A 59,184-nucleotide genomic window follows, 5' to 3' on the forward strand; every position below is an offset into this window, starting at 1 on the left:
AGTTGGTTGGGTTTAGGAGCAGAAGTAGAGGCAATGTTGCTCTCCATATACTTCACTCTAGAGTTGAGACCTTCAAACTTCATGTTCAGGTCATTATACTAGGATGTGAGCCTTTGATTCAACTCAGCAAACTGTTTGGCTTCCTCAATCTTTCCTTGTGTTTGCCCAATCAACAACTATTGCATCATAGCTCTTAAGTCTTGTTCTTGGCCTTGGTTAGTCTGAAACCCTGGTGGGGGGCACAACTGTGGCTGGAACACTTGATGTTGTTGTTTGGGGACATAGTTTTGTTGCTGTTGAGGCTGTTGAGGTGGATACACTTGGTCTTGTGGATTCGCTACATTGGTGCTCCTATAGGAGAGGTTGTTGTTCTTGAACCCTCCTTGGTTTTAGCCTTTGAATCCACCCTTGTTTTGCATATAACAGAGCTCAGCAAATTCAGTCTCCCCCTCTTGAACTGGAACCTCTTCTTCACCAATGAAGTGAATTGACTTTTGTTGGCTAAGAAGGATCTTGTCAAGCTTCTCATTGACCATCTTCAAGTCCTTCTTGTACTTGTCCTCTTGATCAGTTGATGATGACCTTATGGTTCTGTCATAGTCCTCATTATAGTTGCCATCTGACTGAGCAAGATTCTCAACTAGTTCCCAGCCTTCTTCCACATTCTTGTTAAGGAAGTTGCCATTAGAGGCTGTGTCAAGAAGCATCCTGATCTTGGGAAGCACTCCTCTATACAATGTGCTAAGTAGGGACTCATTGCCGAAGCCATGGTGAGGACACTGAGTCTGAAATCCTTAGAACCTCTCCCAAGCTTCACAAAAGCTCTCATTGTTCCTTTGAGCAAACCTAGAAATTTCATTCCTCAATCTAGCAGTCCTTGCATTTGAGAAGAATTTTGCCAAGAAAGCCTTCTTGCAAGCATCCCATGTGGTTATTGATCCAGTAGGAAGAGTCTTCTCCCAAAGGTGTGCCTTGTCTCCAAGTGAGAATGGGAAGAGCCTCAACTTGAATCCATCTTCACTCACTCCATTAATCTTGGTAAGACCACAGATTCTGTCAAACTCATCAAGGTGATCAAGTAGATCCTCCATTGGCAACCCATGGAACTTGTTGGCTTGAATCATGGAGATCAATCCACTCTTGATCTCAAAATGATTATTGGGAACTGTAGGAGGCACAATACCAGATCTTTGGTTGTGTGTGTTGGGTGCATCTCCAGCACCAATGTGCCTAGGTCTCTGCTCATGGTTAGCTTGTTGCTCCATGATGACTTGATCCTCTTGCTGAACTTGAACTACTCTTCTTCTCTGATTTCCCAAACCCTTTTGCAGCCTATGGATGTTGTCAAGAGGCTTTTGAAGATTGTCTTTCCCCTTAGACCTTGTGTGCATCAACAGACACGAGTAAAGACTCGAACAGGTACACAGTTGAGCTCAGGCTCGTGTAGGCGGTCAAGGCGACTGGGAAGTGGTGTCCAAATAGAGACGGCTTCCGACTCGATCAGGTGCTCGTTCACTGCTCGGTCGAGTCGCGGTCGAGTTGTTGGTCGAGTTGTTGGTCGAGTGGGTACCTGAAACTCAAGACAACCCAGCAACAGAAGATTCGAATCCAGCAACTTCACAAGTGTATAAACAAACTTAATCTTAGACTAATATGGATCCTAAATGTCACAAAAACACACTCAAATAGGCAACAGCGCCAAATTGAAACAAGGTTTTTTATATAGTGTGGTGAATGATGATGAATGTATGCAATGGTGAGATATGAATGAATGGATGGTAAGGTGTTTCAATTCCCCTTATGCAGTTGCAGTAGAAGAGATGTCAATCCTATCTGAGTGTTTGTGAACAATTAAGACATGCATATGAGACTAAGTCAAGCCAAATGTAAAGGATGTTTGTCACTAACAATCCTATGATGAAAATGCAAAGTGCAGAAAGTAAAACTACAAGAACTAGATGCTAAATGTAAATGGAACAGAATGATTATGACTTATATGAAGCTAGAACAGAAATAGAAACTACAATAATGAACTAATGCAAGACAATAATGAACAGGACAATAAGTAAATGCAACAGAACTGCAAATAGAACGAGACTAGAAATAAGACAGGACAACTACAAATCATAAACCAAAGTTCTAGGGAAGAACTCGAGCTAGCACTCGATCGAGTGTAGATCGAGTGCAGGGTCGAGCTGGACTAAACGCAAAAACAGAGCAACACAATAAAAACAGAGCAATGCAAAAACTAATCAAACAACAAGCAAGCAACAAGATTAAGACTTAAAAATCAATAAACAAAGAAGGTCCTTAGGAGGAATTCATGGGCTGAACTAATCATTGTGGTTATCTAACTTGGTCAACAAATCTCAAGCAAACTTTGAGCTAATCTCTAGACATATAAATCTAAAAAAGTTTCATCCACTCTCATGGCAAGAAACAATCAAACCTATACATCTTTAGACTTGTTCTCACATAGTAAAGAGTCTACACAAGCAGGCATTAAGCAATACATCTCAAACCAAATAAGACCTCTAATCTCTTAGCAAGCCTCATGGTAAGCTTTAGATCTAGCCTTATCTATGCTTCTTAAACATTGGTGTGATGCTAAGATGCTTGAAATCAAACCCTACCTTCTCAGATATAGGATCAGCATTAAGAACATCTAGCCTAGAAGAGATCTACAACAATCAAGCTTGACCAAATCAAACAAACCACAACATTAATCCAGCCTAACCCATCCTCAAGATCCTAGAGAACTACTCACAAGAACACATGATGAACAAAGTCAAAAACATAGAAAAATACAAAACTTGCATCATTAGAAAGATGAAACAAAGATCTACAATATTGGAGAAGGAATTAAACTCGAATTCTCAATATTAAGAAAGTTATGAAACCAAAAATATTGAAGAATTTAGTCTTTTTCTCCTTAAAAACAAGTACAAGATCTAAGAAAAATAAAAATGCAAAAGGAATAATTTCCAAAAGGGTAAAAAACTAGGTTTAGAGAATATCTAAAAAGCTTGACTCTTTTGGTGGCTGCAGGTACAAGGCTTTTTATAGGAGAGAGAGTGGAAGCCCCAAAAATACTAAAAGACAAAATAGTCAACGGCTCGGTCAACTCGACCTGTGCTCGGTCGAGTGGCAGGTCGAGCTGGCTTTTCTCGTGCATCCTCCACTCGGTCGAGTCCTCCTCAGCACACGGTCGAGTGTCTGGTCGAGTGTGCAGTCGAGTTGGACTCTGGACCTTGGTTCTTCAGCCTTAACTCTCTTGCTTTTCCTTCATGATTGCTTCACTTCTCCTCAGCATTGCTTCCATGCTCCTTAAGCTCCAAAATCACCTGATTATGCATGAAAAGATGCAAATGCAATGCAACTAAACTCTAATGCATGATCCTAAATCTATGCAATAATGGTGAAAATGGCTAGCAAAAGATGCAAAAGATGTAAATATACTAAGGGTAAACATGGTAAAATATATGAACATCAGAAAACAAGGTAAAATATATGAACATCATAGCTTTAGGACTGTTCATGCATTAGAGTATAGTTGTATTGCATTTGCATCTTTTCATGCATAAACAGGTGATTAAGGAGCCTAAGGAGAATGGAGGCAATGCTGAAGAAGAATGAGGCTATCAAGAGAGGAAAGCAAGGAAGTTAGGGCTGAAGAACCAAGGTTCAGAGTTCCACTCGACCACCCACTCGACCAGACACTCGACCGTGTGCGGAGAGGGACTCGAACGAGTGGAAGATGCACAAGAGGAGCCAACTCGACCGGTCACTCGACTGAGCACCAGGTCGAGTTGGCCGAGCCGCCTAGTTATTTTGTCTTTTAGCATTTTTAGGGCTTCCACTCTTTTTACTATATAAGGCCTTGTACCCTGCAGCCACCAAGGAGTCCAGCTTTTTAGATATTTCTCAAACCTAGTATTTGCCCTTTTGGGAATTATTTACTTTTGCACTTTTATTTTCTTAGATCTTGTACCTCCTTGAAGGAGAAAAACAAGAGATTCCTCATATTTGTTGGTTTCATAACTTTCAAAATATTGAGAATTCGAGTTTGATTCCTTCTTCAATATGGTAGATCTTTGCTTTATCTTTCTATTGATGCAAGTTTCGGAATTTTCTGAGTTTATGACTTTGTTGTTCATCATGTGTGCTTGTGAGTAGTTGCTTAGGATCTTGAGGATGGGTTAGGCTAGATTGTGTTTGAGGTTTGTTTGATTTGTTCAAGCTCGATTATTGTAGATCTCTTCTAGGTTAGATGTTCTTAATGCTGATCCTACAACCGAGAGGGTAGGGTTTGATCTTAAGCCTCTTAGCATCACACCAATGTCTAAGGTGCAAAGATAAGGCTAGATCTAGAGATTTTCATTAGGCATGCTATGAGATTAGATGTCTTGTTTTATTATTGACTATAGATGATCTGTTGCTTAATGATTGCTTGTATAAGTTCTTTGCTTTGTGAGAACAAGTCTAGAAATATATGAACTTGATCGTTTTTGCCATGAGAGTGGATTAACCTGTTCTAGGAGATCATTGTCTAGAGATTAGCACAAGTTGTTTGAGATTTGTTGACCAAGTTAGATGACCTCAAATCATTAGTCCAGCCTATGAATCCCTCCTCAAGACCTTCCTTGTTTATTGATTTCTTAGCTTAAATCCTATTATTTCGTTGTTGTTTGATTCGCTTTTGTATTGCTCTGTTTTCCTTGCATTGCTCTGTTTCTCGCGTTTTTCCAACTCGACCCTGTACTCGATCTACACTTGATCGAGTGCTTGCTCGAGCTCATCCCCAGAATTCTTGTTTATGCTTTGTAGTTGTCCTGTCTCAATTCTTGTTTCGTTTTAGTTGCATTTCTGTTGCATTCACTTAGTATCTTGTTCATTACTTGCCTTGCATTAGTTCATTACTCGCATTACTATAGTTTCCATTTCTGTTCTTGCTTCATCATAGCTTTGATTATTCTGTTCTCCAATCTGAGTGTTTACATTTAGCATCTATCTTAGTAGCTTTTACTTTCTGCATTTTACATTTCATCAATAGGTTGTTAGTGACGAACATCCTTCATACTTGGCTTGACTTAGATATTTATGCACATCCTGATTGCTTGAAAACACTCAGATTGGATTGACACCTCTTATACTGCAACATCATAAGGGGAATTAAAGCACCATGCACTCCGTTCATTCATCATCATTCATATCTAATCATACCATATCACCACCAACAAAAAATATGTGTTTCAATTTGGCGCCGTTGCCCATTTGAGTGTGTTTTGTGAGAATTAGGATCAATAGAAGTCTAAGATTAAGTTCGTTTGTCCACTTGTTCGCTACTGATTTCGCTTCTTCTCCTGCTTGTCTGTGATTGAGTTTCAGGTACCAGCTCGACCATCCACTCAACCACCACTCGACCAAGTTAGTGATCGAGTACCCGATCGAGTCAGAAGCCGGCTACAAATAGACATCACTTCCTAGTCGACTCGACCACCTACTCGAGCCTGTGCTCGACCGAGTGCCTGTCCGAGTCTGTACTCGCGCCTGTTGATGCAAACAAGGTCCAAGGGTCATCACAATCTTCAGAGACTCCTAGATCACATCAACAGACCACCAAGGGACCTAAGACAACAGAGAACAAGGATCTATCAGGAACAAGAACAACAAGTGCTAATGGAGCAACAAGATCAACAAGCTCCAAGGGCAAGAAACATTGGTGCTGGAGATGCACCAAACACACATAACCAGAGAGCTGGTATTGTGCCTCCTACAGTAGCAAACAACAATTATGAGATCAAAAGTGGATTGATCTCCATGATTCAAGCCAACCAGCTCCATGGGTTGCCAATGGAGGATCCCCTAGACCACCTTGATGAGTTTGATAGGATATGTGGTCTCACAAAGATTAATGGAGTGAGTGAAGATTGCTTTGAGCTAAGGCTGTTCCCCTTCTCACTTGGAGACAAGGCTCACCTCTGGGAGAAGACACTTCCTACTGGAGCAATAACCACATGGGATGCTTGTGATAACACTCTAATTTACATGTTGTTAGCATCCTTTTTTGTCCATATTTTGCATTGTTCATACCTCTAACTTAGCCTTTTTAGGTCATTTACTGTAAGAATCAAGTTTTAGAGCATTTAGGGTGTTGCATTTCTGCATTTGCATATATTGGATGAAAACAGGTGCTAAAGAGCCAAAAATGGGGGAAAACAAGGACAATTCGAGCATGTACCCAAAGGAGCCATCAAGCTACAAGAACAAGTCCGAACCCCAACACGATCGAAGAGGATCCAAGAGCGCGAGGAGCAACCCGAAGATCCACCCGAGGAGTTACCCGACTTCACCCTCGTGTACCCCATCGAGGAGATCATCGGGCAGGTCTGGGAAGCTAGGTCAAATGGGTTTCCATATATAAACCCCCTCTTTCCCTAGCTCGCAAACGAGCACGCCGCAGACCCTCAAACCAGAGAGCGAGAGCTTCTGTGAGAGAACTGAGCGACTCAACATATTTTTTTTTTTTGTATTTTTATTTTGTAGTTTTTCATAGATCTTTATCCCATACTCTTTTCTACTCTACTCTATCTCTTTAATAATGTCATTTTTGTTTATTTCTATGGCTTTTTCATTCGTTTCTATGTCCGAGTAGTGTAGCAAAGTTTCTAGGGATGGGATAGATGATTAGGTGTTCTTGATCGGTTAGGATGCTTTAGTTGATTGTTATGATTGATAAATTTCCTTCTAGGTTGATGTTCTTAATGCGGTGAACAGACCGAAAGGTTGAGATTAGATCTAGGGCGTTTATAATGCTACAGGCCGAAAGGAGTAGATAAAATGCTTGATTGGGTCAATGCTAGAGGTATACTTAACTTTGAGTGATAAAATCAGATAAGTCTAAGTATACTGACAAAAATGAATCGTTCTTAATTCCTGCTTGTTCATATTGCTAGTGCGACAGTGTGGTAGTATGTTCAAGGTTGATTGTTGCTAGTGCGAAAGTATGGTGACAAGGTTTTAGAGGTTCATTGTCTAGGAAATAATCGCTTGAGGCATGTAAGGCATTCGTATTGGTCTAGAACACTTAGGATTCGATTACCCCCATCCTTAGGAACTTTCGTATTTCATTGCTTGCATTTTCTTTACTTACTCGACCACTTACCCGATCAGGTACACGATAACCTGCATCGAGTAATACCTTGAACTGTTGATGTTTTACTTGCATACTCGATCACCCCACTCGATCCTGTACTCGATTGCTTGCATCGAGTGCTTAGGCCGTGTGGTTTACTTGTTTATATTCTTTACTTTGTTTATATTAGGACTGTTAGCACCAAACTCTATTATTACTTGGCTTGACTTGCTTGATTCTGATTGCATCCTATGTGCTAGCATAACAACCATTTGGATTGATAACCCTTTGTACTACAACTGCATAGGGAATTAATACCCTGGGTGAAAACCTGTCTATCAGCTTGCAAGAAGGCTTTCTTGGCAAAGTTCTTCTCAAATGCTATGACTGCTAGATTGTATGAAATTTCTGGATTTGCTCAAAGAAACAATGAGAGCTTTTGTGAAGCTTGGGAGAGGTTTAAAGGATTCCAGACTCAGTTTCCTCACCATGGCTTCAGCAATGAGTCCCTCCTAAGTACTTTGTATAGAGGAGTGCTTCCCAAGATCAGAATGCTTCTTGATACAGCTTCAAATGGCAACTTCCTCAACAAGAATGTGGAAGAAGGATGGGAATTGGTTGAAAATCTTGCTCAGTCAGATGGCAATTACAATGAGGACTATGACAGAAGCATAAGGTCCACCTCCACTGATCAAGAGGACAAGTACAAGAAGGATTTGAAGATGGTCAATGAGAAGCTTGACAAGATCCTCCTTAGCCAACAAAAGTCCATTCACTTCATTGGTGAAGAAGAGGTCCAAGTTCAAGAGGGGGAGAGAGAATTTGCTGAGCTCTGTTATATGCAAAACCAGGGTGGATTCAAAGGCTACAACCAAGGAGGAGGGTTCAAGAACAACAACCTCTGCTATAGAAGCACCAATGTGGCTAATCCACAAGACCAAGTCTATCCACCACAACAGCCTCAACAGCAAACCAACTATGCACCCAAGCAGCAGCATCAAGTGATCCAGCCCCAATTGTGTCCCCCACCAGGGTTTCAGACTAACTAAGGCCTCGAACAAGACTTAAGAGCCATGATGCAACAGCTGTTGATTGGGCAAACCAATGGAAAGATTGAGGAGGCTAAACAGTTTGCTGAGTTTAATCAAAGGCTCACATCCCAGTATAATGACCTTAACATGAAGTTTGAAGGTCTCAACTCTAGAGTGAAGTTTATGGAGAGCAAACTTGCCTCTACTTCAGCTCCTAAGCCCAACCAACTCCCTGGAAAAGCTGTTCAAAACCCAAGGGAGTTCACTGCTAATGCCATTCATATCTTTGATGAAGAAGTCACTGAGGACAGTGATGTTCAAGATGGGGAGGATTGGTCATTTCTTGAAGTTTAGTGTGAAGTTTGTGCAAAGCAGAATGAACCCGGTAGTGCACTCGACAATGTGCTCGAGCATAGACTCGCCCGAGTGAGTGTTTGAGTGGTCGATTGATATGATCGTGGCCAGCAAGGAGTCATAAGCTGCAGAAGAACCGTAGATTGTGGGAAGGATCACTCGTTCAAGAGCTAAGAAGAATGCCAAGGAAGCTCATTCACTCATAGCTGACGGGTCATTCAATCTACCGAAGATCCAAGTCTTCAACATATCCACCTTGAAGACTTCACCTGGTAATGATAACTAGATAACTTAGGTGTGAAGTTTGTACTCTTTTTCTCATAGCTGAGATTTATCCCAATGGGTTTTCTCGGTATGGTTTTTAATGAGGAAAATGGATCACTACGTCGAGTTATCTAGAAGTCATTACCAATGGGGAATAATGTACAAGTCACAATGACTTCTGTACTAATACCAGTGACTTCTGTACTACTACAGGTCACCTAGACGCTTTGTTGTTTTCTTATTTCCTTTACACGCCTTGTTGTTTTTTTTTGAACTTCATGTTGTTTGGAGTGTCGAGCCTTAGGGTTGATTATTAAACCCAGTAGCGACGCCTCCTTGTTTGGTAGCGAAGAAGTTTTATGTAACAAGTATAGTCACTCGCAAAGTCATTCGTCCATCATCATCACCAAAATCACGTCGCCTATCGCCTATCAACAGCCTCCATCAGAGTTTTCATCCTAGGGAGATCGTATTATCGATCGAGCTGAAGGATCAGAAGTTGTGAAGCCTGCTAAGTACATTCCTCCTGCTTACCAATCGCCTCTACCATTCCCATGACGTTTCAAGGCACATAAGCATAAGGAATTAAGGGAAACCATTGAGAAAAAAAGAAATGTTGGCTTTGCAACAAGAGGAAGTGAAAGCTTTGAGGGAAGAGGTTGTGATTGAGAACAAGAGGAAGTGATGGCCATACAAGAGGTTATCATTTCTTACCAAGAAGAAGAGAGAGGACCTGCCTTGGAACAGTATGATCCATATCCTCTTAATAAGGATTTTTTGCTTGAATTGTCAAAAAAGAAGGCTCTAGCTCAAGATGAGAAGGATCTTGAAGACCTTGGAGGAGTTATCATCCCAATTAAGCTTAAAGATCCAGGTCCGTTCTATCTGCCTTTCACACTTAGCTATCTTCACTACAATCAATGCTTATGTGTGACTTGGGAGCATCTATCAGTGTGATGCCCTATTTTATAGCACAAAAGCTTGGGCACACTGACTTCAAGTCCACCAACCTACACATATGCCTAGCTAATGGGTCAAACAGAGATGTGGTTGGTAAGTTAGAGAATATTCCAGTCCAGATAGGAAAGGCAAGAATTCATACAGATTTTGTGGTATTGGAGATGGATAAGGAGCCTGAAGATCCTATCATTCTTGGGAGGCCATTCTTAGCCACTGTTGGAGCTGTTATAGATGTTAAGGAAGGTCTTGTGACCTTGAACATTGCTGAGGGTATAACCATGAAGTTTCACATCTATAACCCAACCAACCTTCCTACCATTGATGATTAACCTTTTACTATCAAGGACAAAGGTGGTCATGAAGGCTTAAGTGAAGTGGTAACTCCAAAGGCTAAGCCCTCTCTTCAAGAGGATTTAGTAGAAAAGCTTAAGGGTTCAGTTCAAGAGTTGACTGAATTGGTGAAGGATCTCCAAGTCAAGCTAAACAAGAGGTCTTTGAGGAAGGCAAGACCAAAGCTCAAAATCAAGAAGAAATATGGTTTGTGTGTTAAGGGTGAAGTGATCAAGAGTCAACTTCACAGTGATCAAGAGGTTCCAGGGAGGATTTCATCACCTCCTTGGTATCTAGACCAAGCATGAAAAGGCAACCAAAGTCAAGCTTAGTGACTTTAAACAAGCTCACTAGGGAGGAAGTCCCTAAGGTATCATTGTATATAATCTTTATTTTCCTTGTAGTTTTGATGTGTTTTCTTTTATGTTTGTGTTGGGCAGGCCTTTTAATGAAAGTGTAGATGGGTATGGAGAGATTTGGACTTTGAGTCTATTCCTCTCAGTTCTGTTCGAAAATGTCTTCAAGGATTACTAGGAAGTCTCAACAAACGGCTGAAAGATTCCTGGATTGTTGTGATGATCGTCTTGAATCAAGAAGGAGAAACTGGAAGAACCACTTGACCACCCACTCGAGCATGCACTCGACCGAGTGGTGGTCCGAGTGGCCGATCGAGTCGGATGCCGAGTTCAAGAAATCAGTCAGCTGAGGAAGATCTTGAGAGAACTGAAAGTGAAGAAGAAAGGGAGCCAACTCTTATGGAGTTCATGAGGAGAAACAAGGCCAAAGGGAAGAGGCCAGCAGTTGAGATTGAACAAGAGGAGGTTGAGAGTGAGAGTGAAGAAGAAGATGAAGAAGAAGAGGGAGAAGATGATGGTGAGGAAGAGTCTTGTGGCTTAACTCAAAGGCAGCTTTATGAAGCCTTCTTGAGGATGCATTTCTTGGGGACTAGATACCCACACAAGAAGACCATGGAGAAGCTAGGCATTGATGAAGATGTATAATTTCTCTTTCAGAAGTGCAAGCTAAGCAAATTCCTGGAGCTTTGCATGGAGGGGTATAAAGAAGAGAGCTGTGAGCTTCTAGCTACTATCAAGATGCATTGCTACTCAAGGAAGGATAAGGAGTTTGGACCTGGTCATGTTGCCTTCACCATCAAAGGGAAGAAGAATGAACTTTCATTGAAGAAGATAGCCAACATCTTTGGCTTTGAAGTTGGTAGTGAGAGGAGCATGGAAATACCAAGAGAAGAGCTTTATGCCAGTTGGGAAACCATAGGATACAATGTCACATACTCCTCCTCTAAGACCAAGAGTTCAAAGATAAGGAGCCCAGTCCTAAGGTACTTCCACAAGGCCTTAGCAACACCTTCTTTGCTAGGAAGGAAACTGGAAATTTGAATGAAGGTGAGCTCAAGATGTTTGATGTGGCACTTAATAGCATAATTCTTGAAGCAAGGGATGGAAGCATCATCCTTGGAAGCAGAGAAGGCACTGATCTTGCAATGGGGCTTATTGACCACATGATCTACTTGAGAAGCTGGGTAGGTGAGACTAGATATATTTGTGGTTATTGATTGATGGATGTATGCAATGGTGAGATATGAATGAATGGATGGTAAGGTGTTTCAATTCCCCTTATGCAGTTGCAGTATAAGAGGTGTCAATCCAATCTGAGAGTTTGTGAACAATCAAGATGTGTATATAAGCCTAAGTTAAGCCAAGTATGCAAGGATGTTTGTCACTAACAATCCTATTGATGAAATGTAAACAGCAGAAAGTAAAGCTACTAGAACTATATGCTAAATGTAAATGGAACAGAATGATTATCACTAATATGAAGCTAGAACAGAAATAGAAACTATGCTAATGAACTAATGCAAGACAAGTAATGAACATGACACTAAGAGAATGCAACAGAAATGCAACTAGAATGAAACAAGAGATAAGACAGGACAACTACAAATCATGAGCAAGAGTTCTGGGGATGAACTCGAGCAAGCACTCGATCGATTGTAGATCGAGTGCAGGGTCTAGCTGGTCAAATCCGTGAAACAGAGCAATACAAGAAAAACAGAGCAACACAAGAATGAATCAAACAACAATAAAACAGCAAGATTAAGACTTAGAAATCAATAAACAAGGAAGGCCTTGAGGAGGGATTCATGAGCTGGACTAATGATTGAGGTTATCTAACATGGTCAACAAATCTCAAGCAAACTTTGAGCTAATCTCTAGACATATAGATCTAAGACATGTTTAATCCACTCTCATGGCAAGAAACAATCAAACCTATGCATCTCTAGGATTGTTCTCACATAGTAAAGAATCTACACAAGCAGGCATTGAGCAATATATCTCATACCAAACAAGACCTCTAATCTCTTAGCAAGCCTAATGGTAAGCTCTAGATTGAGGCTTATCTATGCTTCTTAAACATTTGTGTGATGCTAAGATGCTTGAAATCAAACCCTACCCTCTCAATTTTAAGATCAACATTAAGAACATCTAGTTTAGAAGAGATTTTACCACAATCAAGCTTGACCAAAGCAAACAAACCTCAAACACAGCCCAGCCTAACCCATCCTCAAGATCCTAAGCTACTACTCAAAAGGAAACATGATGAACATCAAAGTCATAAACCTAGAAAATACTGAAACTTGCATCAAATGAAAGATAAACCAAAGATCTACAATATTGGAGAAAGAATCAAACTCAAATTCTCAATATTCTGAAAGTTATGAAACCAACAATATTGAAGAATCTAGTGTTTTCTCTCTTAAAAGAGTACAAGATCTAAGAGAAATAAAAGTGCAAAAGGAATAATTCCCAAAAGGGTAAAAACTAGGTTTCTGACTATTCTAAAAAGCTGGACTCTTTGGGTGGCTGCTGGTACAAGCCCTTATATAGAAAAAGTAGTGGAAGCCCTAAAAATGCTAAAAGAAAAAATAGCTAGGCGGCTCGGCCAACTAGACCCGGTGCTCGGTCGAGTGACCGGTCGAGTTGGCTTCTCTCGTGCAGCTTCCACTCGGTCGAGTCCCTCTCTGCACACGGTCGAGTGTCTGGTCGAGTGGGCGGTCGAGTAGGACTCCGGACCTTGGTTCTTCAGCATTAACTCTCTTGCTTTCTCTTCATGATTGCTTCACTTCTCCTCAGCACTGCTTCCATGCTCCTTAAGCTCCAAAATCCCTTGTTTATGCATGAAAAGATGCAAATGCAATGCAACTAAACTCTAATGCATGATTAGTCCTAAAGCTATGCAATAATGGTCAAAATGGATAGCAAAAGATGCAAAAGATGTGAATAAACTAAGGGAAAACAGGGTAAAATATATGAACATCAACACCCCCAAACTTAGTATTTGCTTGCCCTCAAGCAAATAATCAAGACATAAGAAGGTAGGTGAGGTTTGAAAGTGGGATCTCAGCTTCTAAAGCTTGCAAATAGACCATCTACAATCAATATCCAAGTTACTAGTACTATGATGCAAGTTGAATGAGATGTACTTTAAGATTTTAGGCAAGCATATCACAACCTTTACTGATTTGAGCCTTATATGTCCACATGCTTTCAAATAAACTATTTCCTTTAACATTCATTAATCAAGAACATGAATCAATTCTATGCAATGCTTAAACTCATTTGGCTTGGAGATAAAAGGTTTGAGACAATGGTTGATGTGATCACGGGTTCGACCCCCTGACCAAGACGCCCGAGACGTCCCGGACGGCTCCGAGACGCATGACCGAGAAGCATCGGACATGGACAGAACGCCTATCTCGAACACGGCCAAGGCACCGGCGACCCTCCCAGGAGCCTCAACGCGACCAAGGGAGCTCCAGCAAGGCGACCAAACGAAGAATCAACTTGGAGGAGCAAAACGTTTCACCTCTTGAGTACTTCAAGGCCGAGCTTCAACCGACGGACAAAGGACCCGAGGTTAGCATCACCACTTAGGCACATTGAGCCGCGACCAGCTTTGGGAAGCTTAAACTGAGTGTCTTCACCATCACCCCAGTGTGAAGACATCCCTAAGCCATTAGAAGGAGCTGTACTCTTTTTCCTACTTCGGGTTTGTCCCATTGGGTTTACCGAAGAGGTTTTAACGAGGCAGCGACTCTAGTGCATCTCCACTTCGTTCCCACTTGGCTCGTGATCTTGAAACACCTAAAGAAAGACTTAGGAGCCAAGGAAGTGAAGATTTTCACCACGTCCCAGCCAATGACGTGGCCACCCTATCCCCTTCCCTCCTTTTCTTTTGAATTTCTTCTTGAACCTTCTTTGACCGTTGGATTGGTCTTTGTTTTACTTTAATTTTTGCTTTTGCTTTTGGCCATGTGTATGGTTTAGATCATGGCCACGTACCTAGGGTTTTTAGAGTCTCCTTATGTAAGCCTCACTATATAAAGGCATCAACCCTCATTGTAAAAATCAGACTTGAAAGAAATAGAAATTTTCACAAAGAGAGATTCTTTGTTCTTGTCTCACCTCTCTCCTTAGCCCAAGTTCGGGACTTGGCTCTTGAGAAACCCTAAGAGATTCACAAACCGGGTTTGTAATCTCTTAGTTGACCGTATCAAGAGGAGAGCCAACCCTCTTGTGTCGTCGCATCAAACCACCTCTATTCCATCGCCCATCTCTTTTGTCCCACCGTCCCAACCTCGAGTTCTCTTCCGCCAGCTCTCGAGTCTATCATCGATTCCACTTCGCCAGCCTCGAGTTCTTTACCATCAGTCCTCGAGACTTCCCAGTACCATCTCGCGTCGTTTCCACCTCTGTTTCCCACCGAGTCCTGCCATTAGCCGTATCCGCTCAGCCGCGTCCGTACGTTCCGAGAAGGCTTCACGACCGTTTTCACAAACCGTTCGTTGGAACCTCCTCAACTCTTGTTTCTGTCGTTTGAATCCTCTCTGGATTCGAACCCTTGATGCTTGGCCAAGGAAAGTCCCACCGATTCTGACTTGACCGAAGACACACTCCTCCATCGATCCATAGCCGCGTCCGCGGGTCACATCAGTTGGTATCAGAGCTCTAAAAGCTCCTGACTTCAAAGGTTGTGTCTTTCTAACCCACAAACTCATCTCTTTGGTCAAAGATTGGATCTTGAGCTTTTGTGTTAGCCTTGTTAGCTTTCTTATTGTCTCGCTTGTGTAGTTTGTTCTTTTGGTTTAAATTGGTGTTGAGTTGTGTTGTTAGTTTCGTTTTTTTTTGTCTTTGTTCTAGGTTGTTAGTTTTGTCTTGTGTTCTAGATTGTTAGATTCCATCTCGTTTTTAGTTTCTTGTTCGTTCTTGTAGCTCTTGTGTTCTTGCTGTTCTTGTTTTTGTTCTTGAGTGTTCTTAGTTGTTTTGTCTTTTTGTTTTTTGTTTTGCTGTTATAGGGTGCTAGATTCGTTTGTGCTTTGCTTTAGTTGTGTTTTGGTGTTTTTAACCTTGTCGCTTGGTAAATATAAAGGTGAAAGACATTTGGTTTCTACCACTTGCTTTTTCCTCTTTAATTTCTAGCCAAGTCTTTTGAAATTCAAACTGGTCAAAGCCGTGTTGAATTTTTGTGTGGTCTAGGAATAGTTTTTGTTTGTGTGATGAGAGACTAGCCACCTCTAAAGTGCTTTTGGTCAAGGCCACAAAATGTGGACGTGGATAGTTCCCTATGCACCTTGTGGTCCATGGGTGAGTTGTCATCTTGGCTTCTAGTATCTTTGCTATCCTACCGTTGGATACACTTTGCTTTTGGCTTTGCTTTATTAGGTCGTTTGTCTTTCTTGTTTAAGGTCTTGTTTTTCTCTAGTTTGTTTGTAGTCTTGCGTGCATCTTCTTGTTTAGTTTGTTCCTTTTCGTCTTTGGGTTTAATTTGTTGCATGTGTGGCATTGTTCATCATTTATCTAGGATGTTTGCATCATTGTTCATCTTTGTTTTGCATTTAATATGAAAATTGCTAGAGTTTGTTTAGGAATTGAGTTCTTGTTTATTTGGTCATAAAGCAGTTTTTGTCTTTTAGTGTTTTGCTTTTGCTTTTACTTTTTGCTTTTGTTTAGTCTTAGGTTTGAATTTTCGTGAGCTGTCCTCAATCTTTGCTTGGTGAGATAAATATCTCCTTGTGGTCCATTTGAACTTAAAGATACTCACGAATATTCTTTTGTTTTGACGAGGTACACCACTTGCTCAGCCAGCACATCAACATCGCGTACGGACCAAGACGCGTCAACAACCAAGGATCAACTTGGGCCGTGTAGCCGCTTCAGCGACTCAACCTCCAGCCACCGTGCCACCGTCAACCGTCCGACCAAGCCTACTGTACTGCCGACGAATTCCGACAGCCGTCCGTACCATCAAACACACCTTGTTCCAAAGCCGTTTCCAAAACCGCGAACAATATGCCACACTTGATCGTACACTGATCAAGCATGGAGTTTGATGGAGACGAATCTGATATGGAATCATGGTGTGATGAAGAACTTGGCCTGGAACCGGAGCAAGAGGCCACCAGCGATGTATATTGGTCCGAAGAGGACTATGGCGAGGAGTTAGATCAAGGAGAGCTCGAACATGGACCGCCAGACTGTTATTGGCCGTCCTTGTCACGAGCTACCCTCGTTGAAGAACCAAGGGCGAGTCTATATGAAGACTCCGATAGTGATGACTGGGTTGCATACACTAAGAAGCCGAGGCACCGATCTGTAAGAAGAAAGGAGCCTATTCCCAAGCCACCCAGCACAACAGACGCGCTGATCTCGCTCCAACACACGCTTCGAGACCTCAATGATAGACTCGACCAGATTGAATCAACGACAATTGGTCAACGGGTCGAGAGAAGCTCGAGTGATCACCGAGGTCGTAACCGAGGCATCCCTACCTGGTTTCCAAGTGCTTCCACGCGAAGACAGACTCCACGGCACGAATACTATGAACCGTTGCCTACACCGGCCTCGCGATCAAGGCGCCAATCGGCCTATGTGGAGCAGCCGAGCAGGACGTATGCGCGCTCATCTCAATACCGTGCACCAGTTCCTATGCCGGCCCCGCAAATAAGCCGTAACTCGGCCCCTGCCGAGAGGTCAAGTACTTGTGCGCCCCTAGTGCAGTTCCACGAGCCGCTAGCACGATACAAGGAACCATTCCAGGAAGTGGTCAGCGCCGCGACCTTACCAAGTCCAAGGAGTTTTGTGCCGCCAGTTCAGCACCGTGACCTGCCCACGCTGCACAAGGAACCGGTCCAAAGAAGAGTTAGCGACGAGGATAGAACAAGCCCGGAAACGTCAAGAACGGGTCTTAGGCCGTGTACCAAGCTAGCTGAGGACGTCTCCTCGACGAAGCAATCTGAGCATGAGACAGATAATAAGGAGCACGCCTATGAGGTAGGCGGGTTTGTAAAGGCGCCAGCCGAACCTCCTGACCGTGAACCTTACACATTCGGAGGAGCTAGTATTGATCATCACGCAGGCGAAGGCCAAGTCGTCACCGTCACCGACCAAGACCGACTTGACGTTCGGCCACCACCCTCAGAGCAGAACGTGTTGCAAGAGTCTCCTTTTAGAATGCGTGACGAAGCTTTAGGCGAGGTCAAAGAGGAGTCAGGCCGTGTGTGTAACGCCATAACCGACGGTTGCTTGATAATGGAGAGTTTCAAGCAAGCTGAGCCACCGAAGATGGCCACTGAAAGGTCTGTCCATCCAGTGATATTATTAACTACTACAAGTAGTACGCTCCAGCTGGGAGTCGCCAAGACCGAGCCATCTCTCTCCACTTTTAGCGCCAAGACCTTTACCGCACAAGGTCATATGGCGATGCATTCGATCAACTTTGGTGCGGACCAAAACTATGTGTGGCATCCTGGAGAGCGTCTACAACCTACCGCGGCCTACGAAGGGATCAAAACACCGTTCACCGCTAGCCTTATCAGGGGAGTCCTATCCTTTACCCTTAAGGCTCTACTATTTTTCTTTGATCCCGGTATTAAGCCGCGAATGAACTTGTGATGCTACTGATTTGGGCCTACTTATGTTGAATCAGGTGAAAAGCAAAGTTTTGAGGTCAAAACTTCTAGAAGAGGGAGGGAATGATGTGATCACGGGTTCGACCCCCTGACCAAGACGCCCGAGACGTCCCGGACGGCTCCGAGATGCATGACCGAGAAGCATCGGACATGGACAGAACGCCTATCTCGAACACGGCCAAGGCACCAGCGACCCTCCCAGGAGCCTCAACGCGACCAAGGGAGCTCCAGCAAGGCGACCAAACGAAGAATCAACTTGGAGGAGCAAAACGTTTCACCTCTTGAGTACTTCAAGGCCGAGCTTCAACCGACGGACAAAGGACCCGAGGTTAGCATCACCACTTAGGCACATTGAGCCGCGACCAGCTTTGGGAAGCTTGAACTGAGTGTCTTCACCATCACCCCAGTGTGAAGACATCCCTAAGCCATTAGAAGGAGCTGTACTCTTTTTCCTACTTCGGGTTTGTCCCATTGGGTTTACCGAAGAGGTTTTAACGAGGCAGCGACTCTAGTGCATCTCCACTTTGTTCCCACTTGGCTCGTATCTTGAAACACCTAAAGAAAGACTTAGGAGCCAAGGAAGTGAAGATTTTCACCACGTCCCAGCCAATGATGTGGCCACCCTATCCCCTTCCCTCCTTTTCTTTTGAATTTCTTCTTGAACCTTCTTTGACCGTTGGATTGGTCTTTGTTTTACTTTAATTTTTGCTTTTGCTTTTGGCCATGTGTATGGTTTAGATCATGGCCACGTCCCTAGGGTTTTTAGAGTCTCCTTATGTAAGCCTCACTATATAAAGGCATCAACCCTCATTGTAAAAATCAGACTTGAAAGAAATAGAAATTTTCACAAAGAGAGATTCTTTGTTCTTGTCTCACCTCTCTCCTTAGCCCAAGTCCGGGACTTGGCTCTTGAGAAACCCTAAGAGATTCACAAACCGGGTTTGTAATCTCTTAGTTGACCGTATCAAGAGGAGAGCCAACCCTCTTGTGTCGTCGCATCAAACCACCTCTATTCCATCGCCCATCTCTTTTGTCCCACCGTCCCAACCTCGAGTTCTCTTCCGCCAGCTCTCGAGTCTATCATCGATTCCACTTCGCCAGCCTCGAGTTCTTTACCATCAGTCCTCGAGACTTCCCAGTACCATCTCGCGTCGTTTCCACCTCCGTTTCCCACCGAGTCCTGCCATTAGCCGTATCCGCTCAGCCGCGTCCGTATGTTCCGAGAAGGCTTCACGACCGTTTTCACAAACCGTTCGTTGGAACCTCCTCCTCAAATCTGGATTCGAACCCTTGATGCTTGGCCGAGGAAAGTCCCACCGATTCTGACTTGACCGAAGACACACTCCTCCATCGATCCATAGCCGCGTCCGCGGGTCACATCAATGGTGGTCTCTCTTTAAGAGTGGGGCTTATCAATATCAAGGTTCTCTCATAAAAAATGGATTGAGCTTTAGAAGAATGCTAAAGGTAAGAACACTTAGACACATACAAGAACAAAACCTTGTCTACCCAAAGGCACCCAAAGAATTCATCCTATCAATCTAAACCCAAATGATCCTAGTGCTACCCTTTAACTTCTTCTTTTCTCTTTTACCCTTTTCTCTTTTGGTTTTCAAGTCTTAGGAGAGGTTTCTTATTTGATCTTTCTTGTGGGATGGCGAATTCTTACTTATTTGCTATGGTTCTCTTTTCTTCTTATTCTTAAGACATACAAGCTTCTTGCTAGACTTATCGTTTCTTTCTTTTTTTTTTTCTTTAACTAGAACCATCTTCAACAATTTTTACTTTCCATCCTTTCACTAGACTTTGCTTAAACACATTCTCCTCTTAAAGACTCTACCTTTTTCTTTCTCTTTTTCCTCTTTTCTTTTCATAACAGCCAAGTCCCAAACCCAACAAGTGAACCACCTAGTCCTATCTAGTTTGAAAAATGCAAACTAGAACTACACAAGGCTTTACTCTTGTCAGTTCAAACCTAACACTTTCTACCAAGCTCAATCCCAAAAATAGGCCTCACACACACAAGAATAAACATGGCTTGAAAGAAGGGTTGGCTAAGGGGTAGGGAAAATGATTTCAATGGTTTAATTAGCTACTTGGATCAACAAGAGTGGTAAAAAGGAGAAAGATGATCCAAATATGTATATGGTATCCATGAGTTTAAAACAATGCACACATTGATAATTGAAATTCAATATTAGGTTCTTATAGATAGGAAATGGTATCAAATCACAACATGCTTCAATTTAGACCAAATGCAATGTAGGAATTCAAGTCTTGGTTCAATCTTATGCTTCTAACCACTCAACTAGCATCAAAGTACTATTAACTTGGGCATTGATACTAGTCTAGTGAATTAAGCAAGCTAACAAGGAAAAACTCATTGCAAATAAGTAAGTACTATTAACTTGGGCATTGCAAATATTATAATCCTACATGAAACATGCTAAACAAGATCCTAATATGCAATGCAAACTACATGAACACTCTTTCTTTATAAAGATTTTTGCAAACAAATTTCAAATTTTTAGGGTTTTTCTATGCCTTAGATGTTATGCAAATACTAACATGATGATGCTAAAAGTTTGAAATAAGAACAAAAAACACAATGTCAAATGCTATCTCAAACCCTCCCCCAAACTTAAATCACACAGTCCTCTGTGTGAAAGAAATTTGGTTGAGGATTCAAAACCAAAAACAAAACACAATTTCAAATGCAATGATATTTACAATGGAAGGTGATAGTGGTACATCAAGGATTGGAGAAGAAGTTGTCCACATCCTCTTGCATGCTGTCAAATGTGTAGTTGGGGTCTTGTTGATCACTTGGAGGTGGAGTTTGGGGCAGCTCGAAGACGGCGATCAACCTGCACTCGGTCGAGTGCATGCTCGAGTGGGGTGGTCGAGTTGGACCGCATGTCTTCCTCTCTTCTTCTATTTAGACTCCTTTGCTTCCCTGACCATGAAAACACCAAAACAAGAGTCAAAATACCAAAATCCTAAGCAATATATACAGAGATACCTAAGGGACTTCCTCCCTAGTGAGCTTGTTTAGAGTCACTAAGCTTGACTTCTATAGCTCTTCAAGCTTGAGGGGCATCCTTGAGAAGCATTGAGCACTTCTCATGTGTCTCCTTTTCTCCCAAATATTTCTTAACTCTCTGACCATTGACTGTGAACTCATTACCATCCTTGTTGAGAAGTGTGACAGCTCCATATGGTAAAATCTCTTTTATTTCAAAAGGACCTCCCCATCTACTTTTCAACTTCCCAGGGAATAACTTGAGTTTTGAATTGTAAAGGAAGGCTTGGTCTCCAGCCTTGTCCTTAATGAGAATCTTCTTATCATGGAAGGCTTTAGTTCTTTCCTTGTAGATTTTGGAGTTTTCATAAGCTTCCAATCTTATCTCCTCTAGTTCATGCAAATCAAGGCTTCTCTTAGCTTGTGCTGTTTCAAGATCCAAGTTCAAAAGTTTGATTGTCCATAGAGCCTTGTACTCAACTTCAACTGGGAGGTGACAAGACTTTCCATACACAAGCTGGAATGGGGTTCTTCCTATAGGTGTTTTGAAAGCTGTTCTATAAGCCCAAAGTGTTTCATCAAGTCTACTAGACCAGTCCTTTCTTGTTGCTCCTACTATTCTTGATAGAATGGCCTTGATCTGTTTGTTTGACACCTCAACTTGCCCACTTGTTTGAGGGTGACAGGCTGTAGACACCTTGTGCTTAACTCCATACTTCCTTAGCATTCCTTCAAAGATCTTGTTGATGAAGTGTGTTCCTCCATCATTTATCACAACTCTTGGGATTCCATACCTTGGAAAGATTATGGTCTTGAAAAGTTTAAGAACCACTTTGTGATCATTAGTGGGGCTAGCAATAGCTTCCACCCATTTGGAGACATAGTCCACTGCTACTAAGATGTAGACATTCCCATTTGAAGGAGGGTTAAAAGGTCCCATGAAATCAATTCCCCACACATCAAATATCTCAACTTCAAGAATTGGATTTTGGGGCATCTCATTCCTTCTTGTGATATTCCCCATTCTTTGGCAAGCATCACACTTTTTGATGAACTTGTGAGTGTCCTTGAATAATGTAGGCCACCATAGACCAGCTTGTAAGACTTTCTGGGCTGTCTTAAAAGTTGCAAAATGGCCTCCATAAGCAGAACCATGGCAATGTCCTAACACTCCTTCAACTTCATTCTCTGCTATGCACCTTCTAAACAATCCATCTGATCCCATCTTGTATAAGTAAGGTTCATCCCAATAGCATCCATTGATGTCCTTGAGGAGCTTCTTCTTCCTATAGGGGTCCATGTCTGCTGGGATTTCTTCACACACCTTGTAATTGAATATATCAGCATACCAAGGCAGATCCTCACTCTTGAAACATGTATATTTTGTGTGGTGAATGGTGAATGTGTGTGAAAGTGTATGATATGGAATGATGATGGGTGTTTCAATTCCCCTTATGCAGTTGCAGTATAAGAGGTATCAATCCAGTCTGAGTGCTTGTGAACAATCAAGTTGTGCATATGATTCTAAGTTAAGCCAAATATGATGATGATTGTCTGTCACTAACAATCCTATGATGATAATGATGAAAGCAGAAAATAAGCTACAAGAACTAGGAACTAAATGCAAATAAAACAAGATGATTATAAAAGCAATGATGCAAGAACAGAAACAGAAACTGTAAACACTAGATAAGAACTAATGCAAGACAAGTAATAAACTAGATGCTAAGTGAATGCAATGGAAATCAAACAGGAATGAAATAAGACAAACACAAAACATAAACAAGAAATCTGGGGAACAGCTCGATCAGCAATCGACCGAGTGTAGGTCGAGTGGGTGGTCGAGTGGGACTAAAACGTGAAAACAGAGCAGGACAAGAAAAACAGAGCAATGCTAAATCAGATCAAACAACAAGCAAACGATGATATTTAAACTAAGAATTCAATAAACAAAGAAGGTTCCTGAGGATAGATTCATGGGGTAAACTAATCATTGTGATAATCTAACTTGATCAACAAATCTCAAGCAATGCTATGAGCTGACCTCTAGACATATTAATCTAAGACAAGTCTCTCCCACTCTCATGGTCAAGAGACAATCAAACTTATGCAATCCTAGACTTGCTCTCACAATGAAAAGAATCTACACAAGCAGGCATTAAGCAATACATCTCAAACCAAACAAGACCCCTAATCTCTTAGCCAGCCTAATGGTAAGCTCTAGATCTAGCCTTATCTATGCTTTCTAAACATTGGTGTGATGCTAAAAAGCTTAAGATCAGATTCTACCCTCTCAGATATAGGATCAGCATTAAGAACATCTAACCTAGAAGAGATCTACAACAATCAAGCTTGATCAAATCAGATATACCACAAGATCAATCTATCCTAACCCATCCTCAAGATCCTAAGATAACTACTCACAACAAGTCATGATCAAACAAATCATAAACCCAGAAATTATTGAAACTTGCATATTTAGAAAGATAAAACAAAGATCTACAATATTGATGAAGGAATGAAACTCAAATTCTCAATATTAAGAAAGTTATTCAACCAACAATATTGAAGAATCTTATGAGTTTTCTTAAACAAGTACAAAATCTCAAAAAAAAGAAAAAATAAAAAAGCAAAAGGAATAAATCCTAAAAAGGTAAAAACTAGGTTTCTGAAAAGCTGGAATAGAATCTAGATCTTTTTGGTGGCTGCAGTACAAGTCCTTATATAGTGGGGAAGGTGGAAGCCCTAAAATTGGGAAAAGTCAAAGTGGTCCACGGATCGGTCAACTCGACCAGTGCTCGGTCGAGTGACCGATCGATCTGGCTTCCCTGGTGCAACTCCACTCGGTCGAGTCCATCTCCCACTCGGTCGAGCGCTTGGTCGAGCTGGACTCCGGATCTTGGTTCTTCAGCCTTAACTCCCTTGTTTCCTCCTCATGACTGCTTCACATCTCTTCTCCTCTGCTTCCATGCTCCTTAAGCTCCAAAATCACCTGTTTATGCATGAAAAGATGCAAATGCAATGCAACTACACTCTAATTCAAGATTGATCCTAAAGCTACACAATAATGGTGAAAATGGATAGAAAAAGATACAAAAGATGTGAATAAACTAAGGGAAAACATGGTAAAATATATGAACATCAACACCCCCAAACTTAGTCTTTGCTTGCCCTCAAGCAAATAAACAAGAACTAAGAAGGTAGATGAGGTTTAAAAATGGGATCATAACTCCTAAAGCTTGCAAATAGACCAGCTAGAATCAATGTCCAAGTTACTAGTACTAAGATGCAAGGTGAATAGCTATACTTAAAAACTTTAGACAAGCACATCACAACCTTTACTGATTTGAGCCTTAGATATTCACATGCATTCAAATCAACCATTTCCTTTAACATTCATTAATCAAGAACATGAATCAATTATATGCAATGCTTAAACTCATTTGGCTTGGTAATAAGGGGTTTTGAGACAATGATGGTCTCTTTTCAGAGTGGGGCTTGTCAACATCAAGGTTCTCTCATAAAAAATGGATTGAGCTTTAGAAGAATGCTAAAGGTAAGAACACTTAGACACATACAAGAACAAAACCTTGTCTACCCAAAGGTACCCAAAGTGTTTATTCCTAACAATCTAAACCCAAATGTCCTAGTGCTACCCTTTAACTTCTTCTTTTCTCTTTAACCCTTTTCTCTTTTGGTTTTCAAGTCTTAGGAGAGGTTTCTTATTTGATCTTTCTAGTGGGATGGGGGATTCTTATTGAATGCTATGGTTCTCTTTTCTTCTTATTCTTAAGACATATAAGCTTTTTGCTAAACTCTTCTTTGCTTTCTTTTCTTTTCTTTAACTAGAACCATCTTAGATAACAACTTTCACTTCCCATCCTTTCACTAGACTTTTAGCTTTTTGCTTAAACACATTCCTCTCCTAAAGACTCTACCCTTTTTCTTTCTCTTTTCTTTCTTTTCTTTTTATAACAGCCAAGTCCCAAACCCAACAAGTGAAACACCTAGTCCTATCTAGTTTGGAAAATGCAAACTAGAACTACACAAGGTCTTACTCTTGTCAGTTCAAACCTAACACTTTCTACCAAGCTCAATCCCAAAAATAGGCCTCACACACACAAGAATAAACAAGGCTTGAAAGAAGGTTTGGTTAAGGGGTAGGGGAACTGATTTAAAAGTGAAATCAGCTACTTGGATCAACAAGAGTGGTAAAAAGGAGAAAGATGATCCAAATATGTATATGGTATCCATGAGTTTAAAGCAATGCATACATTGATAATTAAAAATCAATATTAGGTTCTTATAAATAGGAAATGGAATCAAATCACAACATGCTTCAATTTAGACCAAATGCAATGCAGGAATTCAAGGCTTCGTTCACTCAACTAGCATCAAAGTACTATTAACTTGGGCATTGATCCTAGTCTAGTGAATTAAACAAGCTTACAAGGAAAAACTCAATATAAATCCCTAATGCAAACAGTCCTATATGCTAAACAAATCACTTTAAATATGCAATGCAAACTACATGAACACTCTTTTTATAAAGATTTTTGCAAAAATTTTCAAATTTTTATGGTTTTTCTATGCCTTAGATGAAATGCAAGTGCTACATGATGATGATAAAAATTTGAAATAAGAAAACAAAACACAACATCAAATGCTATTTAGAACCCTCCCCCAAACTTAAATCACACAGTCCTCTGTGTGAAAGAAATTTGTAAGAGGATTCAAGACTTAAAAACAAACAAAACACAACATCAAATGCTATGATATAAACAATGGTAAGGTGATGATGGTACCTTAGGGATTGTGGAAGAAGTTGTCCACATCCATTTGCATGTTGTCATAGGAGTAGTTGGGGTCTTCCTGGTGGCTTGGAGAAGGGCTTTGGGGCAGCTCGACTATGCCAATCGAGCTTGACTCGGTCGAGTGCCAGTTCGAGTGGGGGGGGGGGGGGGTCGAGCTGGGTTGCGAGTCTCCGTTAGCTGTCCCTTCCTGTTCTATTCAGACTCCCTAGCTTGCCTATCCATGAAAAAACTAAAGCAAAAATCAAAATACTAAAATTCCAAGGCAATATTTACAAAGATACCTTAGGGACTTCCTCCCTAGTGAGCTTGTTTAAAGTCACTAAGCTTGACTTCTATGGTTCTTCAGGCTTGAGGGGCATCTTTGAGAAGCAGTGAGCACTTCTCATGTGTCTCCTTCTGTCCTAAATATTTCTTAATCCTCTGACCATTTACTGTGAACTCACTACCATCCTTGTTGAGAAGTGTGACAGCTCCATATGGCAAAATCTCTTTTATTTCAAAAGGGCCTCCCCATCTACTTTTTAGCTTCCCAGGGAACAACTTGAGTCTTGAATTGTAAAGCAGAGCTTGGTCTCCAGGCTTAAGGTCCTTGATGATAATCTTCTTATCATGGAAGGCCTTAGTCCTCTCCTTGTAAATTTTGGAGTTTTCATAAGCTTCCAATATGATTTCCTCAAGTTCATGCAGATCAAGGCTTCTCTTAGCTTGTGCTGTCTCAAGATCTAAGTTCAGGAGTTTGATTGCCCATAGAGCCTTGTACTCAACTTCAACTGGGAGGTGACAAGACTTTCCATAAACAAGCTGGTATGGGGTTCTTCCTATAGGAGTTTTAAAAGCTGTTCTATAAGCCCAACGTGTCTCATCAAGTTTATTAGACCAATCCTTCCTTGTTACTCCTACTATTCTTGATAGAATGGCCTTGATCTGTTTGTTTCACACTTCAACTTGCCCACTTGTCTGAGGGTGATAGGCTGTAGACACCTTGTGCTTAACTCCATACTTCCTTAGCATTCCTTCAAAGATCTTATTGATGAAGTGGGATCCTCCATCACTTATCACAACTCTTGGGATTCCATACCTTGGAAAGATTATGTTCTTGAAAAGTTTGAGAACTACCTTGTGATCATTAGTGGGACTAGCAATGGCTTCCACCCATTTGGAGACATAGTCTACTGCTACTAAGATGTAGGCATTCCCATTTGAAGGTGGATTAAAGGGTCCCGTGAAATCAATTCCCCACACATCAAATATCTCAACTTCAAGAATTGGATTCTGAGGCATCTCATTCCTTCTTGTGATGTTTCCTATCCTTTGGCAAGCATCACATTTTGTGATGAACTTGTGAGTGTCTTTGAACAATGTGGGCCACCATAGACCAGCTTGTAAAACCTTTTGGGCAGTCTTGAAAGTTGCAAAATGGCCTCCATAAGCTGAATCATGGCAATGTCCTAGCACTCCTTCAACTTCATTCTCTGCTATGCATCTCCTAAACAATCCATCTGATCCCTTCTTGTATAGGTAAGGTTCATCCCAATAGTATTCATTGATGTCCTTGAGGAGTTTCTTCTTCCTATAGGGGTCCATGTCTGCTGGGATTTCTTCACACACCTTGTAGTTGACTATATCAGCATACCAAGGCAGATCCTCACTCTCAAGTGCCATCCACTCCTCCATTTCGTCCTGCTCGACCGGGTCACCAAACTCACTCGGTCGAGTGGGTGCTCGAGTGGCTGGTCGAGCTGGCTGCCGGGTTGTTCCAAGTTGCATCAGTTTTTCCTCAGGCATTGAGTCATCAATTGGAATATCCTCCTCTATTCTCATCCTTGACAAATGATCAGCTACTCCATTCTCTATCCCTTTCTTATCAACTATTTCCATGTCAAATTCTTGGAGAAGCAAAATCCACCTCAACAACCTTGGTTTGGTGTCTTTCTTTGAGTAGATGTGCCTCAAGGCAGCATGATCAGTGTACACAATCACCTTGGACCCTACTAAGTAACTTCTGAACTTTTCAAAGGCAAATACCACTGCTAAGAGTTCTTTCTCTGTTGTTGAGTACCTTCCTTGAGTCTCATCCAAGTTTCTACTTGCATAATGAATCACATGCAGCCTCTTATCTTTTTTCTGACCTAGGACTGCTCCTACTGCAAAGTCTGAGGCATCACACATAATCTCAAATGGAAGATCCCAGTTTGGAGCTTGGACTATTGGAGCTGAAATCAAGGCAGCTTTGATCTCCTTGAAAGCCTTCAAGCAATCTTCATCAAAGTTGAACTCAGTCTCCTTACATAGCAACCTTGTCAATGGCCTAGCTATCTTTGAGAAGTCCTTGATGAATCTCCTATAGAACCCAGCATGCCCAAGAAAGCTTCTTATGTCCTTGACTGATTTTGGTGGTTGGAGTTGAATCATGACCTCAATCTTTGCCTTATCAACCTCAATCCCTTTTTCTGAAATCTTATGGCCAAGAACTATCCCTTCTTCAACCATGAAGTGACACTTTTCCCAGTTCAAAACAAGATTTGTCTCCTCACATCTCTTTAGAACCCTGCATAGATTAGCAAGACAAGAAGGAAAGGAGTCTCCATAGACAGAGAAATCATCCATAAAAACTTCCACAACATCCTCAATGAGATCAGAAAAGATAGACATCATGCATCTTTGAAAAGTTGCTGGAGCATTACATAATCCAAATGGCATCCTTCTATAAGCAAAAGTACCATATGGACATGTGAATGTTGTCTTTTCTTGGTCATTGGGATGAATAGGAATTTGGAAAAACCCAGAATATCCATCCAAAAAGCAGTAGTGAGTGTGATTAGCTAATCTTTCTAACATTTGATCAATGAAAGGAAGAGGGAAATGATCTTTCCTAGTGGCTGAATTAAGCTTTCTATAGTCAATGCACATTCTATGTCCTGTTATGGTTCTTGTAGGAATTAACTCATCTTGATCATTCTTTACCACAGTAATACCTCCTTTTTTAGGGACACAATGGACTGGTGAAACCCAAGTACTATCAGAAATAGGATAGATTACACCAGCATCTAGCAACTTAAGGATCTCCTTTTTGACTACTTCCTTTAGGTTGGGGTTTAACCTTCTTTGGGGTTCAATACTAGAATAAGATTCATTTTCAAGGTGAATTCTATGCATGCAGAGGCTAGGTGAAAGTCCTTGAATGTCATCTAAAGTATAACCAATAGCTTTTCTATACTTCCTCAATTCAACAACTAGCAAGTCAAGTTCATTCTCACTCAATTTAGCATTAACTATTACTGGATAAGTAGAGTTCTTACCAAGGAAAACGTACCTTAGCCCAGATGGAAGAGGTTTTAGCTCTGCTTTTGGTGCTTTCAGCTCGGACCAGTCATCCCTAGAAGATTCAGCAGTGCACTCGGTCGAGTGGGTCATGCACTCGGTCGAGTGCTTGGTCGAGCTAGTGGTCGAGCTGTCCGTATTTGCTATTTGAACTGACCAAACTTCCTCCCTCAGTGCTGGTAATCCCTCAAAAATCTCTGGATGGTCTGATTCTTTACATGAATCCAATATCTCTTCATAGACCTTGGTTTCTTTATGGATGAACCCTTCCTCTCCACTTTTGGTCAAGGCAGTCCTAAGATGATCTTCTTCTGCTAGTTCTTCCATTAGTTCTCCTGATAGCTTATCCAGTCTCTTGCGACACTCCGAGCAATGTTTCTGCCTCATACAGCTCAAGCCAAAGACCGGGGGAAGTTTCTAACCGCCAGAAGCTCACCCTTCGGGTCTCCTCAATCCAAAAGACTTGTCCTTCAATTGTTGGTTTCTTCATAGTTTCAAGAATGTCAAATGTCATTTTTAGGTCATCTCCTAAGTTGAGATCAATCTTCCCTTCTCTCACATCTATTATTGCTCCTGCTGTTGCAAGGAAAGGTCTTCCCAAAATCAAAGGATCTTTTGGCTCCTCATCCATTTCCAAGACTACAAAGTCTGTTGGGACTTCTACTGCTCCAATTCTAACAGGTAGATCTTCCAAAACACCATGTGGTAGTCTTATTGATCTATCAGCCAAGATCAAAGATATATTGCATGGTTTATACCTTGTAAATCCAAGTCTCTTTGCAACTGTCAAAGGCATGAGGCTCACTGAGGCTCCCAAATCACAAAGGCATCTGTTGAAAGTCAAAGGTCCTATTGAGCAAGGTATAGTGAAGGAGCCTGGATCTCTCAACTTTTGAGGGTTCACTTGCTTTTGGATTATGGCACTACACTCATGGCTAAGATGCACCATCCCCTGAACTTCTTTGATTCTTTCCATCACAACATCTTTCAAGAACTTCTGGTAAGGAGGAATCATCACAAAAGCATCAATCAAGGGCATCCTAAGCTCAATCTCTCTAACTTGTTTGTCAAACAATGCTTTATACTTGTCAACCATTTGCTTCTTAAACCTTCCTGGGAAGGGCAAAGGAGGCTTGTAAGGAGGGGGAATGGACCTAGCTTCCTTTTCCTTGGAGGTAGCTGGCTTAGATGTTTCCTGAGCAGCTGCTCGATCAGGCACTCGATTATGCACTCGGTCGAGTGCCTGGTCGAGTGGCCCGTCGAGTTCAACACTGTTTTTGACCTGATTCTCTTCTTCTTGAAATTCCTCCCCCTCTTGTTCCACACTGTCCTCAGTGTTTTGTAAAGCTCCCTTTTTGTCCTGTAAAACTCTTCCACTGCGCAAATTAATGGCATGGGCACTTTCTATAGATTGCACAATAGCTTTTCCCTTGTTGTTCTCTTGCTTAGAGGCAGAAGTTTGTTGATCCTCCAGTGTTGTAATCCTTGAAGTAAGTGTATCAAACTTTCCATTTAGGTCACTGTAAAGATCTGTTATCCTCCTGTTCAACTCAGCAAATCTATTGGCTTCCTCAATCTTCCCTTGGGTTTGACCAATCAACAGCTGCTGTAGCATAGCTCTAAGGTCTTGTTCCTGGCCTTGGTTAGTCTAAAACCCTGGTGGGGGACACAACTGGGGTTGGAACACCTGCTGCTGTTGTTTGGGAATATAGTTTTGGAACCCTTGAGGCTGTTGAGGCTGTTGAGGAGGGTAGACTTGGTCTTGTGGATTAGCCACATTGGTGCTCCTATAAGATAGGTTGTTGTTCTTGAAACCACCTTGATTGTAGCTCTTGAATCCACCTTGGTTTTGCATATAGCAAAGCTCAGCAAACTCATTCTCCCCCTCTTGAACTGGAGCTTCTTCTTCACTAATGAAGTGAACAGACTTGGACAGGCTGAGGAGTATCTTGTCAAGTTTCTCATTGACCATCTTCAAATCCTTCTTGTACTTGTCCTCTTGATCAGTTGAGGAACTCCTTATGGTCCTATCATAATCTTCATTATAATTACCATCTGACTGAGCAAGATTCTCAACCAATTCCCAGCCTTCATCCACATGCTTGTTGAGGAAGTTCCCATTGGAAGCTGTTTCAAGAAGCATCCTGAACTTTGGAAGGACTCCTCTATAAAGTGTGCTTAACAATGACTCCATACTGAATCCATGATGAGGGCACTGAGTTTGATAACCCTTGAATCTCTCCCAAGCTTCACAAAAGCTTTCATTGTTCCTTTGAGCAAATCCAGAGATCTCATTTCTCAATCTAGCAGTCCTAGCATTGGAGAAGAATTTGGCCAAGAAAGCCTTCTTACATTGGTCCCAAGTAGTGATAGCACCAGTAGGCAGAGTCTTCTCCCACAAATGAGCTTTGTCCCCAAGAGAGAAAGGGAACAACCTCAGCTTGAAACCATCTTCACTTACTCCATTGATCTTGGTAAGACCACAGATTCTGTCAAACTCATCAAGATGATCAAGGGGGTCCTCCATAGGCAATCCATGAAACTTATTTGCTTGAATCATTGAGATCAATCCACTCTTGATCTCAAAGTTATTGTTGGCAACTGTTGGTGGCACAATGCCAGCTCTTTGGTTGTGAGTGTTAGGTGCATCTCCAGCACCAATATGTCTTGGTCTCTGAACTTGATCCTGATGATCCATAGCTACTGGAACCTCTTGCTGTTGCTGAACAACTCTCCTTTTCTTTGATCCCACACCCTTGGTTAACTTGTTGATGCTGTCACTATGCTTAACAAGATTATCCTTTCCTTTGGACCTTGTGTGCATCAACTTTCACAAGCGAATTTTCCCGAGCAAGCGACTGAGCACAGGCTCTAGTAGGAAGGTAGGGCAACTGGAAAAAGAGGCGAACAGAGATCCGGGGTCTGGCTCGATCTCCACTCGGTCGAGTGGTAGTCGAGTGACTGGTCGAGTGGTACCTGAAATGGAACTTCAACCCCAAACACAAGATTCAAGTGCAGAAACTTCACAAATGCAAAAAAGAACTTAATCTTAGACTAATATGGATCCTAAATGTCACAAAAACAAACTCAAACAGGCAACGGCGCCAAATTGAAACATGTATATTTTGTGTGGTGAATGGTGAATGTGTGTGAAAGTGTATGATATGGAATGATGATGGGTGTTTCAATTCCCCTTATGCAGTTGCAGTATAAGAGGTATCAATCCAGTCTGAGTGCTTGTGAACAATCAAGATGTGCATATGATTCTAAGTTAAGCCAAATATGATGATGATTGTCTGTCACTAACAATCCTATGATGATAATGATGAAAACAGAAAATAAGCTACAAGAACTAGGAAGTAAATGCAAATAAAACAAGATGATTATAAAAGCAATGATGCAAGAACAGAAACAGAAACTGTAAACACTAGATAAGAACTAATGCAAGACAAGTAATAAACTAGATGCTAAGTGAATGCAATGGAAATCAAACAGGAATGAAATAAGACAAACACAAAACATAAACAAGAAATCTGGGGAACAGCTCGATCAGCACTCGACCGAGTGTAGGTCGAGTGGGTGGTCGAGTGGGACTAAAACGTGAAAACAGAGCAGGACAAGAAAAACAGAGCAATGGTAAATCAGATCAAACAACAAGCAAACGATGATATTTAAACTAAGAATTCAATAAACAAAGAAGGTTCCTGAGGATGGATTCATGGGGTAAACTAATCATTGTGATAATCTAACTTGATCAACAAATCTCAAGCAATGCTATGAGCTGACCTCTAGACATATTAATCTAAGACAAGTCTCTCCCACTCTCATGGTCAACAGACAATCAAACATATGCAATCCTAGACTTGCTCTCACAATGAAAAGAATCTACACAAGCAGGCATTAAGCAATACATCTCAAACCAAACAAGACCCCTAATCTCTTAGCCAGCCTAATGGTAAGCTCTAGATCTAGCCTTATCTATGCTTTCTAAACATTGGTGTGATGCTAAAAAGCTTAAGATCAGATCCTACCCTCTCAGATATAGGATCAGCATTAAGAACATCTAGCCTAGAAGAGATCTACAACAATCAAGCTTGATCAAATCAGATATACCACAAGATCAATCTATCCTAACCCATCCTCAAGATCCTAAGATAACTACTCACAACAAGTCATGATCAAACAAATCATAAACCCAGAAATTATTGAAAAGATAAAACAAAGATCTACAATATTGATGAAGGAATGAAACTCAAATTCTCAATATTAAGAAAGTTATTCAACCAACAATATTGAAGAATCTTATGAGTTTTCTTAAACAAGTACCAAATCTCAAAAAAAAGGAAAAATAAAAAAGCAAAAGGAATAAATCCTAAAAAGGTAAAAACTAGGTTTCTGAAAAGCTGGAATAGAATCTAGATCTTTTTGGTGGCTGCAGTACAAGTCCTTATATAGTGGGGAAGGTGGAAGCCCTAAAATTGGGAAAAGTCAAAGTGGTCCACGGATCGGTCAACTCGACCAGTGCTCGGTCGAGTGACCGATCGAGCTGGCTTCCCTGGTGCAACTCCACTCGGTCGAGTCCATCTCCCACTCGGTCGAGTGCTTGGTCGAGCTGGACTCCGGATCTTGGTTCTTCAGCCTTAACTCCCTTGTTTCCTCCTCATGACTGCTTCACATCTCTTCTCCTCTGCTTCCATGCTCCTTAAGCTCCAAAATCACCTGTTTATGCATGAAAAGATGCAAATGCAATGCAACTACACTCTAATGCAAGATTGATCCTAAAGCTACACAATAATGGTGAAAATGGATAGAAAAAGATACAAAAGATGTGAATAAACTAAGGGAAAACATGGTAAAATATATGAACATCAACTCTCAAGTGCCATCCACTATTCCATCTCATCCTGCTCGATCGAGTACCCAAACCAACTCGGCGGAGTGCCTGTTTGAGTAGGGGGTCGAGTTGTGGGGCGAGTTGTCCCAATCAGCATCAGTTTCTCCTCAGGCATTGAATCATCAATTGGAATCTCCTCTTCTATCCTCATCCTGGACAAGTGATCAGCTACTCCATTCTCTAACCCCTTTTTATCAACTATTTCTATGTCAAACTCTTGGAGATGCAAAATTCATCTCAACAACCTTGGTTTTGTATCCTTCTTTGAGTAGAGGTGCCTCAAAGCAGCATGATCAGTGTACACAATTACCTTAGACCCTACTAAGTAGCTTCTGAATTTTTCAAAGGAAAATACCAATGATACGGGCTCTTTCTCTGTTGTTGAATATCTTCCTTGAGTTTCATCCAAGGTTCTACTTGCATAGTGAATCACATGCAGCCTCTTATCTTTTTTCTGTCCTAGGACTGCTCCTACTGCAAAGTCTAAAGCATCACACATAATCTCCAATGGAAGATTCCTGTTTGGAGCTTGGACTATTGGAGCTGAAATTAATGCAGCCTTTATTTCCTTGAAAGCTTTCAAGCAATCTTCATCAAAGTTGAACTCAGTCTCCTTACAACGCAACCTTTTGAATGGCCTAGCTATCTTTGAGAAGTCCTTGATGAATCTTCTATAAAACCCAGCATGACCAAAAAAACTTCTTATGTCCTTGACTGTTTTTGGTGGTTGAAATTGAACCATGACTTCTATCTTTGCCTTATCAACCTCAATGCCCTTTTCTGAAATCTTATGTCCAAGAACTATCCTTTCTTCAACCATGAAGTGACACTTCTCCCAGTTCAAAACTAGATTTGTCTCCTCACATCTGTTTAAAACCCTGCACAAAATAGCAAGACAAGAAGAAAAGGAGTCTCAATAGACAGAGAAGTCATCCATAAAAACTTCAACAACATCCTCAATGAGATCAGAGAAGATAGACATCATGCATCTTTGAAAAGTTGCTGGTGCATTACATAATTCAAATGGCATCCTTCTATAGGCAAAAGTACCATATGGACATGTGAATGTTGTCTTCTCTTGATCATTAGGATGAATAGGAATTTGGAAAAATTCAGAATATCCATCCAAGAAACAGTAGTGAGTGTGATTAGCTAATCTTTTGAACATTCGATCAATGAAAGGAAGAGGAAAATGATCTTTCCTAGTAGCTGAGTTAAGCTTTCTATAATCAATGCACATTCTATGCCATGTAATGGTTCTAGTGGGAATTAACTCATCATGATCATTCTTTACTACAATAATTCCTCCTTTTTTAGGGACACAATGAACTGGTGAAACCCAAGTACTATTAGAGATAGGATAGATTACACCAGCATTAAGCAACTTAAGAATCTCATTTTTGACTACTTCTTTTAGGTTGGGGTTTAACCTTCTTTGAGGTTCAATGCTAGAGTAAGATTCATTTTCAAGATGGATTCTATGCATGCAGAGACTAGGTGAAAGTCCTTGAATGTCATCCAAAGTATAACCAATAGCTTTTCTATACTTCCTTAACTCAACAACTAGCAAATCAAGTTCTTTCTTACTCAACTTAGCATTCACTATCACAGGATAAGTAGAGTTCTCACCTAGAAAAACGTACCTTAGCCCAGATGGGAGAGGTTTCAGCTCTACTTTTGGTGCTTTCAGTTCAGACCAGTCATCTGTGGAAGACTCGGCAGTCCATTCGGTCGAGTGATTTTGGTGCTCGGTCGAGTGTGTGCTCGAGTGGGTGGTCGAGCTATCCATATTTGCTATTTGAACTGACCAGACTTCCTCTCTTTGTGCAGGTAATCCCTCAAAAACCTCTGGATGGTCTGATTCTTTACAGGAGTCCAATATCTCCTCATAAGCCTTGGTTCTTTATGAATGAATCCTTCCTCCCCACTTTTGGTCAAAGCAGTTTTAAGGTGATCTTTTTCTGCTAGTTCTTCCATCAATTCTCATGATAATTTGTCCATCTCTTCAATCCAAAAGACTTGCCCTCCAATGGTTGGTTTCTTCATAGCCTCCACAATGTCAAATGTCATTTTGAGGTCCTCTCCCAAGTTAAGATCAATCTTCCCTTGTCTCACATCAATTATTGCTCCTGCTGTAGCTGGGAAAGGTCTCCCTAATATCAAAGGGTCCTTTGGTTCTTCATGCATTTCCAAGACTACAAAGTCTGTTGGGACTTCCACTTCTCCAACTCTAACTGGTAGATCCTCCAAATCACCATGTGGTAGTCTTATTGATCTATCAGCTAAGATCAAGGATATATTGCATGGCTTGTACCTTGTAAACCCTAGGCGCTTAGCAACTGATAGAGGCATTAGGCTTACTGAGGCTCCCAAATCACAAAGGCATCTGTTGAAAGTTAAAGGGCCTATAGAGCAAGGTAGAGTGAAGGAACCATGATCTCTTAGCTTTTGAGGATTCACTTGCTTTTGGATGATAGCACAACACTCATGGCTAAGAATCACCATTCCTTGAACTTCTTTGATCCTTTCCATCACAGCATCTTTCATGAATTTCTAGTAAGGGGGAATCATCACAAAGGCATCTATTAGAGGCATCCTAAGCTCAATCTCTCTAACTTGTTTATCAAACAATGCCTTGTATTTTTCAATCATCTGCTTCTTAAATCTTCCTCGGAAAGGTAGTGGAGGCTTGAAAGGAGGAGGAATGAACCGGACTTCTTTTTCTTTGGAAGTAACTGGCTTAATTTTCTCATGAGAGGCAGCTCGATCACACACTCGGTCAAGTGAGTGGTCGAGTGGTGGGTCGAGCTCGATGACGTTTTCATTCTGAGTCTCTTCTTGTTGAAAACCCTCCCCTTCTTGAACACCACTGTCCTCAGTGTCTGGTAATACCCCCTCTCTTGTTGGTAGAACCCTTCCACTGCGTAGATTGATAGCATGAGCAGATTCTAGAGAGTGCATAATCGCCTTGCCTTTGTTGTTGTCTTGCATTGGGGCAAAAGCTAGTTGATTCTCCATGGTCACAATCCTGGATGTCAGTGTGTCAAACTTGGCATGGAGTTCACTGTAAATATCTGCTATCCTCCTGTTGAAACGACCGACCCTTTTCCTAATAATAAATAATAAATATAATATAATAAAATAAACTACAACTAGTGGTCTCATACCCACTAGCCACCTAACCACAAACACATTCAACAGCAGAATTAACCAACCAATATTCAATAATAATCCGATAATAAAATATCACCATATTCCAACATAATCAATATTAAAAACAACAGGAATCATAGAACCAGCAACCTAGCAATGTTCTAATGACCCAACTCTAGCAACCTAGCAAAGCCAGACAACATAAAACGGAGTCCCTAGAACATCTTCCTCTTCATTGCCTGGATTCCACGATCACACTTTGCCTTTACCTGCACCACAAACACATATTGCAATGCATGAGTATTTTATAAACACTCAGTAGGGCAATCCTCCCATCTACTGGGCTATACACACAAGCAATAGAGTATCAATAACCAACACACAACAATCAACAAACGACAATAACAAACCAGGACTTAGCATCGACCGACACCACACATGCATCGACCGATGCCAAATGGGGAAGCATCGATCGACACAGAAGCTGCATCGACCGATACCCAGTCTGCATCGACCGACGCATGCTCGACGTAACACAAAAACCCTAGAGTTTACGCGCCGTCCTCGCACTTGCATCGATCGATGCAAGATATGCATCGATCTACGCAACGTCGAGCACCGTGATTTCCCCAAAGCTTCTCACCGGATCTTTGTTCCTACAACCACAAAATTCGATCCCAAGCCACAAGAAAGCTTCCTAACGTCCATAGCAACATCCTAATACGTCTAAGAACATACAACAGGAAGATTAATGAGTTCTCTAGCTTAGATAAGCCATGGTCATGCACTTACCTTTGCCACAGGAGTACTAAACCTTAAACAATCAAGAACACGCTCCCAGGAAGCTCCTACAACGATCCCAGCTACAGATCTCTACAGGAACACCCCAAATCTCCAAGAAATCACCAAGAACTCTCAAAAAAAATTTCTCTCTTTTTCTTCTCTCCAAAAACGGCCACACCACAAAAATGAGACCAAAAGCATCGACCCTAAGGGTTTTCTTTTCTCTTTTGACCAAAACGCAGCGTTTGACTTAAGTCAAAACGCAGAGAATTACCCTTGCATCGACCGATGCACCTCTTGCATCGTGCATCGACCGATGCACCTCTTGCATCGACCGATGCAGTCCTCTAAACCGGGTTTTTGGTTCACGGATGTTACATTTCTCCCCCACCAAACTAGATTCATCCTCGAATCTCGAACAACCATCAGCCATGGACTCCCGTGCAACCGTCTCCATGGCCCGCATTCCTCCGACCGATCTGCAGAAGCTCACCTCTAGGCGATAGACTCACGCTCGAGGCGTCATTTGCTCTTCACTTTTGGACTTTCCTTTACTTATAGGCATAAACCTTGAGTTTTTATTGGCTCCTAATCAGACCTAAGTCTGCATGCCAAATGTTGGCTCCTCATTGGGCCTAGACCCGCATGCCATATAATATAAGAAAAATTCCAACTTGTCTCTCGGGTTGCCACCCTACAGCGCGCCCGCGGATCGTCATCCGAAGTCGATATACCAACCATACTCTCAAGCCACAATGTCTATTAATATGGCAGTACTAGGAGAACCTAAGTCCCCCAAGAGTTGCGAGCAAACGATTATGAACACGTCTGAGTCCTATCCCTATCCAGGTTTCCTTCCCGTGACTCGCGTAAAAACATCTCAATGTTCTACCAGCCACATATCCCCTCACTGGAATACCTCATGACCACATAAGGATCATATACACGCTACAAGGGCCGCCATAAAGGCTAAACAAAATGTCCTAAAGAGGATCGCCACCAAGGCCAAACAAATGTCCTAAAGAGGACCGCCACCAAGGCCAAACAAATGTCCTAAAGAGGACCGCCACCAAGGCCAAACAAATGTTCTAAAGAGGACCGTCACAAAGACACTCTGGCTAAACAGCCCGCCACAAAGGCCATCTGTCCCGAAGGACCGTCACAAAGACCATCTGTCCCGAAGGACCGTCACAAAGACACTCTGGCTAAAAAGCCCGCCACAAAGGCCATCTGTCCCAAAGGATCATCACAAAGACCATCTGTCCCGAAGGACCGTCACAAAGACACTCTTGCTAAACAGCCCGCCACAAAGGCCAAACAAGTGTCCTAAAAAGGACCGCCACCAAGGCCACACAAATGTCCTAAAGAGGACCATCACAAAGACACTCTGGCTAAAAAGCCCGTCACAAATACCACACATTGTCTAAAACGACCGCCACACACGGGCACACTGACTCAAAAGTCCACCACTAAGGCCACACAAAAGCCCCCTTTAAGGCTCTCCATCGCTAAAATGGACAAATTTTAACTCCCATAAAACTTTCCATATTTAACACTTTCTATTTTTGGAAACTTTCCACTTTTGGAAACTTCTAATCCAGTAAACTTTCTTCCAAAACCCCGCCTCGTGGAAAATTTGTACCCCAAACACCACCTTATCTTGTTACTGAGTCGCACAACCAACCACCCCAAGCGACCGAGTAACAAGAGAGATGGGCTGGAATACTCCATTCCCGCTCTAGCCACGGATTACAGATGGGACCAGGCTACACAAGCTTAACTCGCGGCTTGCTTCTCATACCACTTCTTGAACCTTGCCTTCATCTTTGCCTCAGGCTCCCAAGTCTACTCCTCAACACCATCATAGTCCCACAGGACTCTCATCAAGGAATCTTCTTCTTCTGAAGTTCCTTGATCCTCCTCTCGAGAACCCTCACTGGTCTCGCCTCCAATGTCATGTTAGGCTGAAGATCCTCAGGAATCTTAGCCAACACCTGCTCACCCTCACGGAGACACTTCCGCAACATTGACACATGGAAAATCTTATGGAATGCACGCATCACCTCAGGTAACTCCAGTCTATATGCCACTGGTCCAACCCGCTCAATCACTATGAATGGGCCCATATACCTCGGACTCAACTTAGTCTCTGACAATGACCTGTTCGGACCCCGCAACATGGCCATCTTGAGGTACACTCTGTCTCCTACCTGAAACTCAAGATCTCTCCTCCTCCTATCATCATAACTCCTTTGCCTATCCTGAGCCTCCTTCATGTTTAGCTTGAGAACCCGAATCTTCTCTGAGGTCTCCTGAAACAAACTAGCACCAAACATGCTCCTCTCCCCCACCTGAGTCGAGCATAATGGTGTACGACATGGTCTCCCATACAAAGCCTCAGAAGGAGCCATCTTAATACTCGCCTGATAACTGTTGTTGTAAGCAAACTCTACCAGGTTCAGGTGATCTGCCCAATGGCCACCCCAATCCAACACACACATCCTCAGCAAATCCTCCAGCATCTGGATCGTCCTCTCAGACTGTCCATCTGTCTGGGGATGATAAGTTGTACTCATATGCACCTTAGTGCCCATCTCTGCCTGAAATGCCTTCCAGAACACCGAAGTGAACTTAGAATCTCTATTAGACACAATGCTCGCTGGCACCCCATGCAATCTGACTATCTCTCTCACATACTTCTTAGCCAAGACTGCTGCTCCATCAGTCTCCTTAATGGCCAGAAAATGTGCTGACTTAGTCAACCGGTCCACAATGACCCAAATAACATCAAAGGTCCGTGACACTGGCCATCCTACCACAAAATCCATAGTGATCATATCCCACTTCCACTCAGGAATGGGTAGACTCTTCAGTAACCCGCCAGGAACCTGATGCTCAGCCTTCACTAGCTGACACACATCACACCTCAAAACCCAACTCACTACATCCTTCTTCATCCCGACCCAATGATAGTACCTCTTGAGATCACGGTACATCTTAGTCGCTCCCCGATGAATGGACAACTTGCTCGCATGATCCTCTCTCAGAATCTTCTGCCTCAACTCCTCATCCTTGGGCACACAAACCCGACCGTGCACCAAGATAGTACCATTGTCTGAGACCTGATACTCTGAATCCACATCCTTAGAGGCATTCACCAGCCCCAAATCCTTCTCCTGAGCCAACGGCACTCTACTCAGAAGATCTGCTCTATCTACTGCTTCCAAACCCAACGGTTCCTGTGAAACAGCACATAAGCTCAAAGCACTGATCTCCCCTACCAGAGACTCCATCTCATGTTCCTGAGCCGAAGCTACCCTCTTCCGACTCAGAGCATCTGCAACCGTGTTAGCCTTACCAAGATGATAGGCTATCTCTAAATCATAATCCGCCACAAGCTCCATCCACCACCTCTGTCTCAGATTCAGCTCAGGCTGAGTGAATATATACTTTAGGCTCTTATGATCTGTAAACACCTGTACCTTTGCACCATAAAGATAAGATCTCCAAATCTTCAGGGCAAAAACTACAGCACCCATCTCCAAATCATGAGTAGGATAATTGCTTTCATGCACCCGCAACTGCCGCGAAGCATAGGCAATCACCTTCCCATGCTGCATCAGAACACACCCCAAACCGACTCTAGATGCATTTGTATAAACCACATAGGGTTCTCCCTGCTCAGGCAAAGCCAACACTGGCGCAGTAGTCAACGTCTCCTTCAGGCTTGCAAAGCCTTCCTCACACTCTTCTGACCAAACAAAAGGAACATCCTTCCCTGTCAACTTAGTCATAGGACGTGCTCTGCTTGCAAACCCCTGCACAATTCTCCTGTAGTAACCTGCCAACCCAAGAAAACTCCTGATCTCTGTGGCATTCTGCGGTCTAGGCCAATCCCTGATAGCCTGAATCTTCTCTGGATCTACAGAAACCCCCTCTGCAGAATCAATGTGGCCCAGAAAGCCCATCTCATGCTGCCAAAAACTACACTTGCTCAACTTGGCAAACAACTTCTGCTCCCGCAGCTTCTCCATAACCGCCCTCAAATGCACTGCATGCTCCTCAGGACTCTTAGAATAAACCAAGATATCGTCGATGAAAATGATGACAGATACATCCAGAAACTCCTGAAACACACTGTTCATCAATCTCATAAACACTGCTGGCACGTTAGTCAATCCGAAAGGCATCACCACAAACTCATAATGCCCATACCTAGTCCTGAAAGCAGTCTTCCTCACATCTGCCTCATCTATCGGTATCTGATGATAACCCGACGCCAGATCTACCTTAGAGAACCAAGTAGCACCCCTCAACTTGTCCAACAACTCATCGATCCTAGGAAGAGGATACTTGTCCTTCACAGTGACCCGGTTCAAACCCCGATAATCGATGCACAACCTGAAACTCCCATCCTTCTTCTTCACAAACAACACCGGCGCTCCCCATGGTGATACACTAGGACGGATGAATCCCTTACTCAACAAATCCTCTAGCTGCTTCTTCAGCTCTGCCATCTCAGCTGGAGCCATTCTGTAAGGAGCCTTGGATAACGGTGTCGTCCCCGGTTCCAGTTCAATGGTAAAAGAATCCGACCGAGATGGTGGTAATCCTTGCAAAGACTGAAACACATCCTCAAACTCTTCCACTACAGGAATACCGCTAACCGTAGACTTCCCCACTGACTCTCGCATTGATATAGTAACCAAATAAGCCTCACGGCCCTTCTCGATCATCTTCCCAACCTGAATAGCTGAGATCACGAGACTCCCCGAAGTCGGTCTAATACCCTGAAACACCAACTTCCCTCCTGGACGCTCAAACTCCACTCTACCCCGATGGCAATCCAAATGCACCCTATGCCGATGCAACCAATCCATCTCGAGAATAACATCATAAAGCTCCACTGGACTGATAATCAAATCCGCTGGCCACGACTCCCCTGCGATCTGAATATCAATTCCTCTGGCTATTCCAATCACTCTCAGGAACTCGCCTCCCGCAACTCTGACAACTCCTGCACGCTCTCCAGGATCCCCGCTGATCCCCGCACAATCTGCACACTCTGGAGTAATGAAGCTATGCGAAGCTCCAGAATCAAACATAACATGGGACTTAAATCCGCCCACCAACAAGGTCCCTACACAAACCACATGTGTTGAGAACCCAACACTTTATCACAGGAAGCATAAAATCTGACCCTACTAAAATTCACAAAGATTAAGTACCAGAAATTATACCTGTGATCGCTTCGGCACTGGTCCCACCAGTCTCTGCTGTCGTGTAAACCCGTGGCCCCTGCTCAATCCATGCCACCTGCTGACCTCTAGGCTGCACCTGCTGCAACGCTGCCACTGCTGCCGGCTGCAACTTAGGACAAAAAGGCCTGATGTGCCCTGTCTCCCTACAATGATAACATACTCGAGGTCCTGTCGTCAGAACACTCCTCTTGGGACAACTAGCAACCTTGTGTTCCTTGCTCCCACAACCGAAGCAACCTGCACCACTCGGCTTCTGCGTAGCCTCCCACTTCCTCTTGGTTCCCTGAGCATGCCTACCGCCCCTGCTAGAACCACCCTGCTGCTAAGCCTTACTAGGCTAAACTGCTGGAGCTACCGCCACTGACTGTGCCCGGATATCCTCCTCAATCTCTGCTGCAGTCTTAACCAGCTCTACACGCGTAGCATAACTCCTCCCTCTACAGTGAACTCTCAAGTCATCACGTAGAGCCCTCAAAAACCTCCTGATCTGAGCCTCCTTAGACTCCATAGCCCGACCCCCATAACATAGAAGTCGACTAACTCCAAGTCCAGCTCCCGCACTGACCGCGTCCCCTGAGATATCTGAAGGGACTGCACCTCCAACCGGTCCAATGTCTCTCTAGGAAAATACTTGCGGTTGAACTCCAAGACGAAGTCAGCCCAAGTCATCTCCCTCTGCACCCTCCTAGCAACCACGGATCTCAACCACAACTCAGCATCACCACCCAAAAAGTAGACCCCTATGTCCACCCAAAGCTCCCCAGGACATCTCAGAATATGGAAGTTACGTTCCACACTCGTCCTCCACGCATCCGCAGCAGTAGGATCTGTACCACCAAAAAACCTCTCAGTGAACAGACCCTTCATCTCCTTGAGCATAGCCAACTAACGTCCATGCTCTCCCACAACCGCAACCACTGGCTGCCGCTCCTCCGCCACCACTGGTGGCACTACCTGAGCCTGAGCCGGTACCACTGGTGGTAACCGCTCTAACACCTGTGCTAGCATAGCCGCAAAGTCAGTACCAGGGACTCCACCCGCTGGGACTCCCACACCCGGAACCCTAGCATCACCGGCCACTGGAGCATCAATACCGCCCCCTCCTGCCACACTCACGGAATCCCCCGGAACACCCTGCGACTCACCAACACCCTCAGTTGTCACACTCTGGTCCTCGGCCTCACTAACCACTGGGACTCTGCCCCTACCACAACCACGTCCGCGCCCACGACCACGTCTGCGTCCACGACCTCGACCAGCCACAACCTCATCTCTAACCATCTGCACTACCATGAACAGAAGGCTAAGCAAACAATTTCTATTTAACACAGAAACATAAACATAAACAATTTCCATGGTCACAATCCTGGATGTCAGTGTGTCAAACTTGGCATGGAGTTAACTGTAAATATCTGCTATCCTCCTGTTGAAACGACCGACCCTTTTTTTTTTTAATAATAAATAATATATATAATATAATAAAATAAACTACAACTAGTGGTCCCATACCCACTAGCCACCTAACCACAAACACATTCAACAGCGGAATTAACCAACCAATTTTCAATAATAATCCAATAATAAAATATAACCATATTCCAACATAATCAATATTCCAAACAACAGGAATCATAGAACCAGCAACCTAGCAATGTTCTAATGACCCAACTCTAGCAACCTAGCAAAGCCAGACAACATAAAACTGAATCCCTAGAACATCCTCCTCTTCATTGCCTGGATTCCACGATCACACTTTGCCTTTACCTGCACCACAAACACATATTGCAATGCATGAGTATTTTATAAACACTCAGCAGGGCAATTCTCCCATCTACTGGGCTATACACACAAGCAATAGAGTATCAATAACCAACACACAACAATCAACAAACGATAATAACAAACTAGGACATAGCATCGACCGACACCACACATGCATCGACCGATGCCAAATGGGGAAGCATCAATCGACACAGAAGCTGCATCGACCGATGCAAGTGTAACTTGCACCGACCGATACCCAGTCTGCATCGACTGACGCATGCTCGACGTAACACAAAAACCCTAGAGTTTACGTGCCGTCCTCGCACTTGCATCGACCAATGCAAGGTATGCATTGATTGACGCAACGTCGAGCACCGTGATTTCCCTGAAGCTTCTCGCCGGATCTTCGTTCATACAACCACAAACCTCGATCCCAAGCTAGAAGAAAGCTTCCTAACGTCCATAGCAACATCCTAATACGTCTAACAACACACAACATGAAGATTAATGAGTTCTCTAGCTTAGATAAGCCATGGTCATGCACTTACCTTTGCCACAGGAGAAACTAAACCTTAAACAATCAAGAACACGCTCCCAGGAAGCTCCTACAACGATCCCAGCTACAGATCTCTACAGGAACGCCCCAAATCTCCAAGAAATCACCAAAAACTCTCAAGAACTTTTTCTCTCTTTTTCTTCTCTCCAAAAACGGCCACACCACGAAAATGAGACCAAAAGCATCGACCCTAAGGGTTTTCTTTTCTCTTTTGACCAAAACGCAGCGTTTGACTTAAGTCAAAACACAGAGAATTACCCTTGCATCGACCGATGCACCTCTTGCATCGACCGATGCAATCCTCTAAACCGGGTTTTTGGTTCACGGATGTTACACCTGTTCAACTCAGCAAATCTATTTGCTGCCTCAATCTTTCCTTGTGTTTGCCCAATCAACAACTGTTGCAGCATGGCTCTTAAGTCTTGTTCTTGGCCTTGGTTAGTCTGAAACCCTGGTGGGGGACACAACTGAGGCTGGAACACTTGATGTTGTTGTTTGGGGACATAGTTTTGTTGCTGTTGAAGTTGTTGAGGTGGATACACTTGGTCTTGTGGATTAGCCACATTGGTGCTTCTATAGGAGAGGTTGTTGTTCTTGAACCCTCCTTGGTTGTAGCCTTTGAATCCACCCTGGTTTTGCATATAACAGAGCTCAGCAAATTCATTCTCCCCCTCTTGAACTTGAACCTCTTCTTCACAAATGAAGTGAATGGACTTTTGTTGGCTAAGAAGGATCTTGTCAAGCTTCTCATTAACCATCTTCAAATCCTTCTTAAACTTGTCCTCTTGGTCAGTGGAGGTGGACCTTATGGTTCTGTCATAGTCCTCATTGTAATTCCCATCTGACTGAGCAAGGTTCTCAACTAATTCCCGTCCTTCTTCCAAATTCTTGTTGAGGAAGTTGCCATTAGAAGCTGTATCAAGAAGCATCCTGATCTTGGGAAGCACTCCTCTATACAAAGTGCTAAGTAGGGACTCATTGCTGAAGCCATGGTGAGGACACTGAGTCTGAAATCTTTTGAACCTCTCCCAAGCTTCACAAAAGCTCTCATTGTTTCTTTGAGCAAACCCAGAAATTTCATTTCTCAATCTAGCAGTCCTTGCATTTGAGAAGAATTTTGCCAAGAAAGCCTTCTTGCAAGCATCCCATGTGGTTATTGCTCCAAGAGGAAGAGTCTTCTCTCAAAGGTGAGCCTTATCTCCAAGTGAAAATGGGAAGAGCCTCAACTTGAATCCATCCTCACTCACTCCATTAATCTTTGTGAGACCACAGATTCTATCAAATTCATCAAGGTGGTCTAGAGGATCCTCCATTGGCAACCCATGGAACTTGTTGGCTTGAATCATGGAGATCAATCCACTCTTGATTTCAAAGTTGTTGTTTGCTACTGTGGGAGGCACAATGCCAGCTCTCTGGTTGTGGGTGTTGTGTGCATCTCCAGCACCAATGTTCATTGGTCTTGGAACTGGATCTTGTTGCTCCATTACCACTTGATCTCCTTGCTGTTCTTGAACTACTCTTCTTTGCTTATGTCTCAAACCCTTTTGCAGTCTGTGGATGTTGTCAATAGGCCTTTGAAGATTGTCTTTCCCCTTTGACCTTGTGGGCATCAACAAACTGAGGTACTGACTCGAACAGGTGCACGGTCGAGCGCAGGCTCGAGTGGGTGGTCGAGTCGACTGGGAACTGATGTCTATTTAGATACGCTGTCTGACTCGATCAAGTGCTCGATCACTACTCGGTCGAGTGGTGGTCGAGTAGGTGGTCGAGTGGGTACCTGAAACTCAAGACAGCCAAGCAAAAGAAGATTCGAGTTCAGCAACTTCACAAGTGTATAAATGAACTTAATCTTAGACTAATATTTATCCTAAATGTCACAAAACACTCTCCGATGGGCAACGGCGCCAAACTGAAACTAGATATATTTGTGGTTATGGATTGATGGATGTATGCAATGGTGAGATATTAATGAATGGATGGTAAAGTGTTTCAATTCCCCTTATGTAGTTGCAATATAAGAGGTGTCAATCCAATCTGAGAGTTTGTGAACAATCAAGATGTGTATATGAGCCTAAGTTAAGCCAAGTATGCAAGGATGTTTGTCACTAACAATCCTATTGATAAAATGTAAAGAGCAGAAAGTAAAGCTACTAGAACTACATGCTAAATGTAAATGGAACAGAATGATTATCACTAATATGAAACTAAAACAGAAATAGAAACTATGCTAATGAACTAATGTAAGACAAGTAATGAACATGACACTAAGAGAATGCAACAGAAATGCAACTAGAATGAAACAAGAGATAAGACAGGACAACTACAAATCATGAACAAGAGTTCTGGGGATGAACTCGAGCAAGCACTCGATCGAGTGTAGATCGAGTGCAGGGTCGAGCTGGTCAAATCCGTGAAACAGAGCAATACAAGAAAAACAGAGCAACACAAGAACGAATCAAACAACAATCAAACAGCAGGATTAAGACTTAGAAATCAATAAACAAGGAAGGTCTTGAGGAGGGATTCATGGGCTGGACTAATGATTGAGGTTATCTAACTTGGTCAACAAATCTCAAGCAAACTTTGAGCTAATCTCTAGACATATAAATCTAAGACATGTTTAATCCACTCTCATGGCAAGAAACAATCAAACCTATGCATCTCTAGACTTGTACTCACATAGTAAAGAATATACATAAGCAGCCATTAAGCAATATGTCTCATACCAAACAAGACCTCTAATCTCTTAGCAAGCCTAGTGGTAAGCTCTAGATCTAGCCTTATCTATGCTTCTTAAACATTGGTGTGATGCTAAGATGCTTGAAATCAAACCCTACCCTCTCAGTTATAGGATCAGCATTAAGAACATCTAGCCTAGAAGAGATTCTACCACAATCAAGCTTGACCAAAGCAAACAAACCTCAAACACAGCCCAGCCTAATCCATCCTCAAGATCCTAAGCTACTACTCACAAGAACACATGATGAACATCAAAGTCATAAACCCAGAAAATACTGAAACTTGCATCAAATGAAAGATAAAGCAAAGATCTACAATATTGGAGAAAGAATCAAAACCAAATTCTCAATATTCTGAAAGTTATGAAACCAACAATATTGAAGAATCTAGTGTTTTCTCTCTTAAAAGAGTACAAGATCTAAGAGAAATAAAAGTGCAAAAGGAATAATTCCCAAAAGGGTAAAAACTAGGTTTCTGACTATTCTAAAAAGCTGGACTCTTTGGGTGGCTGCTGGTACAAGCCCTAATATAGAGAAAGTAGTGGAAGCCCTAAAAATGCTAAAAGACAAAATAGCTAGGCGGCTCGGCCAACTCGACCCGGTGCTCGGTCGAGTGACCGGTCAAGTTGGCTTCTCTTGTGCAGCTTCCACTCGGTCGAGTCCCTCTCTGCACACGGTCGAGTGTCTGGTCGAGTGGGCGGTCGAGTGGGACTCCGGACATTGGTTCTTCAGCCTTAACTCTCTTGCTTTCTCTTCATGATTGCTTCACTTCTCCTCAGCACTGCTTCCATGCTCCTTAAGCTCTAAAATCACATGTTTATGCATGAAAAGATGCAAATGCAATGCAACTAAACTCTAATGCATGATTAGTCCTAAAGCTATGCAATAATGATCAAAATGGATAGCAAAAGATGAAAAAGATGTGAATAAACTAAGGGAAAACTGAATAAAATATATGAACATTAGTAGGGAAGTTGCACAACAAAGGTTCCATGGGAGCTCTAACCATTGGAGGCATCATCACTCCAATACTACAAGCTGCTAAGGTGCCACTTAGAGGAAAGAAGGTCATGCCTAGATGGATAGATTCAAGCTACCTCACCTCCACACTCATACTAGCCAAGGAGATGCATCAAGGAAATCACATTTTCAACTTTGAGCTTCCAAAAATTGGGAAAAGACAACTTTTCCTACCCAATCAAGAGCTCACCACCATACAAGAAGGAGCAAACATTGACTTTTGGCCAGCAGAGGAGCACTTGTTTGATGGAACAGCTCAAGTTAGAGTTGATGAAGCTGGAGATGTGCAAATGGCTGATGGGGAGGAACAGTTTTACTTTGAGGATTATGAGCCCAACCCAAGAGATAGTAGAGGAGTGAGGGAGAATAGCAAGAGGTTGACACTCCTACAAAAGTGGAACAAATGGCATGGGAAGAATTTTGATAAGTTAAAGAAGAAGGTGGGGAATATGGCTAAGACCATCAAGGGCCTAAAGAAGGAGATTGCTGAGCTGAAGAGTAGAAATTCTTCACCAACACCATCTAGCCCTTTGAGGAGGAGTAGCTCAACTAGAGCACTTTCAAGAGTTGAAAACCCTGTGGAACCAGCTAGACCCTCAATGTACGAGCCAATTCAGAGGAAGAGGAGTTCAAGTAGCCAAGAACAACAATTTTCGAGGCACTCGACCGGGTCAATCGAGCACCCACTCGACCGAGCACCCCAGATGCACTCGGCCGAGTTCCAGCACAGAACACCTTATGGCTTCCCAGCTCCAGCTGCTTATCCATGTTATCTAGGTTACCCTCCCTTCCCACCCCAGTACTTCATGGATCCAGCACTCTTGCCCCAGTTCTACCAGCAGCAAGGTCAGAATTTTGGCACTCGCAGTCCAACTCGACCCCCCCCCCCCACTCGACCGGGCACTCGACCGAGTGCCAATCGATTGCTATAGTCGAGTTGTCCCAATCTCCTTCTCCAAGTCATCAACAAAACGCCAACTACACATTTGACAGCATGAATGTGGATGTGGACAGCTTCTTCCACAATCCATGAGGTAACACTGTCACCTTCCCTTGTAAATACCATTGCATTTCATATTGTGTTTTGTTTTAAGTCTTGAATCCTCTTACAAATTTATTTCACACAGAGGACTGTGTGATTAAAGTTTGGGGGAGGGTTGAGATAGCATTTGACATTGTGTTTTGTTTTCTTATTTCAAATTTTTAGCATAATCATGTTAGCATTTGCATAGCATCTAAGGCATAGAAAAACCCTAAAAATTTGAAAAATCTTGCAAAAATCTTTATAAAAAAAGAGTGTTCATGTAGTTTGCATTGCATATTAGGATCTTGTTAGCATGTTTCATGTAGGACTGTTAAATATTTGCATTAGGGATCTATGATGAGTTTTGCCTTGTTAGCTTGCTAGATTCACTAAACTAGGATCAATGCCCAAGTTAATAGTACTTTCATGCTAGTTGAGTAGTTAGAAGCATAAGATTGAACCAAGCCTTGAATTCATGCATTTCATTTGGTCTAAATTGAAGCATGTTGTGATTTGAAGCCATTTCCTATTTATAAGAACCTAATATTGACTTACAATTATCAATGTGTGCATTGCTTTAAACTCATGGATACCATATAAATATTTGGATCATCTTTCTCCTTTTTACTACTCTTGTTGATCGAAGTAGCTGATTAAACCATTAAAATCAGTTTCCCTACCCATTAATCAACCCTTCTTTCAAGCCATGTTTTTTCTTGTGTATGTGAGGCCTATTTTGGGATTGAGCTTGGTAGAAAGTGTTAGGTTTGAACTGACAAGAGTAAAGCCTTGTGTAGTTCTAGTTTGCATTTTTTAAACTAGATAGGACTAGGTGGTTCACTTGTTGGGTTTGGGACTTGGCTGTTTTGAAAAGAAAAGAGGAGAAAAAGAAAGAAAAAGGTAGAGTCTTTAAGAGGAGAATGTGTTTAAGTAAAGCTCTAGTGAAAGGATGGGAAGTAAAAAAAAAAATGTTGAAGATGGTTCTAGTTAAAGAAAAGAAAAGAAAGAAAAGAAGAGTCTAGCAAAATGCTTGTATGTCTTAATAATAATAAGAAAACAGAACCATAGCAAATAAGTAAGAATCCCTCATCCCACTATAAAGATCAAATAAGAAACCTCTCCTAAGACTTGAAAACCAAAAGAGAAAAGGGTGAAAGAGAAGTGAAGAAGTTAAAGGGTAGCACTAGGATGATTTGGGTTTAGATTGGTAGGATGAATACTTTGGGTGCCTTTGGGTAGACAAGGTTTTGTTCTTGTATGTGTCTAAGTGTTCTTACCTTTAGCATTCTTCTAAAACTCAATCCATTTTTTATGAGAGAACCTTGATATTGATAAGCCCCACTCTAAAGAGAGACCACCATTGTCTCAAAAACCTTTATCTCCAAGCCAAATGAGTTTTAAGCATTGCATAGAATTGATTCATGTTCTTGATTAATGAATGTTAAAGGAAATGGATGATTTGAATGCATGTGGACATCTAAGGCTCAAATCAGTAAAGGTTGTGATCGGCTCAAATCTTTAAGTACAGCTCATTCAACTTGCATGATAGTACTAGTAAATTGGACATTGATTCTAGCTGGTCTATTGGCAAACTTTAGGAGCTGAGATCCCACTTTTAAACCTCAACTACCTTCTTATGTCTTGATTATTTGCTTGAGGGCAAGCAAAGACTAAGTTTGGGGGTGTTGATGTTCATATATTTTACCCTGTTTTCCCTTAATATATTCACATCTTTTGCATCTTTTGCTATCCATTTTGACCATTATTGCATAGCTTTAAGACTGTTCATGCATTAGAGTATAGTTGCATTGCATTTGCATCTTTTCATGCATAAACAGGTGATTTTGGAGCCTAAGGAGCATGGAGGCAATGCTGAAGAAGAATGAAGCTATCAAGAGAGGAAAGCAAGGAAGTTAGGGCTGAAGAACCAAGGTCCGGAGTTCCACTCGACCGCCCACTTGACCAGACATTCGACCGTGTGCGGAGATGGACTCGACCAAGTGGAAGATGCACAAGAGGAGCCAACTCGACCGGTCACTCGACCGAGCACCAGGTCGAGTTGGCCGAGCCGCCTAGATATTTTGTCTTTTAGCATTTTTAGGGCTTCCACTCCTTTTACTATATAAGACCTTGCACCCTGCAGCCACCAAGGAGTCCAGCTTTTTAGATAATTCTCAAACCTAGTATTTGCCCTTTTGGGAATTATTTACTTTTGCACTTTTATTTTCTTAGATCTTGTACCTCCTTGAAGGAAAAAAACAAAAGATTCCTCATATTTGTTGGTTTCATAACTTTCAAAATATTGAGAATTCGAGTTTGATTCCTTCTTCAATATTGTAGATCTTTGCTTTATCTTTCTCTAGATACAAGTTTTGGAATTTTCTGGGTTTATGGCTTTGTTGTTCATCATGTGTGCTTGTGAGTAGTTGCTTAGGATCTTGAGAATGGGTTAGGCTAGGTTGTGTTTGAGGTTTGTTTGATTTGGTCAATCTTGATTGTTGTAGATCTCTTCTAGGCTAGATGTTCTTCATGCTGATCGTATAACCGAGAGAGTAGGGTTTGATCTCAAGCCTCTTAGCATCACACCAATGTCTAAGGTGCAAAGATAGGGCTAGATCTAGAGATTTTCATTAGGCATGTTAGGAGATTAGATGTCTTGTTTGATTATTGACTATAGATGATCTGTTGCTTAATGCTTGCTTGTATAAGTTCTTTGCTTTGTGAGAACAAGTCTAAAAATATATGAGCTTGATTGTTTTTGCCATGAGAGTGGATTAACATGTTCTAGGAGATCATTTTCTAGAGATTAGCTCAAGTTGTTTGAGATTTGTTGACCGAGTTAGATGACCTGAATCATTAGTCCAGCCCATGAATCCCTCCTCAAGACCTTCCTTGTTTATTTATTTCTTAGCTTAAATCCTGTTGTTTGGTTGTTGTTTGATTCGCTTTTGTATTGCTCTGTTTTCCTTGCATTACTATGTTTCTCGCGTTTGTCCAGCTCGACCCTGTACTCGATCTACACTCGATCGAGTGCTTCCTCGAGCGCATCCCCAGAATACTTGTTTATGCTTTGTAGTTGTCCTGTCTCAATTCCTGTTTCGTTTTAGTTGCATTTCTGTTGCATTCACTTTGTATCCTGTTCATTACTTGCCTTGCATTAGTTCATTACTTGCATTACTATAGTTTCTATTTCTGTTCTTGCTTCATCATAGCTTTGATTAGTTTGTTCTCTTTACATTTAGCATCTATCTTTGTAGCTTTTACTTTCTGCATTTTACATTTCATCAATAGGTTGTTAGTGACAAACATACTTCATACTTGGCTTGACTTAGACATTTATGCACATCCTGATTGCTTGCAAACACTCAGATTGGATTGACACCTATTATACTGCAACATCATAAGGGGAATTGAAACACCCTGCACTCCATTCATTCATCATCATTCATATCTCATCATACCATATCACCACCAACAAAAAATATGTGTTTAAATAAGGGAGGCCACCCTTCACTCATTCCATCACTTAGCTCAAAAGAAGAAGAAAACTGAAAGCTCTTAAGTCTTGTTTTCTCTCAAGAGGAGAGAGACATCTTTGAAGCCGGGGAAGTGCTGTCGAGTTGAGAAGCGGTCAAGTCGAAGCGACGCTGTTGGTGAGAAGGAAGAGGCTGTTTGATCCGCGGTGCTGTGAAGTCCGGAGAATCAATCTGCCAATCACTGTGAGTTCTGCGGTCTTTGTGTGTTAGAATCCTTGGTAGGTTGTGTGGGGTTCTGCACGGGTCTTTCGGGCCATGTACGTACCTATTGATTGTTGCATCTAGTCTAGGTTCATGGTAGAACTAGATAGATAGATGATTGCATGCGTAAATGGTAGGATTCGCTAGAATTCATGTTAAATGAACATATAATTCGTGAGGAATTGATGCTTGTTTGGCATTGTGAGTTTGCTTAAAATTTGAACCAAGGATTCGCATGGTGAGCAGAACTAATAGATTTTTGTAGCAAATGTGACTTGCTTAAGAATCAGATAGATTAGTTGCATGCATGTAGAAAAATCTAGGCTGCTTGAATTGTAGTTCTCGCTGCTTGTAGATTTTAGTGGTTGTGTTGATTGAATTGTTTGCTAGTAGGCTTGAATTCTTGCTTGTTGAGTTTATCACCGCTTTGGATGGGTCCCAATGACCTCCATCTAGTAGACGGTTTGATTGGTGTTGAGGTTAACGTGAAATAACTTTGTGGTATTTCTTGTTAAATGCATGTGTAGTGGTAGTGCTAAAATCTTAGTGTTTGCTAACCTATGAGTTGTAGCATGGTCTTAGCTAGTCTCTTGAATTGAGGTGAGTTCTTGAGTCGTAGCTAGGATAGAGTGTCGGTTTTCTGTTTCATGTGAATGTTGATTGTCTCACGGGAGTTCTCGGTGCACACTTACGTGAGACAATGTCATGTCTAGTTGGCCACTAGAATGACCACTACTAGACGTCGTAGCTTGTTGGGCTCACGCTGGTTACCTGTGTGGTTTCAGCGTGGGAAATTCCCCTTTGCTGGTTACCTGTGTGGTTTCAGCATCGGGTGAGTCAAGGAACGGAACAGAAATCGACATGGCCCTTAGGTGAAAGAGTCTAGAGTGTACGAGTAACCTTGTAGGACTCTAGGACGTCTTGTTGTGGTTGTAAGTGTAGAGAGTTTAGAGTAGTCAAGTAACCCTTGTCTGACTTTACGACGCCTTAGTGTTGTGAGTGGAGATTAAGTCAATCAAGTTGAGTGAGAACTGATCTAACCGTGTTGTTGTTGTGATGCTTCCGCTAATGCTTTCGTTGCGTAGCTTTGATTAAGTGCGTACTATGATAGAGTGTGCAGCTCGGTTGAGTGCGTAGCTTGTTGTTCTTGTGATTGATTATTGTTTGTTTGTATGATTGCTTGCTTTTTTCCTTGCTTGTTGGGGTAGATGAGGCGGGAAAAATTAGAATGCATGTTTAGGATGGGGTACACAGGCTCACTGAGTTATCTTAGATTACTCATGATAATATTTGTGTGTCCAGGGAGCTTAGTTGAGAGTAGAGCTGGAGCAAACGTAGGGTACCGGATAGGGTTCTTTGTTGTGTGTTGTTTGAAAACCCTATATATTTTCCTAAATGTTCTCTATAAGTTTTTCCGACTCTATATGTATATTGCTCGATAACTTATTTTCAATGTAATAATTTATTAAGTAATATAAATTCGGTTTTTGGGGGAAAAATGGCAAGTTGCATCTGATATATTGGCCTTGTCCGGGCCAACACAACGCGCCAGGGCCGTGAGGGTTGCAAAGCCCAAGCCAACCTCGGCCGTGGGTGGAGTCGCGTCCAGGAGGACTGGTCGGGAAGCTTCAGCTTCCGTCCCTCAGCCGGACCACCAGGATGCGATCTCCGGGCACTGTGGCGACCCGGGGCGTTCCATGCCCTTGTCCGGGGCATAGAGTGGTCTGGGGGCGTTACACATAGTGTCAAACTTATGGTTCAGATTCTGATAATTTGTCTCTAGGCAACTATTTAGATCAGCGAATCGTCTGGCTGTGTCGACTGAGTCACGTGTTTGGGTGTGCAGGATTTGTTGTGTCATGCTAAGCAAGTCGGGTTGTGATGACGGTGGTGGTGCGAAGCAACTCGGTAACTGTGGTTGCGGATTGGAGCGCTTGTTGAAAGGAGTAAGAGGTTGTGGAGCACTGTTGTTGTAGCCGGCCTAGTTTTTGATGTAATTGATATCTTTAGGCTGAACAGTCTCCCGATCTTGTTGCTGAAACTGTTCTTCATCAGTTATAAAGCTGACATTTTGTTGTTGGGCGAGGAGTACCCTGTCTAACTTGTCATCGAGAGCTTTCATGTTCCTCTTGTACTTTGCATTGTCGTCTTATGAAAAGCGGATGGTTCAGTTATAATCTTCATTGTAATGCCCATCAGATTGGGCCAAATTTTCCACAAGAGCCCAACAATCCTCAACAACCTTGTTAAGGAAGTTTCCATTGCTGGCAGTGTCCAACAACATCCTAATTTTTGGGACTACGCCGCGGTAAAGGGTGCTGAGTAAGGATACATTGCTGAATCCGTGATGTGGGCACCAGTTGGCATATCCCGTGAAATGTTTCAGGCTTCACTGAACGTCTCATTATTTTTTGAACAAAGCTGGAGATGTCATTCCTCAACCTTGTTGTTCAGGAGTTGCAGAAGATTTCAGCGAGGAACGCCTTCTTGCAGGCTTCACATGTGGTGATAGACTCCTTAGACAAATATTTCTCCCAAATGTGTGCCTTATCACCAAGATAAAATTGGAATAGCCACAGCTTGAAGCCGTCTTCACTGACTCCATTGATCTTTGTTAGGCTACAGAGCCTATCAAACTCCTCTAAATGATCCAATGGGTCATACATTGGTAATCCATGAAACTTGTTGCTCTGGATCATCTGGATGAGACTACTCTTAATCTCGAAGTATTTGTTTTGAACAGCAGGATGCACAATACCATGCCTCAGAGTATGAGTAGAGGGAGCATCCCCAGCTCCAATGTTGTTCCTCTATTGAGGGGCATGTGGACCTTTTTACTGATTCATTTCTTCCTCAATTGGTGGCTGTAGTGGTGGCTGTAGTGGTGGTTGTAATGGTGGCTGTACTTGTTGAGGTCAGAGTAGCCGAGGTGTATCGATGTTGTCGATAAAAGGACTGAGGTACTATCTACCTTTAGACCGTGTTTGCATGCACAAACAAGTATCTGAGCAGGTACTCGATGGTAAACTCGATCTAGGTGATCGAGTGACTGATCGGGTTGATGCTCGGGTTGTACTTGAAACACAAAACAAACAAGCAGAAAACGAAAACAAGTCAGTACAAAAATAAATAAAAAGAACTTGATCTAGCAAGTTTTTGATATGATCATGAAACCATACAAAACGACCTTGGAGTCAAAGATGAATTCTTCCAGCCAAACAATCATTTTGGATTCATTCTTACCACATCTAGAGCATATCACGAGGTGAAATTAGTCCTATCGGAGTACAAATGAAAGAGTTATTCATTTTACAAATGAGGTGAACTCATGGCTACGCGAACTGGAGCTATGAGCATTCAAAGGAGGATTCCAACCAAGCCAGAAGAATTTATGCTGGAATCTTGATCAATCCTAGAATCACTGAGAATTGGAATCACATTAAAATCAGTTCGTACTTGAAAGATATGGATATTTCAAGTAAGTGGATCTGTCCCAGTCACAGTTTCACGTCTGAGACAATGATTGTGTTACACGGACCAACTCATCATCAATTTGGACACGAAATCAATTGGAATATTTCAATCGATCTCCTATGTTTCAAACAACCCAAAGAACACAAGATTTGGCCAATAAACCACAAAGATACACCCCATTTGCCAAAGGAGGTCAATCTAGTTCTTCACTTGGAGAGTTTTAGGTCCAATTGGTTTAGGAGCTTCCAGAATTATGTTTGACAACCAGTAGTTGTGTCTACTAAACCCAAGGTGAAGAAATAGTACAGTCCATGTTGTTTCTCATCAGCAAATTTGACCAAGGAGTCAAAGAGCTAAGAAGCTAAGGAATGCACTTAATGGGCCAATTCAAGAGATTATGGGCAATGAGAGCATGTGAATTTGTATTGGGATGATGTCTATCAAGTCCAGCCCACTTTGAGCCTAATTCAAGTCCAAGAAAACCAAAATAATCCTTTATTTTGTGGTCAAAGAGGAGTGACGAAAATGGAGATACATGCACCAAGAATCACTTTGGAAGAAGGGATACATGCACCAAGAGTTGAATCTTCATTCAATTATCTATCTTTATTGTTTTTAGTTTCAAGACTAGTTAATACTTGGCTTTGTAACTCAAACTCATATGTTTGTGGGTGAGATTGGTGAATGTATGGAATGATGAGATATGAAATGAATGGATGGCAGGGTGTTTCAATTCCCCTTATGCAATTGTAGTACAAGAGGTGTCAATCCAATCTGAGAGTTTGCAAGCAATAAGGATGTGCATATATGTCTAAGTCAAGCCAAATGCAAAGGATGTTTGTCACTAACAATCCTATGATGAAATGTAAAGTGCAGAATGTAAAAGCTACTAGAACTATATGCTAAATGTAAATGGAACAGAATGATTATGACAATTATGAAGTTAGAACAGAAATAGAAACTATAGTAATGAACTAATGCAAGGTAAGTAATGAACAGGACACTAAGTAAATGCAACAAAAATGCAACTAGAATGAGACAAGAGATAAGACAGGACAACTACAAATCATAAACCAAAGTTCCGGGGATGAACTCGAGCAAGCACTCGATCGAGTGTAGATCGAGTGCAGGGTCGAGCTGGAAAAACGCGAAAAACATAGCAACACAAGAAAAACAGAGCAATATGAAAGCGAATCAATCAACAAGCAAGCAGAAGGATTAAGACTAAGAAATCAATAAACAAGGAAGGTCTTGAGGAGGGATTCATGGGCTGGACTAATGATTGAGGTCATCTAACTTGGTCAACAAATCTCAAACAACTTGAGCTAATCTCTAGACATATATTTCTAAGACATGTTTAATCCACTCTCATGGCAAGAAACAATCAAACTCATGCATCTCTAGACTTGTTCTCACAAAGTAAAGAATCTACACAAGCAGGTATTAAGCAATATGTCAAATAACAAACAAGACCTCTAATCTCCTAGCAAGCCTAATGGTAAACTCTAGATCTAGCCTTATCTATGCTCCTTAAACATTGGTGTGATGCTAAGATGCTTGAA

At 42.1% G+C, this 59,184-nt stretch overlaps 2 protein-coding genes and 5 non-coding genes across 7 annotated transcripts; 5 read left to right on the plus strand and 2 right to left on the minus strand.

The window, feature by feature from the left end:
* The first annotated feature begins 762 nt into the window (after positions 1-762).
* Positions 763-869, plus strand: LOC147926954 (small nucleolar RNA R71). Its single transcript, XR_015583158.1, has one exon. It is a non-coding gene; the product is annotated as a small nucleolar RNA R71 (small nucleolar RNA).
* A 6,658-nt stretch (positions 870-7,527) lies between these two features.
* On the minus strand, positions 7,528-7,631 carry LOC147926955 (small nucleolar RNA R71). The gene has a single exon (XR_015583196.1). It is a non-coding gene; the product is annotated as a small nucleolar RNA R71 (small nucleolar RNA).
* A 6,872-nt stretch (positions 7,632-14,503) lies between these two features.
* Positions 14,504-18,914, plus strand: LOC147926956 (uncharacterized). Its single transcript, XM_087487657.1, has 2 exons — positions 14,504-15,227; positions 15,346-18,914. The coding sequence occupies exon 2, from the start codon at positions 16,473-16,475 to the stop codon at positions 18,042-18,044; it is 1,572 nt and encodes a 523-aa protein (XP_087343783.1). The 5' UTR covers positions 14,504-15,227; positions 15,346-16,472; the 3' UTR covers positions 18,045-18,914.
* Positions 18,915-26,239: 7,325 nt separating this feature from the next.
* On the minus strand, positions 26,240-30,833 carry LOC104748648 (uncharacterized). The gene is made up of 7 exons (XM_087487249.1): positions 30,501-30,833; positions 29,918-30,413; positions 29,655-29,794; positions 29,376-29,596; positions 27,604-29,273; positions 27,237-27,516; positions 26,240-26,738 (listed from the first exon to the last, which is right to left on the minus strand). The coding sequence occupies exons 1-7, from the start codon at positions 30,831-30,833 to the stop codon at positions 26,240-26,242; spliced, it is 3,639 nt and encodes a 1,212-aa protein (XP_087343375.1).
* A 583-nt stretch (positions 30,834-31,416) lies between these two features.
* Positions 31,417-31,523, plus strand: LOC147926957 (small nucleolar RNA R71). Its single transcript, XR_015583065.1, has one exon. It is a non-coding gene; the product is annotated as a small nucleolar RNA R71 (small nucleolar RNA).
* Positions 31,524-46,613: 15,090 nt separating this feature from the next.
* On the plus strand, positions 46,614-46,720 carry LOC147926958 (small nucleolar RNA R71). The gene has a single exon (XR_015583153.1). It is a non-coding gene; the product is annotated as a small nucleolar RNA R71 (small nucleolar RNA).
* A 9,767-nt stretch (positions 46,721-56,487) lies between these two features.
* LOC147926959 (small nucleolar RNA R71) lies at positions 56,488-56,592 on the plus strand. The gene has a single exon (XR_015583202.1). It is a non-coding gene; the product is annotated as a small nucleolar RNA R71 (small nucleolar RNA).
* Positions 56,593-59,184: the final 2,592 nt, after the last annotated feature.

The sequence above is a fragment of the Camelina sativa genome, chromosome 15 (genome assembly GCF_030686135.1).
Source record: "Camelina sativa cultivar CO46 ecotype springtype chromosome 15, ASM3068613v1".
Classification (NCBI taxonomy): domain Eukaryota; kingdom Viridiplantae; phylum Streptophyta; class Magnoliopsida; order Brassicales; family Brassicaceae; genus Camelina; species Camelina sativa.

Excerpts from the sequence above, each read along its gene's own strand:
- LOC147926956 (XM_087487657.1), top strand. The coding sequence starts at position 16,473 with ATGGAGTTTGATGGAGACGAATCTGATATGGAATCATGGTGTGATGAA.
- LOC104748648 (XM_087487249.1), bottom strand. The coding sequence starts at position 30,833 with ATGCTACAGCAGCTGTTGATTGGTCAAACCCAAGGGAAGATTGAGGAA. Across the intron at positions 29,597-29,654 it reads GGATTGAGGAGACCCGAAGG|AAACATTGCTCGGAGTGTCG; the intron begins GTGAGCTTCTGG and ends TGTATGAGGCAG. Across the intron at positions 26,739-27,236 it reads TTGTTCAAAGACACTCACAA|AACAGCTTTTAAAACTCCTA; the intron begins GTTCATCACAAA and ends TTGGGCTTATAG.